General features: G+C 41.5%; 3 protein-coding genes across 5 annotated transcripts; 2 read left to right on the forward strand and 1 right to left on the reverse strand.

Annotated features, from left to right (window-relative positions):
* Window positions 1-23,316: 23,316 nt before the first annotated feature.
* On the forward strand, window positions 23,317-24,909 carry LOC310941072 (transcription factor JunB-like). Of its 2 annotated transcripts, XM_083906152.1 has the most exons (2): window positions 23,317-23,411; window positions 23,654-24,909. In XM_083906152.1, the coding sequence occupies exon 2, from the start codon at window positions 23,692-23,694 to the stop codon at window positions 24,655-24,657; it is 966 nt and encodes a 321-aa protein (XP_083762278.1). In that variant the 5' UTR covers window positions 23,317-23,411; window positions 23,654-23,691; the 3' UTR covers window positions 24,658-24,909. The 2 variants fall into 2 exon arrangements, with proteins under 2 accessions (XP_083762278.1, XP_083762277.1); XM_083906151.1 differs by having other exon boundaries at window positions 23,326-24,909.
* Window positions 24,910-26,244: 1,335 nt separating this feature from the next.
* prdx2 (peroxiredoxin 2) lies at window positions 26,245-30,716 on the reverse strand. Of its 2 annotated transcripts, none has more exons than XM_083906337.1 (6): window positions 30,608-30,693; window positions 29,573-29,696; window positions 29,329-29,482; window positions 28,995-29,117; window positions 28,514-28,644; window positions 26,245-26,703 (listed from the first exon to the last, which is right to left on the reverse strand). In XM_083906337.1, exons 2-6 carry the CDS (start codon window positions 29,673-29,675, stop codon window positions 26,621-26,623), a joined length of 594 nt encoding a protein of 197 aa, XP_083762463.1. In that variant the 5' UTR covers window positions 29,676-29,696; window positions 30,608-30,693; the 3' UTR covers window positions 26,245-26,620. The 2 variants fall into 2 exon arrangements, with proteins under 2 accessions (XP_083762463.1, XP_083762462.1); XM_083906336.1 differs by having other exon boundaries at window positions 26,246-26,703; window positions 29,573-29,699; window positions 30,608-30,716.
* A 1,664-nt stretch (window positions 30,717-32,380) lies between these two features.
* Window positions 32,381-44,048, forward strand: LOC310940590 (protein Wiz-like; the record flags this gene model as incomplete). Its single annotated transcript, XM_083905580.1, has 8 exons — window positions 32,381-32,405; window positions 33,416-33,889; window positions 34,025-34,777; window positions 35,186-35,554; window positions 37,196-37,410; window positions 37,504-37,693; window positions 38,752-38,890; window positions 43,817-44,048. The coding sequence occupies 8 exons, from the start codon at window positions 32,381-32,383 to the stop codon at window positions 44,046-44,048; spliced, it is 2,397 nt and encodes a 798-aa protein (XP_083761706.1).
* Window positions 44,049-72,089: the final 28,041 nt, after the last annotated feature.

Raw genomic sequence — 72,089 nt, forward strand, 5'->3', positions numbered from 1 at the left:
CGTTCATATAGACGTGTTATACCAGGGCTTTTAGTTAGCGACTTTTGGGTATCACCAGTGGATAGGAACGTGGTTCGACCTTGATGCAGAGTTAGCGCGCTAACGGTTAAGGTAGCTAACCCCACACTAGCTCAATAACCAGCCAGTCATGATTGCTAGCAGCCAGACAACCTACTGAAGTTCAAACCAAGCATATTTTGCAGACTGCAAATCATCTTTATGATTTGAAATCATGTTTTGGCGCCATGTGGCGCCACCTACCGCCGTCTACCAATCATTGCAGTCAGTAGAGTTTCAGCTGCCGAGCAACCACGGGGTTGCCAGTTACGTAAAAAAAAAACGAAACCTAAAAGACCTCGGTATTTTGAAATTTGAATGTAGTAACCGTTTTTGGCCACATTCTTACATATGGCGCCTTTAATAGTTGTGAACATTGGCGTTAGCATGTTAGCGTGAGTTAGCATGAGCCACAGAAACCTCACTAGAACTCTCTCTAGACACCGGTGACATCATCCAGGCGACCTGCCATCGAGTACAGGCGCTGAGACACACATGAACAAACAGAGACGCCGCAAAACAGACACACAAACAGGAGGACGTGTGTGTGTGTGTGTGTGTGTGTGTGTTCACTGAGGAATTAAAAACGCATTCCACTTCCCGTAAAAAGCCGGGAGAAGCAGCCGTGAGTCACTGCAGCAGTTTGAAACGCGTCCTTTTTCCAAGTTTCAGACGTGTCGTAGTTATACAGCAGGTCAGCTGCAGGTCTAACAGGACGCTGTGTGGACGCTCTTTTTGTTGGTATATATAAATATATATTTATATTTAATGGTCAGGAGGTGTAGCACACGAAGGCAAACCACAAAACATAAGTTTTCTTCCCCCCACGTTGTTGCCAGGAAAAGTTTTTTTTTTTTACTGTAAAGTCCATTTAAAAAACACCATGATTGTGGGAATAACCCTCCTTCTCTTCATCTTTCCATCTCCTCCCATCAGTCCAGACCCCTGAGTGATGCTGCTTTTCCATCTGCTTCCTGAGTCACCATCGCACTAAACAAGTCAACATCAAGCGTCATAATTGGCTCCGCCGAGGTAATAATAAGAGTCCGCGTCGTAGCTGCCGATGTGAGCTTGATTTAAACCAGCTGGCTCCTTTAGCTCCTTTGCTTTAGCTCCATTAGCATCCATTCAGCACGTAGCTTTTTTTTTTTGGTCGCGCAAATCTATCAAAAACAGTTGTCTATTAACTCATCTATTAAAATTCGGGTCGGTGAAAAATGCGATAGTTCGTAGACCCGGAGCTCGATAGCGCCCCCCAGAAGTAGGTCATGGTCAGACAAAAGTGGCCAAAATTGCGTTCTACGCTAGATTAATAATAAATAAATAAGTCGCAAATAGTTGTTTGCGATCTTAACCAAACTTGGTACTTCCATAAGCTCCGCCCACCCAGAAGTTGGACATTTTGGTAAAATGGCTAGCATTTGAACGAACTCGGCCGTGTCAAACTCGGAGCATACGTTCGAGACAAGTTAATGATTAAAAGTTGTCAAAAGATTTTTCAAACTTCGTACACTTGTTGCTCTCATGATTGCAAACAAATTTCTAATGTACTTCCATTAGCTCCACCCACCCAGAAATCGGCCATTTTGATAAAAAACAAAAATGGCTAATATACGCATTTGAACGTACTCGTCCTAGCATGTTTGAGCTAGCCGCGCCAAACTCGGAGCATGTGTTCCCGACAAGTTAATGAAGGATTTTTCAAACTTCGTACACTTGTTGCTCTCATGATCGCAAGTCTACGCACTTTGAACAAACTTGTGCTTGCACGTTTGAGCTAGCCGCGTCAAACTCGGAGCATGTGTTCTAGACAAGTTAAGTATTATAAGTTATCAAAGGATTTTTCAAACTTCGTACACTTGTTGCTCTCATGATTCCAAACATATTTCCAATGTACTTCCATTAGCTCCGCCCACCCAGAAGTCGGCCATTTTGGAAAAACAAAAAATGGCTCGTCAACACATTTGAACGAACTCATGCTAGCACGTTTGAGCTAGCCGCTTCAAACTCGGAGCATGTGTTCTCGACAAGTTGATGATTATAATTTGTCAAAGGATTTTATCTACGTCAAAAGACGTGTCCTCAGCGCGCCGACAAAGAACTACTACTTTTTGAAAGATTATACGTAAACAGAACGACGTCAATGTTCTCACAGTCGTCGGATCTGATGAGTCGTGACTGCGTGCGGTCCTCGTCGTAATTGTTAATCTTGAAAAGGAAGAACAGGCAGAAACGCAAACAAGGACACATTTTAGCTGCAGATAAACACACACACACACACACACACACACAGGTTTTTGAGTGTTTCCACACAGCAGTGGGACGGTGCAACTCAGTGGGATTAACACTAAAATAACTGTGGAGGTGAACACGCACGAGTAGAACTGTTATAGCTGGAGGCCGACGCCATGTCGATGTTGAGAGATTATGGCTCGGGTTAACGCTGGCAAAACTTTATTTAAAAAAAGAAACGCAGACAAAAAACAGATTTGAGTTCTGCAGGCAGTCACGGTCGAGTCATCAGAGGAGGGCTGCTCAGGTCTCTAACACACACACACACACACACACACACACACACACACACACACACACACACACACACACACACACACACACACACACACACACACACACACACACACACACACACACACACACACACACACACACACACACACACACACACACACACACACACACACACACACACATTCTTGTACTTGCTGCATACTGAGGACTGGGTTGATGACGAAGTGAGGACCAGCATCTCCACTTTATAAATCAACACAATTACAAATATCTACTTCATGAACGACATCTATATAGAACTACTGGTCGCAGTACCATAAAACTGCAGCAGGTAGAGCCCCAGAGCAAAAAGGGCTGGAAAACTTTTTAGATTTTTTTTAATTTTTGGTCCAAAATTTTACCAAAACATCATACCAAAATTTGAGCCAAAATTTTGGTCCAAAATTTGAAAAAAAAAAATTTGACCCAAAATTTTTGGTCCAAAATTTGAAAAAAAAAATTGACCCAAAATTGTTGCTCCAAAATTTGAAAAAAACATCATACCAACATTTGAGGCAAAATTTTTGGTCCAAAATTGGAAAAAAAAAATTGACCCAACATTTTTGGTCCAACATTTGAAAAAAAAAATTGACCCAAAATTGTTGGTCCAAAATTTGAAAAAAAAAGAGATTAGAGCCAAAATGTTTGGTCTGAAATTTGTGGAAAAAAAAATTTGACCCAAAAAAATTTTGGTCCAAAATTTGAAAAAAAAATTTGACCCATTTTTGGTCCAAAATTTGAAGAAAAAAATTTGAGCCAAAATTTTTTGCTCCAAAATTTGAAAAAAAAATTGGTCAAAAAAATTGTCAAAAACGTCATACTATGTCGTCCGAAATGTGAAACAATCTTTAACAACAAAATTTTGGTCCAAAATTTGACAAAAACGTCATACTATACTATGTCGTCCAAAATGTATAGTATAGCATGAGTATAGCATGTTATAGCAACCTAAGGAAGTGATTTCAATGATAACATAGTGAGGACCGGCCAAAATGTCCTCACTCCGTAAAAATGACCTCACTTTGTTGGTTAAAAACCCTCACTGGTCCTCAGTATGCTGCAAGTACAAGAACACACACACACACACACACACCCTCCTGCATTGCCTGGGCTGTGCACCCATGGGGGACAGCAGTGACTCACAACCAGTCATACACACACACACACTTGCCAAAATGCCAAAGAGTGGTAAAGTTTATTGCTCTGCTCTCCTCTGAGCTTCACGCCGAGCGTCGTTGTTGTTATTTTTAGGACGAGGGTCGAAAACTCGAGGCTGGAACAAATAACAAAAAAACACGTAAAAGGAAAAGTGACGGCGAAAAAATAAAAGTACAAAAGTCGAGTTGAAAATGAATCCATAACACAAACATCAGGCTTATCAGGAACGTATATTTAGCGACACGCTAACAATCCTCGGGTTGTTTGGATGGAGGATTAAGGATTATATAGCTGCGCTATTGTCGTCACGTCTGGGAAATTAATCCACATTAATCCTGAAGTGTTATTTAAAATCTCAAAGACAAACCTGCTTATCTTTATTTAGTTATTTATTTATTTATGGAGAAAATTAGATTAGAAGATTTCTCTCAACAAGTCATATGCATATATATATATATATATATATATATATATACACATATGTATGTGTAAATATATACGTACACATATATGCACACACACACACACACATACATATATGTATTTGTATGTATATATACATACACATATACATACATATAAACATATACACACATACGCATACACACACATACATATATGTATATACACACATATACGCACACACACATATTCACACACACACATACATATGTATATACATATATACATACACACATATACATACATATACACACACACTTACATTCATATATACACACACACACACACACACACACACACACACACACACACATACATATATGTATATATACACACATGTATACATATACACACATATACATACATATATAAATACAGATATACACACACACACACATAAATACATATACATACATATATACAATCACATATACATATATACACACACACACATATATACACACATATACATATACATATATACACAGACACACATACACACATATACACACACACATATATATAAATACATATACATATATACACAGACACACATACATATATACACACACACACACTCACATATACATATACACACACACACATCTATCTATATATAAAGCTAAAACTGTTTGACATCAGAGGCAATTGTTGTATAAATATAGTTTGTAAGTAAGAATTTGGCAGATTTTGTTTCCACCTCCTGCAGAAACATGAATCACAGACAATAATATGAAGTCGTCATCATCATCATCATCATCATCATCATCATCATCATCATCATCAGGGATTTGACTGCTTGTAAAAATAAACCTTTAAAAGCCTGTTAAGCGTTTGGCAGAGTGTGCTCACGTTATTCTGACTCTAAAACAACTCTTTCTGTTCATGTGTCGTCTTAAACGTGTCCTCTGTGATGAGAGAGAAGAGGAGGAAGAGGAGGAAGAGGAGGAAGTGAGGGAAGACGTCTGAACGCTGACGGACGAGGAACGTTCATGTTCTCCATGAAGACGAGGACGTGAGCGGGAGAGTGAGAATAAAAGAGAGAAAAAAAGCCCGGGAAGAGACAGATGGATGGATGTAACACTGAGATGGTGAAGGTGAAGGAGGGCGGTGGAGCTGGCAACACGCTACACAGCTAATGTATGCGTCACTGAAGCTATTCCAAGACACACACACACACACACACACGCACACACACTTTTAAAAAGGCTTCGACTGTTTCCTTGACAACCGTGTAGTATTTTCAGAGATCAGAGGTCCACATGGACATGTGAGCTGATTGATCCGAGTCTGTACTGGACATAAACACTGAAGGTTGGGTGTTGGGGTTAGGATTAGGATTAGGATTAGGCCAGTAGTGATTATGGTTTAAGTTAGACTAAGTCTACAGAAAATGAATGCAAGTCAACACAATGTCCCATCAAGTCATGTAAAACGAACATATGTGTGTGTGTGTGTGTGTGTGTGTCCAGGTATTCCTTATGTTGTGGGGACCTTAACTTGTTTACACAGTCACATTATGGGGACTTAAAGCAAGTCCCCATAACGTAAAGTACTACATTTTAAGGTGAATCTATGTTTTAAGGTTGGGGTTAGGATTGGGATTAGGATTAGGCCAGTAGTAAATTACGGTCAAGGTTTGAGTAAGTCTCCATGAAATGAATGCAAGTCAACGCAATGTCCCCTCAAGTCATGTAAACTGAATGTGTGTGTGTGTGTGTCCAGGTATTCCTTATGTTGTGGGGACCTAAACCTGTTTACACAGTCACATTGTGGGGACTTGTCGTCCTTGTGGGGACAAAAAGCAAGTCCCCATATTGTAAATTACTGCATTTTCATGTTAGGATTAGGATTAGGATTAAGCCAGTAGTGATTATGGCTAAGGTTAGACTAAGTCTCCAGGAAATGAATGCAAGTCAACGCAATGTCCCTTCAAGTCATGTAAGCCAAACGTGTGTGTGTGTATGTCCAGGTATTCCTTATGTTGTGGGGACAAAATCTGTTTACACAGTCACATTATGGGGACTTTTCGTCCTTATGGGGACAAAAAGCAAGTCCCCATATTGTAAATTACTGCATTTTCATGTTAGGGTTGGGATTAGGATTAGGATTAAGCCAGTCGTAATTCTGGTTAAAGTTAGACTAACTCTCCAGGAAATGAACGCAAGTCAATGCAATGTCCCCTCAAGTCATGTAAGCCAAACGTGTGTGTGTGTGTGTCCAGGTATTCCTTATGTTGTAGGGACCTAAACCTGTTTACACAGTCACATTATGGGGACTTTTCGTCCTTATGGGGACAAAAAGCAAGTCCCCATAACGTAAAGTACTACATTTTAAGGTTAGGTTTGGGGTTCGGATTAGGATTATGCCAGTCGTAATTCTGGTTAATGCAAGTCTAAATTATAATGTGTGTGTGTGTGTCCAGGTATTCCTTATGCTGTAGGGACATAAACCTGTTTACACAGTCACATTATGGGGACTTGTTGTCCTTGTGGGGACAAAAAGCAAGTCCCCATATTGTAAACTACTACATTTTAATGTTAGGATTGGGGTTAGGATTAGGATTAGGCCAGTAGTGATTATGGCTAAGGTTAGAGTAAGTCTCCAGGAAATAAATGCAAGTCAACGCAGTGTCCCCTCAAGTCATGTAAAACGAACATATGTGTGTGTGTGTTTGTTCAGGTATTCCTTATGTTGCGGGGACCTACATCGGTTTACACAGTCACATTATGGGGACTTTTCGTCCTTGTGGGGACAAAAAGCAGGTACCCATAACGTAAAGTACTACATTTTAAGGTGAAGATATGTTTTAAGGTTGGGATTAGGATTAGGATTAAGCCAGTAATAATTATGCGTTTAGGTTAGACTAAGTCTCCAGTAAATGAACGCAAGTCAACGCAATGTCCCCTCAAGTCATGTTAAACGAACGTGCGTGTGTGTGTGTGTGTGTGTCCAGGTATTCCTTATGTTGTGGGGACCTTAACCTGTTTACACAGTCACATTGTGGGGACTTATTTTCTTTATGGGGACAAAAAGCAAGTCCCCATAACGTAAAGTACTACATTTTAAGGTGAAGATATGTTTTAAGGTTGGGGTTGGGATTGGGATTAGGATTAGGCCAGTAGTGAATTATGGTTACGGTTAGAGTAAGTCTCCAGGAAATGAACATATAATGTGTGTGTGCGTGCGTGCGTGTGTGCGCGCGTGCTAACCACAGCAACCTGTTAAGTCAAACAGGGACATTCCAAATATGGTCATCTATTCTGATGAATTCAACACTGTCCTAAATACGTGAGAATCTCAGAGAAGAACACAGAGGATTTAATGGGCCTTAAAATAAAAAAAAATAAAAAATGAACCACCTCAGATGTTTTTTTTAATCCGTCAACAGAAATGTCAGGTGGCACTTCCTCTCTGCCGCTCGACGGCTCATTAGAGCGCCGTAATCTGCGGCTTCCTAACGACCTCGACTGCATCTTCAAGGAATCTCATCATCATTAAAGAGGAAGACGTTAAAAAACAAACCGGACGTCCTCGTTTTTTTTAAAGAAGAGACGACGCGTTCGACTGCTGCTGCTGATGGAGCCGCAGAGTATGTAAATTAAACGTAGGCACTTATATATAAATACACACACACACACACGCGCACATGCACACACACTAGAGGAAATCAAGCGTTTCCTGTTGCGTGCGGCACAGGAAGTGAGGTGAGTAAGTCGTCGTGTTTAAAGTGTCTTATGAATGAGAGCCACAGACGAACATCAGCGGGGATTAAGATTACGTGACATTCTCCACTCCCACGCGTTTGATGAATGACACTGTGTGTGTGTGTGTGTGTGTGTGTGTGTGTGTGTGAAAAAAAAAAGCAGAATTCACAAAACCTCAAACAGTAGCTATATCAGCAGTAGAGCTGCAACTGCAGATTATTTTTTAGAATCCGGTAATCTGTGGATTAGTAATCTTTAGTCCATAAAATGTAGGAAAAATTATGATCAGTGTTAGAAAATGTTTGCATTCCGAGATTAGAAAATGTTCAAATTACGAGATTAGAAAATGTTCACATTCACATTCTGAGATTAGAAAACATTCACATTATGAGATTAGAAAACATTCACATACCGAGATTAGAAAATATTCAAATTATGAGATTAGAAAATGTTCACATTCCGAGATTAGAAAATATTCACATTATGAGATTAGAAAATGTTCGCATTCCGAGATTAGAAAATGTTTGCTTTCCGAGATTAGAAAATATTCAAATTACGAGATTAGAAAATGTTCAAATTGTGAGATTAGAAAATGTTCACATTCCGAGATTAGAAAACATTCACATTCACATTCTGTGATTAGAAAATGTTCACATTATGAAATTAGAAACCCTTGCATTCTGAGATTAGAAAATGTTCGCATTCCGAGATTAGAAAATATTCAAATTATGAGATTAGAAAATGTTCACATTCAGAGATTAGAAAACGTTCACATTCACATTCTGAGATTAGAAATGGTTCACATTGCGAGATTAGAAAATGTTTGCATACCGAGATTAGAAAATATTCACATTCTGAGATTGAAAATATTCACATTCTGAGATTGAAAATATTCACATTCTCTCATCATCTGTGACCTACAGTGTTTAATCTCATCATTTCACCGTCTGTCACTTTGTCACTCACCGTATTCTGGATTTGTCTTGTTTCTAATCTCCAGTTTGATTAATCCCACTTCCTTCTCAATCCAGCTCCTCCAGACCCTCTGCCCTGTTCTTGTAGATTATTCTCTGCAGCTCACACACCTGGTTCAGATTAACCAGTCGTCAGCAGAGCAAACATCATTATTGTCCAGCAGATTACGAGCCACAGGTGGAAATAATCAGATTAAGCTTCTGCACGCTCTTCTATAATGTGTGTTTACTTCATAAGAGATTAAAGAGATTATAGAGATTATAGAGATTATACAACCACTCAGTCAATCCAGAGCGTCCAAATCACCTAATCCCCTAATCTGCATGTTTTTGGACTGCAGAGAACCTGAGAAAGCCCACACACACACACACACACACACACACACACACACACACACACACACACACACACACACACACACACACACACACACACACACACACACACACACACACACACACACACACACACACACAGGGAGAGAACATGCTAACTTTGGAAGTAGAACTAGATTTAGAAACTATAAGTAGATTTTACTTAAAGTAGATTTTGGGAGTAGATTTTGGAACGTTAAGTAGAATTTGGAACTTTAAGTAGATTTTGGAATTTTTAGTAGAATTTGGAATTTTTAGTAGAATTTGGAATTATAAGTAGATTTTACTTAAAGTAGATTTTGGAACTTTAATTAAATTTTGGAATTATGAGTAGATATTGAAAATTTAAGTAGATTTTGGAACTACAAGAAGTTTTTGAAAATGTAAATAGATTTTACTTTAAGTAGATTTTAGAAGTAGAATTTGGAACTTTAAGTAGAATTTGGAATTATAAGAAGTTTTTGAAAATTTAAGTAGATTCTACTTTAAGTATATTTTGGAAGTAGAATTTGGAACTTTAAGTAGAATTTGGAACTTTAAGTAGATTTTGGAACTTTTTGTAGATTTTGGAATTATAAGTATATTTTGGAAGTTTAAGTAGATTTTGGAACTTTATGCAAACTCATAAAATTCTTTCATTTCAAACCTCTAAAACGCCCACACAGGAAGTCGGCGCCTTGTTCAAATTTCCAATTTAACTCGCAAAATCTGGTGTTTGTGAGCGACTGGAGTCCTTTTTTTTTGTTAATTATAGATCGTTACCACACTATTTTAACACGCAGTAAAAAAAAAACTGTAAATAACTGACACATATTGATAATTAGATATAAAGATAATTCTGGAAAATTTAAATGTAAATTTCCTAGTCGTCACTATAAAGGTTATAAAGGGATTTACCAGGTCATCATTGGAAATCACATGTTTTCACCTCCACACGTGTGTGTGTGTGTGTGTGTGTGTACATACATGACAAGAACACTTTATCTCATTATTACCGTGCACACACACACACACACACACCTATATATATATAAATTCTGCCCCCGACGCCGTGGGGCAGAATTTTAAATCCACTGCTTGTGCCAAAGAGAAAAACAGCCCGGGGTGAAAGAGCATGCTCAGCAAAGCACACCTAATGTGTGTGTGTGTAAGTGTGTGTGTGTGTGTGTGTGTGTATACACACAGAGAAGGGGCTAATAAAAGCTGACACACACACACACACACACATTTTACAAACATAAAGGATGAGCACACACACAGGTCGATCTTCAGGGAGGAAAAACTTGCAGATCTTTCTTTAAACTGCCTGATGTTTGCGATCAAACCATCTGAGTGATCACTCACACACACGCGCGCACACACACACACACACACACACACACAGCCTTATTTCTGGGCACAAGGCTGCACCAGTAATACCAGACAGCTGGGAGGAGGAGGAGGAGGAGGAGGAGGAGGAGGAGGAGGAGGAGGAAGAAAAAAAAGCAAAAGTGCAGTTTAACCGTTTCACTGCCAGACAGAGTTGAGCCGTCTGTGGTCGCTGTCTGACTAAAACCTCTCTCTCTTTGTATATTAGTGGTTTCACTTCGAGCCGAGCGCTGATGAAAGTGTCGCCCGACCACGCCCGGGCCACGCCCAGGCCACGCCCACCCACGCCCAGGCCACGCCCGTCTGTCTCCACCGCGACGCGTTAGCGCTGCTTTGAATGCTGCACTATTAGCTGAGATGACAGCACCTGATACAACGGACAAAAACTGCTGAATGAAGCGCGCGCACGTGTGTGCGTGTGTGTGTGTGTGTGTGCGTGCGTGTGTGTGTTGCAGTACTATAAATGACTGTGCGATTTCCCCTGTTGTGTGAGTGTTTCCCCTGCGCTCTCATGGGAGCGTGAGGGGACTGAATATTATAGAAGGTGAAACTGTGAGAGAATAATGAACATGTTGGACGTTTACTGAGTAAAAAGAGATTATTTAAAAAAAAAAACTGAGTTTATCACAGAAAATATAAAATGACTGATTCACTTTAACACTTTGACACTTTAACACTTTAACACTGTGACCTGATGCAGCACATGGACACATGTAGTTTACTGCAATAGATAATAATAGATTAGATAATAGTCTATGAGAAATATAAGAAAATGTGCACTTTTAAGTCGATTTTGAAAATTTTAGTCGATTTTGAAAATTTAAGTCGATTTTGAAAATTTAAGTCATTTTTGAAACTTTAAGTAGATTTTGGAATTTTAAGTAGATTTTCAAACTATAACTAGATTTTAGAAGAATAAGTAGATTTTGGAAATTTAAATGGATTTTGTAATTCTAAGTAGATTTTGGAATTTTAAGTAGATTTCGGAACTTTAAGTAGATTTTGGAATTCTAAGTAGATTTAAGTAGATTTTGGAACTATAAGTAGATTTTTGAACTTTAAGTAGATTTTGGAAGTATAAGTAGATTTTGAAAATTAAAGTAGATTTTACTTTAAGTAGATTTTGGAAGTATAAGTAGATTTTGGAATTCTATGTAGATTTAAGTAGATTTTGGAACTATAACTAGATTTTGGAACTTTAAGTAGATTTTGGAACTTTAAGTAGATTTTGAAAATTAAAGTAGATTTTACTTTAAGTAGATTTTGGAAGTATAAGTAGAATGTGGAACTTTAAGTAGATTTTGAAGTAGATTTTGGAATTATAAGTAGATTTTGAAAATTTAAGTAGATTTTACTTTAAGTAGATTTTGGAAGTAGATTTTGGAATTCTAAGTATATTTTACTTTAAGTAGATTTTGAAAATTTAAGTAGATTTTACTTTAAGTAGATTTTGAAAATTTAAGTAGATTTTACTTTAAGTAGATTTTGGAAGTATAATTAGAATTAGGAACTTTAAGTAGATTTTGAAAATTTAAATACATTTTAGAAATTAAAGTAGGTTTTGGAAGTATAAGTTGATTTTGGAACTAAGTAGATTTTGGAATTTTAAGTAGATTTTGAAACTTTAAGTAGATTTTGGAATTTTAAGTAGATTTTGGAACTTTAAGTAGTTTTTACTGGTATATTGCACTTTGTCTCATTTGTTTTCTTCTTCACAGACAGATATTTAGTCTCTTTATTTTTCAAAGCAAATGAAACTTTAAGAGCTTCATCATCATCATCATCCTCACATTCTGTCACACACACTGAAGACTGAAGATCGTCATGTTTCATTTTCACTCTTCACACGATCGATCGACCACCGTGGAATCTACCAAACCTGCGACTGCTGCCCCTCAGACCTGGAGGTCGTAAGTCACGTGATGTGTGTGTGTGTGTGTGTGTGTGTGTCATGTGACTGGGCTGCTGTGGTTGACACAAATGAGTGTGATGTTTACAAAGAGGCTGTGGTTTAGTAGCATGAAGCTCTAAATGCGTGTAATCTGGTAAATAAACACATCGTCTCCCTGTGAGATCACACGTGATGACGCGTCGGACTGAACGTGATCTTCTGGGGGAGAGGGGGGGGCGGGGCGGGGTGAGGGGGAGAGGGGGAGAGGGGGGGAGCGACACTGCAGCGACATAAGAGTCATTCAAACGGCGTGAACATGACTTTTTCCCGCTTAGTTTCACAGTAAAACCCCAGAGTGACTGAGCATCAGTTCACTGCACACACACACACACACACACACACACACACACACACACACACACACACACACACACACACACACATACAGATGTCACCTTTGACCTTTGTGTGTGTGTGTGTGTGAAAGCCTCTTCTGGTAAACACAGAGTGAGCAGTGCTCTCTCTCTCTCTCTCTCTCTCTCTCTCTCTCAGGCTGAACACAGATGAAAGTTTTCAGGGCCTTAAATGACTAAACGGGAGATTAAGAGAGTGTGGATTATGACTCTGAAACCTCAAAGTCAATTATGAGATTAATATCGTGTGTGTGTGTGTGTGTGTGTGTGTGTGTGTGTGTGTGTGTGTGTGTGTGTGTGTGTGTGTGTGTGTGTGTGTGTGCTGACATATTACTATAGCACATATTCAACTAGATGAATGGACTGAGAACACAGAGATAGTCGACAAGGAGATTCTGGAAGTTTAAGATTTATGAATTCTAAGTAAATTTTGGAATTCTACGTAGATCTTAGAACTTTAAGTAGATTTTGGAATTTTAAGTAGATTTTGGAATTCTATGTTAATTTCAGAACTTTAAGTACATTTTTTAATTATAAGTAAATTTTGGAATTCTAAGTAGATTTTGAAACTTTGAGTAGATTTTGGAATTCAAAGTAAATTTTGGAATCTAAGTAGATTTTGGAATTTTAAGTAGATTTTGGAATTCTACGTAAATTTCAGAATTTTAAGTAAATTTTGGAATTCTAAGTAGATTTTGGAATTTTAAGTAGATTTTGGAATTCTACGTAAATTTCAGAACTTTAAGTAATTTTTTTAATTATAAGTAAATTTTGGAATTCTAAGTAGATTTTGAAACTTTGAGTAGATTTTAGAAGTATAAGTAAATTTTGGAATTCAAAGTAAATTTTGGAATTCTAAGTAGATTTTAGAACTTTAAGTAGATTTTGGAATTCTACGTAAATTTCAGAACTTTAAGTAGATTTTGGAATTCTAAGTAAATTAGATGTTGGATCTTTAAGTAGATTTTGGAAGTATAAGTACATTTTGGAACAAGAAGTAGATTTTGGAATTTGACGTAGATTTTGAAAGTATAAGTAGTTTTTGGTATATACAATATTTTTGGGAGTACAGACATATTGAACAGAATGAATGTCTTGAAAACTCCTCCACCACACACACACACACACACATGTTAACATAACCCTCTCATCACAGCAGCCGTGAAAGAGTCTTTGTTTAATTCTCATGGTTTCATGTCAGTCCACCTTCACTGTTCACTCTTATTCACATATGTCTCTGTCTCTCTCTCTCTCTGTGTCTCTCTGTTGCTCTCTCTCTCTCTCTCTCTCTCTCTCTCTCTCTCTCTCTCTCTCTCTCTCTCTCTCTCTCTCTCTCTCTCTCTCTCTGTCTGTCTCTGTATTTCCAGGAAGTGAAGTGAACGTCTTTAAAGTTGCTGAGAGTCAGCGATCGTCACAACGAGCTCCAGGCGCCCACACACACTTTCAGCTGAGATTAGACACAACTGTCCTTTCCCTGTATCTGCACACACACACACACACACACACACACACACACACACACACACAATGTTTCTCTGGTAAACATTTCCCATAAGGCAGATGCACTCGCAGTTGCGGGTAGGAATGCAGACACAACACACACGCACACGCACACACACACACACATTGACTTCCATTAATCTTAATAAGTTCATGCTAAACCTCGACCACAATTCACATTCTCCAAATTCAAAACTGAACCAGTTTCCCAGAAACCAGGTTCTGTCTCACGAGGACCAGGTTTAGGTCTCAGTCTGAGGACTGTACTGGTCCTGACAGTCAGTGTTTATGCCAGGAACTTACTTGGAACATTAAGTAGATTTTGGAATTCTATGTAGATTTTTAAACTTTAAGTAGATTTTGGAATAATAAATAGATTTTGAAACTTTAAGTAGATCTTGAAACTGTAAGTAGATTTTGGAACTTTAAGTAGATTTTGGAACTTTAAGTAGATTTTGGAATTTTAAGTAGATTTTGGAACTTTAAGTAGATTTTGGAATTTTAAGTAGATTTTGGAATTCTAAGTATATTTTGGAATCATAAGTAGATTTTGGAACTTTAAGTAGATTTTGGAATTTTAAGTAGATTTTGGAATTCTAAGTATATTTTGGAATCATAAGTAGATTTTGGAACTTTAAGTAGATTTTGGAATTTTAAGTAGATTTTGGAATTCTAAGTAGATTTTGGAATCATAAGTAGATTTTGGAACTTTAAGTAGAATTTGAAACTTTAAGTAGATTTTGGAACTTTAAGTAGATTTTGGAATTTTAAGTAGATTTTGGAACTTTAAGTAGATTTTGAAACTTTAAGTAGATTTTGGAATTTTAAGTAGATTTTGGAATTCTAAGTAGATTTTGAAACTTTAAATAGATCTGGAACTTTAAGTAGATTTTGAAACTATAAGAACATTTTGGAAATATAAGTAGATTTTGTAAATTTAAATAGATCTTGAAACTTTAAGTAGATTTTCGAATTATAAGTAGTTTTTGGAATTATAAGTTGATTTTGAAAATTTAAGTAGATTTTGGAAACTTTAAGTAGCCTTTGGGATTATAAGTAGTTTTTTGAAATATAAGTAGTTTTTGGAACTTTAAGTAGATTTTGGAACTTTAAGTAGATTTATGTGTACGAATCACTGACATCTGACGGAGAGATTGCAGATTGCAGACAAACGAAGGACTCGCGGGTTTCAAATCCCGGGACGGACCAATGGCTGGGAGTGCCCCTGAGCAAGGCACCTATAATCACAATCCCCGCCTCAGTTGTTACCGCTGCTCGTGCACTCGGTCAAAGTCACCGTCACTAAATGGTGAATTGGACTAAACTGTCACGTGACCATTACTGTGTTTAACCTGAAGATGGCGTCGTTTTGTGTTACCTTTGAAAGGTGGACGTCGCCACAGTGAGTCCATCACTGCAGAGGAAATGAAAACAGACCAAACCATCTACATCCCCCCCCCCCCCCACACACACTCACTTCTTCTATTCTCATAAAGAGGAACTCTTGACCAGAGTCAGACAGCAGGAGTGAAACGTCCTCCATGATCCACTCTGTTGTCGAATAATAATCCAGAGTAAACAGTGTATAAGTGTATAAGTATATAAGTGTATTTATAGAGCTGTGTGGGTTCTGTGACATGGTAACTTAGTCACTTACAGTAGATCAGCCCGCGTAGTTTCACAGTAAACAGGTGACGTTTGTCGTCTTACTCACTTTTACTATTCTACAATCTTAGATCAGAAGATCACTGCGCGCACACACGCACGCACACGCACACACACACACACACACACACACACACACGCACACGCACACGCACACGCACACACACACACACACACACACACACACACACACACACACACACACACACACACACACACACACAATTCTTCAAGTTCCACTTAATCACTGATTACAACATTCTGATCAACAACTGTAATGCAAGTAGATTTTCAAACTATAAATACATTTCGGAACTTTAAGTAGATTTACGGAATTATAAGTAGATTTTGGAATTATAAGTAGATTTTGGAATTATAAGTAGTTTTCGGAACTTGAAGTAGATTTCGGAACTTGAAGTAGATTTCGGAACTTTAAGTAGATTTTGGAATTATAAGTAGATTTCGGAACTTGAAGTAGATTTCAGAACTTTAAGTAGATTTCGGAACTTGAAGTAGATTTTGGAATTATAAGTAGATTTCGGAACTTTAAGTAGATTTTGGAATTATAAGTAGACTTCGGAATTTTAAGTAGATTTTGGAATTATAAGTAGATTTGGAATTATAAATAGATTTTGAAACCTTAAGTAGATTTTAGAAATGTAAGTATATTTTGGAATTCTAGGTAGATTTGTGGAAATGTAAGTAGATTTTTAAACTTTAAGTAGATTTTGCAACTTTAAGTAGATTTTGGAATTAAAAATAGATTTTGAAATTTTAAGTAGATTTTAGAAATTTAGGTAGATTTGTGGAAATTTAAGTAGATTTTTAAACTTTAAGTAGATTTTGCAACTTTAAGTAGATTTTGGAATTAAAAATAGATTTTGAAATTTTAAGTAGATTTTAGAAATTTAGGTAGATTTGTGGAAATTTTAGTAGATTTTGCAACTTTAAGTAGATTTTGGAATTAAAAATAGATTTTGAAATTTTAGAAATTTAGTAGATTTTGGAACTATGAGTACATTTTGTGGGTTGTCGTGTGTAAACCTAATAATAGGCGCTAAAACCTTTTAGTTTAATCCATATTTCTGATTTTTACGTCACTTCCAGCGCTACAAACGAGTCCGTGCCCTATTCCACTGTCGCAGTTTTCACCGACCCGACCGTCGCGCCAAATTTTCAAATTTCAGACTTATTATGCCCTAAAAAATGAGCGCGACGTCGGAGAAAAATAATAATCTCTACAGGAACTGATGAAAAATCCCTACTGCTACGATAACTTTGGACCTCGGCGTCTTCCACTGGATCAACACAAGGAAACCAAACGTCCACAAACGTCCTGACCTCGTGGTAAAAACTCATCAGCCCTTGGTTCAGTGACTGGACGACTGACGGAGGCTGAACAGAGATGTTAGGACAGCTCCATATGGACCGCGTCCGCCCAGCGGCGACAAACCCCCTGAGTCCGAGCGTCTTTTCCTGCCGCGCTCATTTGGCCTCAGCAATCGCGGTTTTCTCTCCGTCTTGTGCTAAAGGTCTCCCGTCGCCACGAGGCTCCTTCGGCGCTACAGCTACAGACCGGAGAAGAACATTAGCGCTCATTAAAGCGATTACGCGCACAAGGCGGTTCAATTTCACCACAGGCTGCCAAATAACGACGAAGGGGAGAAGAAGAAGAAAGAAGAAAGAAGACGAAAGGATAAAAAAGACTCTCGGTGGAGTGGAAGGAGAGTGAATGACGACTGTGAGGAGTGACGGTCGCGCTCGTCCTCTCAGGCACAGAAACACCTGACTCACCACACCTGCAGGCCACTTCCAGGTCAGCGGGCTTACAGCGGGGAAGACCTTGCCGAAGACGCAGGAGAAACGTTCACTTCTGCTTCATTTAACAACAGCCCGAGCGGCGTTTGGCTGCGATGGTGTTTGGTAAAGAAGGGAAGGGAAGAAGGAAAGGAAGCGAGGGAGGAAGGGAGGGAGGGAGGGAGGAGTTAAAGTCACGACGACGGCCAAATGAACATCAGTAGCTCTGGGGCGTGTTTTTGAGTTTTGTCCTTTTCCCGACTGAAGTTCAGCGCAGAGACGAGACCAAACTAGTGCTTAACTCGCGTTAACGCACGACGCGTTTCCATGACAACTGACCGGGAAAAAGACGCTGGTTATCGTACCGCTGCTCTCTTTTTCCGTTGAATAAACAGAGTTCAACTGTAGGCGCGCTAACAGCGCGATAAAGGAGCTAACACAGCTAAGTGGACTCCAATGCCACGACATCGTACGCTAATGTGCGCTTACTAGATCTGATTTGCGGTCTGTTTTTACGAGATTTTTTTTAATCGGGGTCTGTTTTACGAGATTTTATTCAGGGTCTGTTATTACGAGATTTTTTTCGCCGGGGTCTGTTTTTACACGACCACAAAACATGGTAATCAAAATAAAACTTTATTGAAATTGGACAATATTTTACCAGATAAATTTTTCGGGGTCTGTTTTTACGAGATTTTATTCGGGGTCCGTTTTTACGATGCTAGTTTCCAGGTCTATTTTTACGAGATTTTTTGTTTTTGAGTTTTTTGTCGGGGTCTGTTTTTACGATGTTTTTTTCCCGGGTCTGTTTTTCCAGGATTTTATTCGGGGTCTGTTTTTACGATATATTTTTAATCGGGGTCTGTTTTTACGAGATACATTTTTCAGGGTCTTTTTACGAGATTTTATTCGGGGTCTGTTTTTTTTACGAGATTTATTTTCCGGGGTCCGTTTTTACGATGCTAGTTTCCAGGTCTGTTTTTACGCGATTTTTTGTTTTTTAATTTTTTTGTCGGGGTCTGTTTTCACGAGATTTTTTTTGCCGGTGTCTGTTTTAACACAATATTTGGCCCGCCCTAAAAAGTGGTAATCAAAATAAAACTTTATTGAAATCGGTCAATATTGACAATGACAAAAATTGTTAAAAATATCATCTTTTTTTTTCCCCTAAAAGGTAAAACATTCACACATGACGTCATTTTAACACATACAGTGAACATTTGCTGACACTGTGATCGAGGAACTCATCGTTATTGAATTATTCTGTGAAATTCAAATTAAAAAGGAAGGTCGCGTGCGACGATGAAGTCCAAACGGCATGCAAATCGAGCAGAAAGCGGCCTTTTATCGGGGCTAAAATCAGTCGTGATAAGAGGTCACTGTCAAAGCGGTGACCTTTAGAAAGTGGATGAGGTCACTCGGAAACTGGAAGTGTCCTTCGGGTGATACCACTCTGCGTTTCCCTGAAACGACTTCTGCTTCTCTGACATTTATTTTTCTTCTGACTCTGACGCATCACGCCACCGTTTGAGAGGGAGGAGGAGCTTAAACACAAACTTGACCACTGCGTGACAACTGACCAAAACCTGCGACTCCCACACATCGAGGAAGTGAACAGGAAACACCCAGTGTTGCATTGTGATACTCAAATAATGATAAAAAAAATCAAGATTAAAGATTAGCCAGGGTTCAGAGGTCAAACTGGTCTTTGTCATATAAGGAGGGGAAAAACCCTAATAAGTTCAAACCATTCATCTCATGAATTACCACCGAACACATTATTGTTTTATCTAAGTCATAATCTGAGAAAATAACCCAGATTACGACATAATGACACATTTCGGTATCCGCCAAACCTCTAAAACCTCACAGATAACACTTGTTTACTTGTTTTTTAACTCGACTCGTTAAGTTTATTCGATTGCGGTGCTAATCCGGCGGAGCGGCCCATTTAAAGCTTGTCGTCGTTCGGCTCTAAAACCGTACAAAAATCCCATAATTACCTGACGACGAGCCACATTTTCCCCGTCTTCTCCGTGCGAAGTTTCCCTTCACGTTTCTCGCAGTCAAGTCGCTGAAACAAACAAAACACAAACGATAACGATAAGTTAAATTTGGACCTGTTTTTTTTAAGCTGCGCGGAGCAATTTTGTGATAATCCCATTAACTTTAATGGCCTGAAACAGCTTAAGCTGTTATTACCGATCACTTTAATTTCACAGCTGATATGCATGAGCCCTTAATGGGTTTTTTTCCCCCCATTTTAAGAGAGCGAGAGAGAGGCGTGGGTTAGCTAATGTCTTTACATTAACTCAGGAATGGTTAGAGTGCACTTTTACATTGATTAAGAATATACAGCTTATTGCGCTTCAGTAAATATGAATGGATAAGGTCGCACACCTTGACGTAGGTGGCGTGCACGCGCGGGGGGGTGCACGTGCGCCCTGCGGGGGAGTGACTCACGAAGAACGAGGACGTGTTTCTGTATCAAACAGCTGTTGAGTTGAGCTGCGAGGACATGTCTTCACTCCCAGAGTGAATATTTCAGAGGCTGCGTCATGTGTTTGCACTCCTGTAATCTCCATAATCTCAGCGCACACACAGGCAAAACCCAGACGACAGGAGTTAAAGTTGAAGACCTGAGTTATTGTGATTACGTTCACCGGCCAATTTATGAGGCGCACGCACTCAGGCACTTCCTATTAGCATCTTTTATTAAAAGCTGCTGGTATACGACAAACACCCTCAAAGGGTGCACAAATCGCCAACATGGACGGCAAAATTGCAAAAAGGTCCTGTTCAGTTGGTTCCCATTTACTTTTTTGTTCGTCTTGGCTTAAAACATCTTCCCACCAAATTTCGGAGAATTCGGTGACAAGTTTGTTCAAATATCATTGGCGCAAAAAACTTTTGCGGATCAAGTTTTGCTGAGTTGGCGATCAATCCAAAATGGCGGCCTTCCTGAAGGATTCACGGGAAACTCGTCATTGACTTCTTTGTCCGTCCCGACCTAACGAACGCATGCACCAATTTTCGTTCACGTACGTCAAACCCCACGTCAGATGACCTAATAGAGTTTTTTTTGCGTCAGTTTTTAGCCCCTCCCACATCCAATTTTTGACTTCCTTTCGAGTTGAGGCCATGGCTCCCATTGACTTTCTTGTTCGTCTTGGCTTAAAACATCTTCCCACAAAATTTCAGAGAATTCGGTGACATGTTTGTTCAAATATCATTGGCGCAAAATGGCGGGAAAAACTTTTGCCGATCAATTTTTGCCGAGTTGGCGATCAATCCAAAATGGCGGCCTTCCTACAGGATTCACGGGAAAGTCGTCATTGACTTCTTTGTCCATCCCGACCTAACGAACGCATGCACCAAGTTTCGTTCACGTACGTCAAACCCGACGTCAGATGACCTAATAGAATTTTTTTGGCGTCAGTTCTTAGCCCCTCCCACATCCAATTGTTGACTTCCTGTTGAGTTAAGGCCATGGTCCCCATTGACTTTTTTTTTCGTCTTGGCATAAAACATCTTCCCGCCAAATTCCGGAGAATTCGGTGGAGCTCAATTTTGTCTCTGGTTTTCACCTTTAGGGGGAAGGCGCTATAAAGAGCCCTTGAGCAACAATATCGCATTTTCGCGATACCCACATTTAATGTCAACTTTGCAGAGTTTTAACCTCTGTAAATCCACGGAACAATAATAATAATAACTATAGGACAAGTTTGTTCAAATAACATTGGTGCAAAATGGCGGGAAAATCTTTTGCCGAGTTGGCGATCAATCCAAAATGGCGGTCGCAGGAAAGCCGTCATTTACTTTTTTGTCCGTGAAGTTTTGTTCACGTACGTCAAACCCGACGTCAGGTGACCTTATCATACTTCATTGTATTTTTTTTTGCGTCAGTTTTTTAGCCCCTCCCACATCAAATTTTTGACACGCATTACCCCAAACCGCTTTCAGATGTAACTTTTCTAGTGCTGGGCCTGTTAACGTTGACGCCGTTAACGCATGATGCCGTGGCACCGTTTACCAGTTAGCTCCGCTAGCTTTGTTAGCGCGCCTACCTCGGAACTGGAGCACTGTTTATTGGTTTTGTGTGCCTCTGTTTTTAAAGTTCAGCGCTACTTTAGAGACTCGTTTTAATTCATCGGGAGTCACGTAAAACACGGCGTCGCGCGCGCGTTTTTACGGTCAGTCGTCGTGCGTTAGCGTTGACGTGCCTAGCGCTGAAATTTTCACCAGGCGTGATGCGGTCGCAGAGGTTTTGGGGAGTACGTTCAGACCCTCAAAAATGCGATTAATTTAGCGGAAAAACAAAAATAATAATAATGAGAAGAAGCAGAACTCCTAATGAGAATCTGAAGGAAAACAAAAGGTTTCTCGCACAAATGTATGTATTACTTTTCTATTATTAGTATTATTTACTTTACGTCATTTGATTAGATCTCATATTAGAGTTTATGTTTGTAATGATAATTCCGACAGGGCACGTTTAAAGTATGAGAATATCTGGTATTCTTATCTGGAACTATGTGTGTGTGTGTGTGTGTGTGTGTGTGTGTGTGTGTACACATGAATAGTCCACATTGTTCCCTCTGATACCCCCGCGAGCGCATGTCCTCCCATTGCCAGACACCCATTATGCTTCATACATTTTTCTGAAGACATCACACCCAGGACTTAACACCACTCACCCATCCTCTCCCTGCCTGCAGGGCCGAGGAGGAGGAGGAGGAGGTGGAGGAGGAGGAGGCGCACTGTACTGTACTGCACTGCCGCCCTCCTCCTCCTCCTCCTCCTCCTCCTCCTCCTCCACCTCCTGCTCCTCCCTCACCAGTTCGAGTTGGATGCGCGCCAGGATGGGATTGGCTTCCCGCTCCTATCAGGGAGGAACTGGTGCGCCAGGATACCCAAATATGGACCTGCTGGTCCGCGCGTGAGTTTAGAGTTTGCGTGACTCAGCTCCGGAGTATATACAACAAACCGGTGGGATCGTTGTGTAGTGGAGAGGGAAGAAGAAGAAGAAGAAGAAAAACAAACTCTGACTTCTTCTAAAAAACACAGAGTGGACGTGAAACTGAAGGTTTTCCTCGCGTTCGCACCTGCGTGGAGTCAACTTTCCCCTCCCCACGCTGCGTGAATATAGGCCTCGTCTTGTTTACAAGTCCTTGTTCCTGGCAACAACGTCATCCAGTCGACGCGACGACATCCCGGAGGCGGGGAGGGGAGGAGTGGAGCAGGAGGAGGAGGAGGAGGAGGAGGCGGGGAGGAGTGGAGGGGACGAGCGCGGCCAATCAGCGCGCGGCGCGGCGCGCGTCTGGAGCCGCATGTTTATAAAGGGAGGTTTACGCACGGCGCAGCTCCACATTTACAGAGGAAACCGCGGCAGCTCCGACACAGAGAGAGCAGGAAAAAAGTGACCGAGGAGCGGACTGAAAAACACCCCATTTAGTCACTGCAGCTCGACCAAAAGGTACAAACCACTTCAACTGTTTTCGGAAGTCTTCATTATATATAAATAAGAGCGGGACTTTTGACATTTTGTCTTGGAGATTTGACGCCGTTATTCCGGGACACACCGGGGCAGAGTCTCCCCTCCTCCCCACTCTCTTTTTCTCTCTCTCCGTTGTGTTTTGTGTGATTTTGAAATAATGTCCACGCTTATGGAACAGCCTTTTTATGACGACTCGTTTCTCTCTGCTTATGGCCACGCAGGCTCCGCGCTGCCAGACTACAAGCTGCTAAAGCAGAACATGAACGTGAACTTCTCCGATTCTTATCGGCACGCGAACTTCAAGGCACATCAGCAGCAGCAGCATCAGCAGCATCAGCAGCAGCAGCAGCAGCAGCACCTGCGCGCCGACGGCGACTTCTACCCGGCGGCATCATCCTCGGGCTCCCTGAAGCTCGACTCTCCTGAGCTGGAGCGGCTGATCATCCAGAACAGCAACGGGCTCATCACGACCACGCCGACGCCGGGCCAGTTCCTCTACAGCCGCGGCATCACCGAGGAGCAGGAGGGCTTCGCCGAGGGCTTCGTGAAAGCGCTGGACGAAATGCACAAGATCAACCAGATGGCTCCCCCGAACGTGTCCATCGGCGCCGGCGGCGGCGGCGGCGGCGTGGCGTGCGCGGCTCCCGCGTCCGTGTTCGGCCCGTCCATGCAGCCGCTGGAGCCGCTGGAGTACACCACGCTGAGCAGCTGCCCGTCCAACCCCAGCCTGTCCTCCGCGGGCGGCTTCCCGTCCACCACCATCAGCTACCTGCCGCACCAGTACCACCACCACCACCACCACCACCACCACCCGCAGGCCGTTGCGCACGGGACCCACCACTTCCAGACCTCCCTGGTCGCCGCCAACATCCACTCGCGGGGCGGCTTCGGCCTGAAAGAGGAGCCGCAGACCGTGCCGGACATGCTGAGCAGCGACAACAGCTCGCCGCCCATGTCCCCCATAGACATGGAGAACCAGGAGCGCGTCAAGGCGGAGCGCAAGCGCCTGCGCAACCGGCTCGCGGCCTCCAAGTGTCGGCGGCGCAAGCTGGAGCGCATCTCGCGGCTCGAGGACAAGGTGAAGGTGCTGAAGACGGACAACGCGGGGCTCTCGAGCAAGGCGACGGTGCTGCGCGAGCAGGTGGCGCAGCTCAAACAGAAAGTCATGACGCACGTGACCAGCGGCTGCCAGCTCATGTTAGCGCCAAAAGTCAAGTCTTACTGAAAGAGGCGCAAAAAAGATGCACTTTAACAACACAACACTGGACACTCTGCACTGACAATTATGGACAAAGTCTGCAGCCCACACACACACACACACACACACACACACAGGAGTGTGTGAGAACTGGACCATGGTGTGGAGACTAAAACACTTTAATGAGTATTTTTTTTTTTTTTACATATACTTCCTGTTTACATTTGTATTTGACTGCATTTGTGATTCTTATGTAAGTTATTGGAGTTTGTCAGGTTGAGCCCGATGATCTTCCTCCTCTTTATTGTATTATTGTTGTTGTTGTTTTTTTTACTTGTACAGAATATTTAAGTAAAAATGAAATGATGAAACTGAACAACTTACGTGGTGCTGGTGTTATTTGTGTCTTATTTACAAGTTTACGGCAGTTCCTCGACGTAACCAGCGTAGGCTTGTTTCCCCCACCCTTTGACGTGACGCACGCACGTCGCTCCATATAAGGTCAAAGGAGCAGACGCGCACGTCACAGCTGCGAAAAGGTTTCCGGGAACTCCTTCCTCCCCCTCCCACACTGCCGGTCACACAAATGCTGCTCCACCTTCACGCCCCTTTTTTTTTCTTCTCGTGTGTGTGTGTGTGTGTGTGTGAGGGTTTGTCAATGAGTTGCTCATTCGAGTGAAAGGGGAATTTCCCCAATTCTGCTTTCAGTTTCCCAAAAACAAGCCGCGAGTGTGATCGCTCACTAGTGCAGGGAAAAAAACTGAAAAGTTGCGTAAAAAAAAAAGTTCCAGACAAACACGTCGAGAGGCTTCAGAGAAGCTTTGAGATTACAAGAAGTGAGGCGTCAAACAAACAACACAGATTATATCAGTCTGGATTATTATCGTTTCTAAATTTGGGTTTCTATAAATCACATCGGGCATGAATTGGGCGTTAAAAAATGATATTAAAACATCAGAATAACATAAAAATTGGAATAACTTTGAATCTCTAGCACCAAATCCCATAGAGAAAATCTGCGATTTTAAACATCACGGCAACACACGGGTTCACAGGAGTCATCGATCCGCTGTTGCCTCAATCAGAAAATTCAAATGGCTTATTTTGTAAAATTCGGCATTTAAAATACTTCATTTTGAGTCACCGCAGTGACACAAAGTGACCACACGAGGCAGCAGTAGACCAGCAGCTGCATGCTTCTCCCCCGCGAGCTAAAATCACTGATTTTCTCTATGGGGTTTGGTGTGGGAGAGTGAGTGTTTTCTTTACAAAACTTCAGTTTCCTGTTGGAAAAGTTCAACAGTGAATTAAATGTGTAAGATATTGTAGATTCATTATTTTATGAAGCATCTAAAGAACCAGTTTTTGTCGTAAAAATGGACTCTAAAAGCGAGACTTTCACTCGCAACCATCTCAGAATGTTCAGAAGAAGAGGAAAATTACCAAAAAAAACATAACAAATAAATCTAGTATATTAATTTCTTCTGTGAAAGGGTAAATTCTTTTAAAATTATGTCTAGTAGATCTTAAAAATCCAATATTTCGTCACACGACGAGTGAAAAACACAATAAAACTCCAATATTAACCAAGACTCCACAGCGTCATAACAGCCATGACATGTTTTATTTCAACGTCACTTCACGGGACCGACTCAGGAAGTCCAATGGCACCACCTAGTGGTTCACAAACGTAGTCAAACAAAGTCAAATGTTTTTTTTCCCCCTCACAGCTTTAATAACAGATGGTAACATGAATTATTCATAACAGCAAGGAAAGGAAAGGGGGGGGGAGAAAAGTAATACTTTTGTTTGATAAATGAACAAAAAGAACTACGACTTCAGTGCGTTAGACTAACGTGGTCGTCCTAACAACTGCAAAGTGGACGTATAAAGAGCTGCAACTGTGTGTGTGTGTGTGTGTGTGAGACGCCGTGAAGGCAAGTGCTACGAGTCAGCGAGGAAGACCTTCACCGTTTTCTTGTTTTTGTTTTTACTGCTTGGAGAAATACTCTTTGCTCTTCTCCACGTCGGGGACCATGGTGTCGCTGCCGGGTTTCCAGCCGGCGGGGCAGACTGTGAGACGGGGAAAAACAGGGACAACGTTAGGACACGGCGTTCAGGACACAGGTGGTTAGGACACACGGCGTTCAGGACACACGGCGGTGAGGACATGGGTGGTTAGGACACGGGCGGATAGGACACGGGACACACGGCGTTTAGGACACAGGACACACGGCGGTGAGGACGGGCGGTTAGGACACAGGGCGCTTAGGACACACAGGTGGTTAGGGCACAAGGCGTTGTAGGACATGCGTCGCTTAGGACACAGGCGGTTAGGACACAGGCCACGGGGCGTTTAGGACACACAGACGGCGTTAAGGACACAGCGTTTAGGACACGGCGTTTAGGACACGGCGTTTAGGACAAGGACACATCGATTAGGACACAGGACACACCGCGATTAGGACACGGGACACACAGCGATTAGGACGCGGGCGTTTAGGACACACACAGCGTTTAGGACACACACACGGCGTTAAGGACACAGCGTTTAGGACACAGGACACACAGCGATTAGGACACGGGACACACATCGATTAGGACGCGGGCGTTTAGGACACACACACAGCGTTTAGGACACACACACGGCGTTAAGGACACACGGCGTTTAGGACACAGGACACAGCGATTAGGACACAGGACACACAGCGATTAGGACACGGGACACACAGCGATTAGGACGCGGGCGTTTAGGACACACACGGCGTTTAGGACACACACACGGCGTTAAGGACACAGCGTTTAGGACACAGGACACAGGACACACAGCGATTAGGACACGGGACACACAGCGATTAGGACGCGGGCGTTTAGGACACACACACGGCGTTAAGGACACACGGCGTTTAGGACACAGGACACACAGCGATTAGGACACGGGACACACAGCGATTAGGACGCGGGCGTTTAGGACACACACGGCGTTTAGGACACACACACGGCGTTAAGGACACAGCTTTAAGGACACAGCGTTAGGCGTCGGCAGGTAAACGACGGCCGTGTTTGCAAAACCTCGGGGCACAAAGTACGCGTGTAAATAAAGCAGGGGGGTAGACAAACAACAGGAGGACATGGTTCTGTGGACTGAAGCCTTTAAAAAAAAGACCCAAAAAATAACTTTAACCCACTACAGCTTCACCCGATATTAATCGTCTATGGCAGGGGGGGTCTGCGACCTGCAGCTCTAGAGCCTCGTGTAGCTCTTCGGCCCCACTTTTCATGTTTTTCCACACTTTTTTTGGCATAAATAAAAGTGTTTTTGATATTTTTGTCCCCTGAATTAAAAGCCATTAAAGTAACGCGCACATGAAGAAGTTCACATTAGGAGTCGGGTCCATCTATTAGATCCGTGCACTTAGGCCAGGCAGATATTCTCAGACATAAAATGTTATTTCAAAGTCGTTTTTTCTACACTTTAGAGGTTTGGTATCAACTTGTGACAAAGTGTAGTTCTTTAAATATCGTATATATGTGTATAAAAACAACTTTACATGTGATTTATTTTAATTTTGCGACTCCAGATTAATTTTCTTTGGGCAAAGAGGGGACAAAAACGGCTCTTTTCATTCTAAAAGGTTGCAGAGCCCTGGCCTACGAGCTATACACAAGACTATATGTTGTTTTGGTTTGTATAAAAGGTACAGAACCACCAGGGGGCGACTCTCCAGGAAAGAGAAATAAACTACTGTGCATACGCGTGTATATTCTGCTTATTTGGTGCACAGTCGCTTCTTCGGCTAATCCCTTAGCGTTCAGGTAGCATGATTCATGCACTTGGTTAAAACATTTTTTTGCAGGAGATTAAATTAAAGACGTTTCTCACCCTCTCCGTGTTCGTCGGTGTGCTTGAAGGCCTGCACCAGGCGCAGCGTCTCATCCACGGAGCGACCCACGGGCAGGTCGTTGATGGTGATCTGCCTCAGGACACCCTTGTCGTCGATCACAAACAGACCCCTGAGGAGCACAGGATTGTCACGCGGGCGTCTTTGACAGGATTGCCAATGCACGGGTATGGGGCCCCAGTGGTTAGCGCTCTCGCCTTTGCAACAAGAAGACCCGAGTTCCTGGGGGTTCAAACCCCGGTTGGAACAAGGGCCTTTCTGCAAGGAGTTTGCATGTTCGAAAAAACATGCAATAAACGTATGTATGAATGATGGTGGTGGTGGTAGGAGGGGCTGTTTGGCGCACATTAGCAGCTTTGGCTACACATAGCTTAGCACCAGCAGTGAGAACGTGTTAATTAATAATGGGTAATTAGAAAAGCGCTCTAGAAACGTAGCGAATAATAACAATTTGAGGCTGACCTGAACGCGACGCCGTCGTCCTCCTTCAGCACGCCGTAGTCCATCGCGATAGACTTGGTGAGGTCTGCCACGAGGGGGATCTTCATGTTACCCAGACCTCCCTGCTTTCTGGGTGTGTTGATCCTGAAAAAGAAAAATATATATATATATATATACACACACATAAATAACTCGTACCATATACCACTTACAAGACAAAAGGGTGGGCGACGCAAGTCGCTAACTTTACCATTACCTCAGAACTTATCAAGACCGTGCAGAAGCCTAGAGATAAACCGTTAAAAAGCTAGGGCGGGAGCGAGTTCACGTGTGCCAGAAAGTTAAGAACGCTCACCACGCCAAGTGACTGAACTGCGAGTCCACGGAGCAGCCGATGACCTCGCACCCGATTTTGCGGAACTCCTCCGCCCGGTCGCTGAAGGCGATGATCTCAGTGGGGCACACGAACGTGAAGTCCAGAGGGTAGAAGAAGAAGATCACGTACTTTCCTGGAAGAGAGGGGGGGTAAAGTAAAAAGAAAAACAAAAACGAGGAAAGCGCGACGAAACGAGGACCTCGGTGAAACACACGAGACAAACCTTTGTAGTCCGACAGCTGAATGTCCTTAAACTGCCCGTCCACGACGGCCGTGGCCTTGAAATCGGGGGCAGGTTTGCCAATCTGAGCCTTTCCAGCAGACATGGTGGTGGTGATGGTGAATATCTACTGGTGACAGAGAGAGAGAGAGAGAGAACACATACAGTAACCAGAGCATTGGACCTGAACCTGGTGCTCAAAGATCAGTATAGATAAGTGCTACTGGGTGGAGCCTAGATAGCAAAAAAAAACCACCTTAAACCAACAAAAAGAGGGTGAAAAAAAGACTTTTAAACAAATACAACCCAAGTGCATGCTGTGTTTAAACGAATCCCCTGCATAACCTAAAGGCTTTTTTAAAATCACGTGCAAGTCACGTTGAAACCTGGCATAACCACGAGCAGGCAAACCGGACGGTGAGGTTTGTTTAACGTGTTTATTTTTAATTCAGGTTCTTGCACAAGCTGTGAATGCAAGTTAAAAAAACAAGAAAACCGGCTCCAAAACAAAGACTTCTGACTGGACAAAGGACAAGTTAACAGAAAGGACTCAATTAACAAACAATAGCAGACTCCTCCAATTGCTTCCTATTAAAATAATTATTATAATAATAGCTTGGGATAAGAATAGGCAGCGTGTGCATTCAAATTCAACCTCAATGCCACAAATAAAACACTTGAAATCACTGTTAAATGTGGAGCCTGACGCGCAGTAACAGACAAAACTCGGTCAAAGTTCAGCCTCCAAGTCATTGGTAAAACTGAGCCGAGGCAGCGACGAAAAAACAGGGTAAAAAAAAAAAAAAAAAGTGCAGCACCTTGACAAAGAAACTGCCAGAAACAGGCCCAAACACTCGAGGAGGAGGAGGAGGAGAGCGACGGACCCCTGCACTGCCAAGCTAACTCAAGCTAGCTTAAGCCGCTAACAAACCGCCTCTTTCAACTTGTTTTTCCGTTACTTTCTCCCGGTCGCCGGTACGTGTAGTGATAATAAAACCCGACAAAAAAAACAAAACGTAAAAAAAAATATCCCCTCACCTGTGTGTAGGTAAAGCCGCGGAGGAGAAGTCGAGCAGTGCAGAGATGAGCTGCTGCTTTCAGGAGGCGCGAGAGGAGGCGAAGGGGCTGGAGGTGAGCGACAAGTAGGCGGAGGCGGCCGCTGAACCCCGGAAGTGGAAATGAATCATTTCAGAGTAAAAGCATTGGACATTAAGGTTTGTCTCGTTTGAGAAACTGAAACTTAAACGTAGACGAAATATAAGCACATCTTCGATCCTATTAAGTTAGTTTTAGCAAAACACAGTTCAATTTCAGATACGTTTTATTTATTTAATTTTAAACTTATAAAGTTAAAGAATTATTTTATTTTTTTTCAATTTTAGTTTTCGTTATGTCGTATATGGATATGACATGGTCAAAAAATTTTTTTATTTGTGATAAATTTCAGATATGTTTTATTTATTTCATGTTTAAAAACATTTTAAACTCTAGTTTTTATTATTATAAAGTTAAAGAAAATGTTTTTTGTTTTGTTTTTTTTTCAATTTTATTTTTCGTTATTTCTTACGGAGCCCCGGATATGACATATATGACATGTCAAAAAATAATTTAAATTGTGGCCACAAAATACTATTTTGATATAAGTACAACGTGTGCACAAAATATAGTATAAGTATTTTGTGGTATAACTTAAATTATTTTTTGTCCATGTCATTTCCGGTTTTAACTTTATAATAATAAAAACTAGAGCTTAAAATGTTTTTTAAAATAATAATAAATAAAACATATCTGAAATTTATCAAAATTTAAAAAAAATGTTTTGACCATGTCATGCCCGGGGCTCCGTAATTTCGTTAGTTTTTGTTAACTATAACAACATTGGTTATTGGTCACCTTGGTGAGGGAGTATTATGTCCAAAATCCTTGCCTGCAAAATGATGTTATATATAATATCTTTATCTCCGGCTCTGTTTCCTGTTTAAAGCCACTTAATCCAACACTTTTATTTGTTTTATTTACTTTCTTTTTTCCCCCTAACACAAATAAATAATGTATTTTAAGATAGTCCACTAGGTGTCAGTGTAGTTCTGCTGGACTTCGCACCATCAGCTTGTCATATTATAGTGTTGTGGGTTTTTTTGTTGCTTTTAATATGAAAACACAGCAGCACCGGAAATGTGTGGAGCCGTACTTCCGCTAAGCTCGTCTTTGTGAAGCTGATGTTTTATTTTCAGACGGTCTGTGTAGCCTTTTAGATAAAATATACTTTTGCCGGTAAGTGTTCGCGTCAACGCCAGTTTCTCGTCGGCGGCGCAGTGTTTTGCGCTTGTTTGACGTTTCTTTCGAGAGGAAAATCTCAAACTACTACTGCTGCTAGCGAGTAGCTAACGTTAGCATGTTGTACGAGTGTCACAAAGGGAGAATGAGAGTTAGTCCACGTTAGCTGCTGCCGTGTCAGAAGTTTACCATAAATCACTGACTTTTTTCCTCTAAAGAGGTTATTTTTGTTGAATTATGCACACAAAAATAAACAAGTTAACATCATTTAAAAAACTTAGGAGCTGCAGATGTGTAGATGATGCATAACGAGCTGTTGTTGTTGTTGTTGTGTCAGAACAACAGGTTTGTTATTTTTGTTGGGTTATACTATTATATACACCTCTGTCTATCATATATTATAACCGTGCTGATGCAGTTGTTGTTGTCAACAATAATAATAATGATTTTCTCCTTATTTTTTTAACTGTACTGAACGCAGGGGGTCGACGAGAAGTCAGTTTTCTCATCCTTTAAAAAACATAGTTTCTCAACATGTCAACAAGCACTGATGCACAAGGTAAGAGACACACACCTATACTCGTCATACTATTGTGTTTCACGTCACAACCGAGACTTGAATGACTGCATCTGTTCGTCAGTGTCATCGCCATCATTAGAGCTCACTCCTAGCATCACAACAGGATTATTACTACTCGTTATATTCGGGTGTTTTTACGAAACAAAACACATTTGTCACAGTTGTCCATTTCACGATAAGCATTTCATCGTTCATATCGCTTCTCAAACTTGACATGTATATCCATGTATGTCCAGAATATAAACCAATTTGTTCCTTAGAGGCATCGCATGTCATTTTTCTGACATAAACTCCAGGTAATATACCCGTTTACACGTATAGATTTGGGTTCCAGATACAGTCTCTGGAGTTTTGCCGTTCACGTGTGACGAAATGCAGCGAAACATGAGCCGACCGGAAGTCCCAGCGTTGTTAAATGGGATGATTCCGGCCTGTGGGATACGTGAAATTTGCGCCGTAGCTCGTCCGTGACGTCGAGGCGCGAGTGGCTGAACATTTTGTGTCACCGTTTGAATAAGTTGACACCAAAACAGCTGCTGCTGCTGCTGACCGTTAACAAAAATGTCTACTTTTGGATTTGTTTGATGAGCACCACATTTGGAGGAGCTTACGAATTGGGATGATGCATTTTCACCCCCTTCTGCCGCTCCCAAATTCAGCCAACAAAGGCCCCGGATCAGTCACAGCAGCAGGGAGAACCTCTGGAGAATTCAGGGGAGTGTGGCCGTGGATTCTCCTGTTGTGTTCTCGAGCACGAGCGCGCTCCGACATAACCGGAGATTACATTAGGGAGAGAATCGCAGGAGAATCTCTGGGAAATACAAAAAAAAAAAAACCCTCTGCGGACATTTGCACTCACATATACAGACAGTCCCTCCGCAAAACAATCAGCGGTCGTGTGATAACTTTAAATCTAGGACAACTGATATCTGTTGACTATGGACTACACACTCTGTGGTGACAGACTCCCATCTGAACTTCCCCCACAGCGACAACGCAGCCAGTCATATGTGAAGTGTGCGGCACGTACTTTGAGACGCGACGGGGGCTGTCAAGTCACGCCCGCCTCCACCTGCGGCAGCTGGGTGTGACATTGTCAGAGAGCAGCGGCGCTCCCATAGAGCTTCTCTACCAGCTCATCCAGGAGCGAGATGGCTCCTACCCAGAGTTCAAAGCAGACTCGTCCGCAGCCGAGCCGCCCCTTGTCCCCTCCCAGCTGGAGTCCAGGACTCTCTCGGCACCGGGGGACAAGAGCTCCTCCTACAATGCAGCGGTTAGAGTCATGTCATCTCCGCATAAAATGGATCACGAAGGATCTCCAGTTAGGTCCCCGCTTAGAGTTAAAGCACCGACACCTCCTGGTCTTAAGTATGCCGAAGGTGGCGGCTCGTCATCGTCAGTGCGCCAAACTGCAACCAAACCACTGTGGGCACCACTGGAAACTGACGCCCCTGTTAGATTAGGTATGGCTGAATTCCGTAGCAAATGTTTTAAGTAGCGAAGGTGAGTAGATGTTTGTGGACGATGGAGCCGTGCGGCTGTGACATTTCCGTTTTTAACGTCTCAGCTCCTGACCGTTCTTTTCTTTATTTTTCAAGACACCCATAACGAGGTCCACGTGTGCCAGCTCTGTGGCTGCTGGTACGAGACACGCAAGGGCCTGTCCAGTCACGCTCGGGCCCACCTGCGCCAGATTGGAGTCCCCGACAGCGAGATTAAGGGCAGCCCCATCGATTTTCTCTACCAGTTGATGGAGGACGAGGACCTCAAGCCCGTCGCCAGTGGACACCAGGAGCCGCTCACCTCAAACACTCCCCTTAAATCCCCTTCCAAACGTTCCTCGGACCTGTCCTCTCCGCGCTCGCCTCCCGCCGGTAAGCGGCCTAAAGCGGCGGAGGACCGCATCTGTATTCTGTGCGGGGAAGAGTTTGAGAATCGCAAAGGCTTGGCCTGCCACGCTCGCTGCCACCTGCGTCAGATCGGGGTGACCGACTTGATGGGGAAAAGCTCCGCGATCGAAACCGTCCAGGAGCTGATCAACAGCGGCATGTTGAAAGCCATGCATCCGCCCAAAAAACCCGCAGTGGCGTCAGCGGCGCGAGCCAACTCTCTTTCCCCGGCCTCGGGCCAATCCCAGAGCCCGTCGAAAGGCGCGCAGTCGTCTCCAGCTCCCGTCAACAAGGCCCCGAAGGCTAAGAAAGGCTTTCGGTTTGCAGTGGACCCCCTCCATAGAAAGCCCAAGCCTGAGCCTGTGGAAATGGAGGTGTCCGGTCAACCAGAGGCGTCCAATAGGATCTCACCCATAAAAGGGTCGCCCAGTGCTCTTGGTCTTTCAAAGCCTTCCAGTGCAGGTAAAAGTAAGCAACACTTCTCTTGTGTAGTAGCCTTTGTTCAATTTTTTTTCTCAAAATTCCAATTTTTTTTCTCAAAATTCCAATTTTTTTTCTCAAAATTTCAATTTTTTTTCTCAAAATTTCAATTTTTTTTCTCAAAATTCCAATTTTTTTTCTCAAAATTAATTTTTTTTTTTCAAAATTAATTTTTTTCCCCTCAAAATTAAATGTTTTTCCTCAAAATTAAATGTTTTTCCTCCAAAAAAATTTTTTTCCTCAAAATTAAATATATTTTTCCTCAAAATTATAAAAATACATTTCTCCCAAAAATTTTTTTTTCCTCAAAATTATTTTTTTTCCTCAAAATTATAATTTTTTTTGTAGTGTGATGGATGTAGCCTTAAATTCACGGATGTCTCCCTTCAGTGTCCTCCACAGATGCAGACACCCCACCGACAGTCCTCTGTGACTTTTGTGGCCAGCTCTTTGACACCCGCAAAGCCCTGTCGTGCCACGCCCGCGCCCACCTGCGCCAGCTCGGCCTCACCTGGTCGATCAAAACGTCGCCGATCGACCTCCTCAGAGAAGTCATGCTGCAGAGCGAGGAGGGCGGGAAAGGGTTCGCGGCGTCGGGCAAAGCCACAGCCACGGCCACGCGGAGCCCACAAGGCTCCAAAAGGCCTCTTGACAGCTCTCAGGCGAGGGAACCGGCCTCCAACAACAACTGCAACACACCTCTGGATTATTCCATGAAAGAGAAACCCGCGTCTGGCAAGAGTGGGCCCTCGCTCCCTGGTAAGACATTCAAGTGTTTCCTTGCATCGTGGTGGATTCGCCTTCAAGGAACGAACCATGTTGTTAGACGTGTTGAATCAATCTCGCATACGTCTGTCCTGGTGCCATAAATACGTTAAGTACGTGTGAAGTGAAGTGGGGGGAAAAGTAAAGTGCCAGGACTCCCCTTATCCATATGAGGCGCACATGTCTGCGTTACTAAATCATTAAACACTCAATTATCGACGTTTTCACAAAATAAAAGGGATATTTCGATTATCCTTCGACGTTTCCCAACAGCGATTTAAACTTCAAACGCACGTTTTATTTGGTGTCTTGTTATTCTGACTGTTAGTCTTCCAGCACAACTAAACGTTAATGAACATTTTCAAACACTTAGATATACGTGTTCTTGTTTAGCAATAAAAAATAATAACTACAAACAAACACTAGACTCTGACGTAGTGGGAGAAGTGCTATGCAAATAAAAGAACAGAAACGATATAACAAACGGGGCTCAGGCAAGCAATACTATCAGACCTGACTGAGTGGGAGTGTTGGTTTGTATACAGCTGCAGTGCAGGGGGCGGGTGGAGGCAAGAAATTTCATTTATTTACCCCATGAAACCACTGGATGACCAGTGTGTTTTCAGCCGTACTCCAACCTGTTTGCAGCTGTGCCTCGCTTTACTAGCGCAATGTAGCTGTTTTTTCAAACAAAGGTCCACATCAAGTGTACTTCCTCAAAATGTAATTTTTTTCCCCTCAAAATTTAAATTTTCTTTCCTCAAAATTGATTTTTTTTCCCCTCAAAATTGAATTTGTTTCCTCAAAATGTTTTATTTCTCAAATTTTTCGTCCTCAAAATTTAAATTTTTCTCTCAAAATGTGTTATAATAATTGAAAAAGGTGATTTTCCCTCAACAATGATGACATTTTTTCTCAAAATTTAATTTTTTCCCTCAAATTTTTTTTTTTCATCAAAATGTCATTTTTTTTTCCTCAAAATGACATTTTCTTTCTCAAAATTGTAAAAAAGTGCTTTTCTTTCAAAAATGAGGACGTTTAATATTTTTTTTTTTTCAAGTTTACATTTATTTTCCTCAAAATTATTGTTTTTTCCTCAAAATTATTGTTTTTCCTCAAAATTTAATATTTATCCTCAAAATAATTTTTTTCTCTCAAATTTTTTATTTATTTCTCAAAAAAAGACTTTTGTGGCCAGCTCTCAACTAGAGATGTGTGTAGATTGGATGATAGAGCGGTAGAAGATGGAAAGTATGACCCTGGGGCTGCTGAGTGCAACAGATAAGACATTAAGAAAACACCAGCCAACTTCTTTTGTAACAGACTCGTTTTTTTGTTTTTTCCCAAAAAAACCACACACTGTAATCATTACTCGGCCATTTTGTGTAATTGTCTCTTGCTGTTTTTCTACGGCTGTGCAACAAAACGCAGATACCCGTTGCGGGGCATTGGCTCGGAGACGGACTCATTAGAGGCAGTGGGAGAATAGATTGGTATTATACCGTTGTTGTCATGCAGCTCCAGCGCTGCAGAAAATGAAAAAAAAAAATGATCTCACTCGACTGGTAATAACGCCATGACTAATGCTCATCCTAAAGAACTCATCCAAAAAGTGTCTCATCCCCTTTGTGTCAGACACATCCTGTGAGCTTTGTGGCTTTAATTTCGAAAACCGCAAGGCCCTCGCCAGTCACGCACGGGCCCACCTCCGACAGCTGGGAATCATCGAGTGGAAGGCAGACGGGGCCAGTTCGCCAATCGAGCTCCTCGGCGAGCTGATCCGGAAAGACCCGGTCAAAGTGGCGGCGATAACGCGACGCTACCGTACGGGAGACCTTTATATCAAGAAGGTGGGCTGACCTCTACAAGACGAGTTAACAGTGGTGTTATTTTTATTATTATTGTTATTTCAAACTTATTCGTGCACCCATTCTTTCTTTTAGTCGCAGAAAAGTGCAGGTTCGCCCTCGCTGTCCACAGACTCTGACTCTGTGCTGGGCGGCAGCTGGAGGCCCGAGCACAAGGCGAGCAGGGAGGACTTTGGCGTCGCGGCGGGCTCGTCCAGGCAATCGCAGGGTCACGCTCGGACGGCGGCGGCGGCCCACAGCAACCCCGGCGTGCGCTCTCCAAGGGGTGAGGAACGACGGGGAGTTAAAACTGTAGAGCTGCGACTGACCATTCTTTTCCTAATCGATCTTATCGTTTGGTCCATAAAACGCTAAGATCTGGAAATGACGATGTTGTCGAATGTCTTCGTTTTTGCCCGCAAAACCAAAACGATTCAGTTTGAAGGATTTCTTTGTTATGTGGAGCAAAGAAACGAAGAAAATATTCACATTTAAGAAGCTAAAACAATCTTGTTTTAATCATGAAAAAAGCATAGTGCTAACGTTCAACGCTAACGCACGCTAATGCACGTTAACGCACGGTAACGCATGACACGTTTACATGACGACTGACGGGAAAAAAGACGCACGCACACATACGCAGAGCGTAGTGCTGCTCTTTACGTTTAATAAACAGACCGCTCCAGTTCCACTGTAGGCGCGCTAACCGGCGCTAAAGGAGCTAATGCGGCTAACGGAGCTAACCGGTAAGCGGTGCCTGGACTCCGGTGTCGCGGCGCGTAAACATGGCGTCGCGCGCGTCTTTTTCCCGTCAGTCGGCACGGAAACGTGTCATGCGTTAACGTGCGTTAAGCTAGTACCCTGCGCTAAAAAAGCTTCAAAACGACTATTGATTATCAAAATCGTTTCAGCTCTGATCTACTGTAATGATTCTTGTGCATACTAATATGTATATATATATATATATGTATATATATATATTTGTGTATATGTATATATATGTGTATATATGTGTATATATGTGTGTATATATATATATGTGTATATATATATATATATGTGTATATATGTATATATATATGTGTATATATATATATGTATATGTATATATATATGTGTATATGTATATACATATATGTATATATATGTGTATATGTGTGTGTATATATGTATATAAGTATATATATGTATGTATATATATATATATGTGTATATATACATATGTATGTATATATATATATATATATAAATGTATATACACGTATATATGTATATATATATACATATATACATATATATATATATATATATATAATATAGCGCATCCTCTCTGTGACGCTGCAGGTGTCCATCCACCGAAACGCAAAGGAGGGGTGGAAAACCAGCAGCCGCCGCGCTCCGGTGGCATCCCAGCGATGCTGCCCAAGCCTCCGCTAACGCCGCTGGTGAAGCTGGTGGGCAAAGTCTACTCGCTCAAGTGCAGGTCAGTCAACGTTCCCAGCGAGCCCTCGACATTTAAGAGCGCGACTTTGACGCCGCCGCTCACCTTTTTTTTTTCCCCTCACTGTTGTCAAAAGAGCTCGTCTGATTGCAGACGGCCTCCCGCCGTGTCTGTCATATGTTAACGGTGAACCCTGGAAAGCGTCCAGACTCTGGATATATTACTGAAATCCTACTGGGGTTTGGGATAGGGTTGAGAATGATTCACTAACAGGGCACAGAGTGTGAGTTTCAGCAGTTTGATTTGTCTGGAATGTGGCATATATATATGTATATATTTATGCATATGTATGTATATATGTGTATGTAGATATGTATATATATATATATATGTGTGTGTGTATATATGTGTATGTATATATGTGTTTGTGTATATTTATGTATATATGTATGTATGTATATATATATGTGTGTATATACATGTATATATGTATGTGTGTATGTGTATGTAGATATGTGTATATATATATATATATATATATACGTGTGTATATATGTGTATGTATATATGTGTTTGTGTATATTTATGTATGTATGTATATTGTTCGTACATATATACATACACATATATGTATGTAAATATATATACATACATACATGTACACATATATACGTATACATAAATATATATATTATATACACACACACACACACATACACATAATGTGTATGTATATATGTATATAAACATGTATGGATATAATATATATGTATATATACATATATACACGCATATATATACATACATATATACACACATACACATATGTGTATGTATATATATGTACATACATATAATGTACACATACGTATACATATACACACACATGTATACATACACATAATGTGTGTGTATGTATATATATATATGTATAATATATGTATATATAATATATATATATATATATATATATATACATACATATATACATACACATATACACACATATACATATACATACATATATTCACACATACACGTATATATATACATACATATCTTCATTCACATATATATACACATATATACATACACATAGACACGCATATACATATACATACATATATTCACACATACACATATATACATACATATCTACATACACATATATATACACATATACATCAATATATATATATGTATAGTATATATTTTAAATACGTGTACAGAGGAGGTTCATACCGCAGTGTGCCAAGCTCAGCTCTTGGGGGAAAATGTGCATTAGATTATCGCAAATACGTTTTAATATAAAAGCTGTCATTTTAGGTTTGAATATTTCAATTTAATGGGGAAACGTTAAAGTTGGCGAACGACCTTGAAGAAAACACACAGAGCGTATATCATGGAGTCAGACTGCGGTATTAAAGGATTTTTTTTTATATACATATATTTTTTTTAACGGGCCGTCGACGCTTGCCTAAAGCAACACAGTAACTTTTGTTGGACGCGTTGTCAACGTAGCGAACGCGCGATGATTAAAGTGGATTTTTAATGACTTATGTCGCTTTTGCACAACGGGTGAAAAATACTGTGCGTGTGTGTGTGAGTAAAAGCCAGCAGTCGACTCCTTTAACCGACTTTCCATTTTTCTGCACAAACCATGTCGGCGGTTGCCAAAAAAGAACCCAATGTAGTGAAAGCAGGTCATACAAGGGACCCAGCATAAAGTCAGATTATACTTCTTTTTTTTTTTTTTTTATTGCCGTTACTTTGTGCAATCAGCTTAAACACCCTAATGACAAGTTTAAGCCAGAAAGTTGTCAATTTCGGCTGGAAGTTACGCACTTTCCCTGCACTCGCTCGCCAAACTTTACAGAGAGCGAGGACAGAAGTTCAAGCTCCAGCGTGGGAGCACAGTGATAAGTCAGCGAGCAACAGGAATCATTCCGAAGCTGTTATTTAAAGATAATTTAAACGATTTTACAGTACAATATATCAGGTAGAGCTGCAGCTAACTGCTACTAATGATTTCCTTGTTTTATGGAGCAAAGAAACAAAGAAAATGTTCACATTTAAGAAGCTAAAACTGTCAGAAATCTGGTTTTAATCACGAAGAAAAGCTTCAAACCGATGAATCGATTGTCAAAATAGTTGACAATTCATTTAGTAATCGATTAATAATCGATTCATCAAGTCATTTTTTCAGATCTAATGTCAGGAAACAAGTATTAGTCATGTAGATATGTAGTAGAGTCGAGATTAGAGAAAGTCAGAATTCTGAGATTAAAGTTGTGTTGAGTTTAATTCTGAGGTTAAAGTCAGAATTCTCAGAAAAAAGTCAGGATGATCAGAATTGTGAGATTAAAGAAAGTCAGAATTGTGAGATTAAAGTTCAGTTGAGTTTAATTCTGAGATTAAAGTCAGAATTCTGAGATTAAAGTTGAGTTGCGTTTAAATCTGAGTTTAAAGTCAGAATTCTGAGAAAAAAGTCAGAATGATCAGAATTGTGAGATTAAAGAAAGTCAGAATTCTGAGATTAAAGTTGTTTTGAGTTTAATTCTGAGATTAAAGTCAGAATTCTCAGAAAAAAGTCAGAATGATCGGAATTGTGAGATTAAAGTCAGAATTGTGATATTAAAGTTGAATTGAGTTTAATTCTGAGGTTAAAGTCAGAATTGTGAGATTCAAGAAAGTCAGAATTCTGAGATTAAAGTCAGAATTCTGGGATTATTTATCAATTAGTGAACGAATAATCAACTATTTTCATAAACTAATGAATAGATTTGAGTGTTTTTCAGTTTTTTCAGTGTCTTAAATGAATGAAAATGCATACTTTCAGATTTCTTTGCTCCACGACAAAACGTCATAACTTCCAAGTTTGGTGAACAATGATCGACATATTTCAACATTTTCTGACATTTTAGGCACCAAAAATGCGAAGGAAACTAATGGTTATTGCAGGTTGCTGCAGCGCGTATGTTATTTATTATTATACGGCGTACAAATGGGGTCGTTCACCACGTCGTGATTTGTCATTCTAATCATTTTAGAGCGGGGAACTGTGCACCACCGAGACACTGAAGCAGAACCGCTTCCATGTTCTGATTGTGGCCCTCGGCAGACGGAACAATAAATGAGTAACAGGAGAAAAGCGATATGGTAAAATCATCAGCGCATCCCCAGAAATTCACAAATCTGTGACGAGTTAGCGCAAATAAAGTCATCGCGCAGCCCTAACGACAAACCCAGCGTTTCTGACGAGACCGTTCATGACCTGTTAACATCGTGTTTTTGAGTGTAAACCAGGTTTCGAGCTTCCGCTTCGACAAAGTGGAAACACATGCTGTGGAAACACGGCGGCCTCGTAAAAAGAAACACACAAAACACCAGCGCAAGCAACCATAACAAAGGGCTAGTTTGTGCCAATTAGGCCTCCATAAACGTCGCATACGGGATTTTTTAAGAAAGAAATTGATTGTGTTGAACATAGCGCTGGGCACTAGGTTAACGCACGTTTACGCACGCCGCGTTTCCATGACGACTGACCGGAAAAAGACACGCGTAACGTCATGTGCCGCGACACCGGAGTCCAGGAACCGTTAACCAGTTAGCTCCGTTAGCTGCATTAGCTCGTTTAGCGCCGGTTAGCGCGCCTACAGTGGAATTGGAGCAGTCCGTTTATTAAAGGAAAAGAGCAGCGCTACAAATAGCTAGCGTACCTGTGTAACTGCGTATGTGTGCCTTTGTTTTTAAAGTTTAGCGTTACTTTAGAGACTCGTTTTAACAATCAGTGGTCACGTAAACAAGACGTCATGTGCGTCTTTTTTCGGTCAGTCGTCATGGAAACGCTTCATGCGTTAACGTGCGCTAACGACGATGCCATTAACCGCCACTATCGCGTCAACGCGCCTAGCACAACTGTAGTTATGACTGATTATAGACACGACGTCACAGGTGTCTTTTACCGGCCAGTCGTCATGGAAGCGATTCATGCGTTAACGTTCGCTAACGGCGACCCCGTTAACCGCCGCTAACAACGGGGTAGTTTGTGCCAATTAAGCCTCCATAAATGTCGTTCACGGGTCTTTTTAAGAAACGTAATGTAACGTAACGTCATGTTTACGTGCCGCGACACCGGAGTCAAGGCACCGTTTACCAGTTAGCTCCGTTAGCTGCATTAGCTCCTTTAGCGCCTTTACCTGGCCTGGACTCCAGACTCCGGTGTCGCGGCAACATACGCAGCGCGTCTTTTTCCGGTCAGTCGTCATGGAAAACGATTCATGCGTTAACTTGCGCTAACGTTGACGCCGTTAGCCGCTGCTAACAACGGGGCAGTTTGTGCCAATTAAGCCTCCGTTAAATGTCACTCACGGGTCTTTTTAAGAAAGAAAATGATGGTGTTGAACATGAAATGTCGTTTCATTATGACTAGTGCTGGTAAGTAGGTCAACGCGCGTTAGCGCACAACGCGCTTCCATGACAACTGACCAGAAAAAGACGCGCGTAAGCGCTGTTACCTCGCCTACTTAATTACTACTTTATTCATGGAAAAGAGCAGCGCTACAAATAACCAAAGTTTAGCGTTACTTTAGAGACTCATTTTAACAATCGGGAGTCGCGTAAACATGACGTCCCGCGTGTCTTTTTCCGGTCAGTCGTCATGGAAACACTTCATGCGTTAACGTGCGTTAACGTGCGCTAACGTTGCAGTTAGCTGCATTAGCTCGTTTAGCGCCGTTAGCGCGCCTACAGTGGAACTGGAGCGGTCTGTTTATTAAAGGAAAAGAGCAGCGCTACAAATAACTAGCGTACCTGTGTAACTGCGTATGTGTGCCTCTGTTTTTAAAGTTTAGCGTTACTTTAGAGACTCATTTTAATTAATCGGGAGTCACGTAAACATGACGTTGACGCCATTAACCGCGCCCAGCACTAATTCTGACTTATTTTCACGTCCTCTGTCCTGCTCAGGTTCTGTGACGAGGTGTTTCACGGCCCGCTGTCGGTTCAGGAGCGGTGGATCACTCACCTGCAGAAACACATCCTGTCGCTGGGCTACAAAGGCAAAGCGTCGCCGCCTCCTGCTGCTACTGCTACTGCTGCTGCTGCTGCTGCGGCTGCTGCTGCGGCTGCTGCTGCGGCTGCTGCTGCTGCTGCTGCTCAGGTGGCAGCTCCAGCACTCATTCATCCAGTGGCTGTCTAGACTTTTTCATCACCCTCATCCTCATCGTCGTCGTGGTATGTTTACCTTCAGGTAACGCCATTGTTCCCGTTCTCGTACGTGAAATGTGAAACAAAGACGGAGCCGTCGTATGACGCGGGAGAACGTCGCCCACTCAGGTAAAATCCACCAACATAACAACAGGTCACACGATGAATTCCCACAGTCTTCACCAAAGTGGATTTATCACTGGCTATAATTTATACGCCTTTATCAACTGAGCCTTGTTGCTTTTTTTAACGTGTAGTTTTTACTTTTTTACGTTTCTTTTTAAATGAACAGAAAGCATATAAGAATAATATTAATAATGATAATTATTAACAACAACAACACACTCTTGATCATGTCTTCTTCAGGTATCACTGCTGGTCATTAACTGATCTTTTTAATGTAATGTCAATTAAAGTGTGTCTTGTATGTGAACATCAGTCGGTGAAACACGCCTCTTATTTTACTAATGCTACATGCTAACAGTCATCGGATTAATCTGGACATTATTTTCACGATTAATCGAGTAATCGTTTGATCAGTGTTAATCAAAACTGGGATTTTTTTTGTCCACAAACCGAATTCTGACATTTTTGAGAAATTCTCAGACTCAACTTTAATCTCAGAATTCTGATTTTTTTTTTTCATCCCAGAATTCGTACTTTCTTTAACCTCAGAATTCTGATCATTCTGACTTTTTTCTGAGAATTCTGATTTTTTTTTCTCAGAATTCAAATCAACTTTAATCTCAGAATTCTGACTTTATTTAATCTCAGAAGTCTGACTTTCTTTAACTCCAGAATTCTGACTTTATTTAATCTCAGAATTCTGACTTTCTTTAATCCCAGAATTCTGCCTTTCTGTAATCTCAAAATTTCGGACTCTCTGTAATCTCAAAATTCGGACTTTCTTTAATCTCAGAATTCTGACTTTCTTCTGAGAATTCTGACTTGTTTTAATCTCAGAATTCTGACTTTCTTTAATCCCAGAATTCGGACTTTCTGTAATCTCAAAATTTGGACTCTCTGTAATCTCAAAATTCAGACTTTCTGTAATCTCAGAATTCTGACTTTCTTTAATCCCAGAATTCTGACTTTCTTTAATCCCAGAATTCTGACTTTCTTTAATCTCAGAATTCTGACTTTCTTTAATCCCAGAATTCTGACTTTCTTTAATCTCAGAATTCTGACTTTCTGTAATCTCAAAATTCTGACTTTCTTTTTTCTTTTATCTGCTTCACACACAGATTTGGCCTCGTCTTAATTAAGCCAACGTTCATTTACTTAATTTAGCTCTTCTTTTTTTTTTACTTTCAGAGCTGAAACTAATGGATTATTCCCATAACCACTCCATGAAATGTTTCCCAAACCCGGAAAATTCTAATGTTCTCAAAATGTCTTGTCCAGTTTAAATGATTTCTTTGTTGTCGGATGCAAAAAAAAAACCTCATTAATCCACGATCGTCTTTCATGGGGACGACGATGAGGCAAAAATGACTCTTTTTTTCAATCTTAATTAACAAAAACTCACATAAACTCAGATTAAGAGCTGCTGTTTCAGGTTCATGAAAACCTGTTAAATCAAACAAGTCGCTGTGAGAGTTCACACTGTTTTCTGTTGCGTCCTCAGTGATGTTGACGTGTGTTTAACCTTTTTTAAAGTTTCACACTCGAGCCAAACCAGGATTTAAAGCCTCCTTCTTCTTCTTCTTCTTCTTCTTCTTCTTCTTTTTGAAAGAATGTGAAAACAGCACATGTGTTAAATCACTTTGCACTAAATCCCCTGCATGTATTTCTTTAAAGTCTTCACAGCAGCTCTTTGCTGCTTTTCTTGTGGTGTGTGTGTGTGTGTGTGTTTTTGTGTGTGTAGTTATTTTCTTTGTTTACAGATTCCTCGAATAATAGACTCTAATGTTTGGTAATTAGAGCGTTTCCTCTGTTGTTGTGCAAACCGACCAAATCTCCAGCTCTCGGGGCGTAGATAGCATTTCGGCGTCTCGGAGCCTCTTTTGTCTTCAAAATGTGGAAATAGTAATGAAAAATTCGGGGCTTTCACCGACACAAATGTGTACGTTTCTGCTCCCTGGGGACGATTTGGCGGCTCGTCGCTGTCGCCTCGACGACAGCGAGCGAAGGCCTTAACAAGCCAGCGCGTTAGCTTTGTTGTTTTATTTCTGTCCTCCGCTGCAGACCTGTCCTCCCTCGTGGCCGATGATGAGCAGAGTGCGGCTCCTGATTGGATTTCCTCCTCCCTCTTTCCTCCCTTTTACCAGAGCCGCAGTCGTCGCTCATTAATCAAACGGCTTCTTACGTCCATCCTTTATCACTCCTCTGTGGACGGAGAGAGCTGCTCTGGTTTTTCGAGAGAGGTAACGAACGGCGTGTAAAATGCGATGTTTTCTTTCGGCGATGTAGGTTTTTAACGTACGCACTTTGACCTCGTCTGAACTGAAAAGAGAGAAGGAAAACCTTTCGCTTCAGCGGTTGTTGAACGACTCGTCTTCCAAACGATACAGAGAATACATTTCCCCCCCCCCGACAGAGGAAGTCTGTGCAGGAACCTCAGTAAACGCTTCCTGTGTCTGCTTGTGTCCACAGTAGTTCACCCTCTTTAAAAAAAAAAAAGAAAATGGTCTCTTCCGTCACTGTGAGACGTTAAGATCCTCGGTATCTCATACTCGGTGACGTGCGATAAAGCGCATGCACTTTTTTTTTTATCTCATAATTCTGATAATTCTGACTTTAATTCTCAGAATTAAACTCATTTCAACTTTAATCTCAGAATTCTGACTTTCTTTAATCCCAAAATACAGATTTTTTTCCAAATCTCAGAAATCTGACTTTCTTTAATCTCACAATTCTGACTTTCTTCCGGAAATCTCAGAATTCGGACTTTCTTTAATCTCAGAATTCTGAGTTTTTTAATCTCAGAATTCGGACTTTCTTTAATCCCAGAATTCTGATCATGCTGATTTTTTTCTTTGAATTCTGACTTTCTATAATCCCAGAATTATGTCTTTCTTTATTCTCAGAATTCTGGCTTTCTTTAATCCAAGAATTATTACTTTTTTGACTTTCTTTAATCCCAGAATTCTAACTTTCTTTAATCTCAGAATTCTGACTTTCTTTAATCCCAGAATTATGACTTTCTTTATTCTCAGAATTCTGACTTTCTTTATTCTCAGAATTCTGGCTTTCTTTAATCCCAGAATTATTACTTTTTTGACTTTCTTTAATCCCAGAATTCTAACTTTCTTTAATCTCAGAATTCTGACTTTCTTTAATCTCAGAATTCTGACTTTCTTTAATCCCAGAATTATGACTTTCTTTAATCCCAGAATTATGACTTTTTTTTTTAACTTTCTTTATTCTCAGAATTCTGACCTTTTTTAATCTCAGAACTCGGATCATTCTGATTTTTGTCTTTGAATTCTGACTTTTTTTTAATCTCAGAATTCTGACTTTCTTTAATCCCAGAATTCTGACTTTTTTCAAATCTCACAATTCTGACTTTTTTTAATCTCACAATTCTGATCATTCTGACTTTCTTCTGAGAATTCTGACTTTAAATCTCAGAATTAAACTCAACTCCACTTTAATCCCAGCAGAATTCTCACAAAAGTCAGAATTCTGACGGAATTCTTTTTTTTTGGCCCTAAAACTCTTCCGTAGGCTGTCACCTTGAGAGGTCAGGCCACCAGAGGGAGGAGGCCACCTCCACCTCCACCTCCATGGATGAGTGGACGGATGCACGAACGCTGGTATGCTCGGGCGCTTACGGAGCGAATGAGTTACACCACCTGACGAAATCAGAGCAGGCTGTTGCTCACAGCTATCAACACCTTGTGGTTCAAACACACAAGTTTGGTGGAGGGGGGAAATGGGAGGGAGGGGGGGGGGGGGCAATTTCAAAGCAGTCATTGAAGTGAGAGCCAGAATTAGGAGGCACATCTGTCTTGCAGCGCTGTGGGATTTGCAGGATCTGGCATAATTCTGTGTTTCTGGCTGCACTTCCATGGGCTTTTAAAACCTTCAGGCCTTTTATTACAGCTCCATTTGTGCAGAGAAGTCTCAGCGTCGTCCAAGTCTCGCAGTCGAGTACAATTCGCTTATTAAGCCGCTCTTGACGTGACTCGCAGGCATGATAACGGGAAGGAAATGACCCCAAAAGACCGGGATGTGACGACCTTAAAATACCCCCCCAGTTTTTGAATGAATCGGTGATGATATCGGGGCTTTTTTTGACAAACAAATAAAGAATACGTTGTTTTTTTTTTGTTTTTTTTAGCAGCAGCTATTTTGACTCGCATCACAAGACAGGAAGTGGATCTTTGAGGATCTATTCTGGTGCATCCGTTTCCCCCTCCGGCAGAAAAAACATTCTCATTCTCTCAGCTTTTGCGTGTCCACTGTGGCCCCCTGGTGGTGAGGGGGTGGTGGTGGGGTCACAGAGATAAAAACAGGTGGGTCATCGCACATAAAAATCTCCCGTTTCCAGCTTTGTAATTGAGCTGTGTGACCTTTTTATTGGCCGTGTAGTAAAACAGGTGTCACCGGATGTATTGTCCCCCCCCCCCCTCACAGCACACGGGAACACATGTGGTTGATTGGTGGGGGACTGTATTTGACGGAACACTCATGTGTTTCACCTCAGAGCCACAGTGAGGAAAATCTGGAGAGAGAAGAAGTGAAAGAACATACGAGATTAAACACAAACCTCATGAATGATAGTGGTTTGGGTGGAAAGTAATGAATTATATTTACTTGTGTTACTGTGATTGAGTACGTTTTTTGTGTACTTGTCATTTTTAAAAGTTGTCATTTTGCTTTAACTTAAGTATGTTTTTTTTTAGGTTTTTGAGGACAGGTGAACGAAGATGACAGGTGAACGATGAGGACAGGTGAACAATGAAGACAGACAGGTGAACAATGAGGAAAGACAGGTGAACGATGACAGACTGGTGAACAATGAGGACAGACGGGTGAATGAAGAGGACAGACAGGTGAACCACGAGGACAGGTGTACGATGAGGACAGACAGGTGAACAAAAGAGGTGAACGATAAGGACAGGTGGATAATTAGGACAGTTGAATGATGAGGACAGGTGAACGATAAGCACAGGTAAACGATGAGGACAGGTGAATAATTAGGACAGTTGAATGATGAGGACAGGTGAACGATAAGGACAGGTGAACAAAAGAGGTGAACGATAAGGACAGGTGAATGATGAGGACAGACAGGTGAACGATGAGAAGTGAATAATTAGGATAGTTGAATGATGAGGACAGGTGAATGATGAGGACAGGTGGACGATGAGGACAGGTGAACAATGAGGACAGGTGAACGATACGAGGTGAATGATGAGGACAGGTGAACGATGAGGACAGGTGAACGATACGAGGTGAATGATGAGGACAGGTGAACGATACGAGGTGAACGATGAGGACAGGTGAACGATACGAGGTGAATGATGAGGACAGGTGAACGATACGAGGTGAACGATACGAGGTGAACGATGAGGACAGGTGAACGATACGAGGTAAACGATGAGGACAGGTGAACGATACGAGGTGAATGATGAGGACAGGTGAACGATACGAGGTGAACGATGAGGACAGATGAACGATACGAGGTGAACGATGAGGACAGGTGAACGATACGAGGTGAATGATGAGGACGTCACGGCGACGGCGTGAACCGACTGCGGCGTAAACCGACTGCGTCGCGAACGCCGAAAAAACCCCGAGGCTCGACTTTAAAAAAAAACATCGTCGTAAATCACGTCGCAATTGTGACGTCTGTCAGAAGTTGATCCTCTTCCCGAATCACTCGCGGCCCAGCGTTTATGCGACTAATCCATCACTTCTTCACGCTCATTTGAAACACATGCGCTTCCTTCAGCTCGTAACACGGTGACTGACCTTCTTCAGATGTTCTCCTCACACACACACACACACACACACACACACACACACACACAGTGAGTGACGCTGAAAACCTTCATTAAAGAGCGACTTCTTCACTTCAGGCCGAGGTTAAAATCCATTATTGTGTTGTGATTTTAGGGAGGAAGCAAAAAGACGAGGGGATGAAAAGAGGATAAGACCTTCTCCTCCTTCTCCTTCTTCTCCTTCTCCTTCTCCTTCTCCTTCTTCTCCTTCTTCTCCTTCTCCTTCTCCCACATTATGTCTCTGACTCATGTGTCTGGAAGTGGCTGCTTCCAGCCTCTTCTGTATGATTGATGCTATGTTTTGAGGCTTTGGCAGCAGATGCAGTTTTTATCACATAACTCTCAGCTTCACAATCATCGCTCAGAGCGGACGAATCCCCAACGCTGTGGGAAAAACCTGGCGTTTTCCACGCTTCGGTTTCTGCTCGTTTTTTTGCGCCGTTGTTTCCTCGCTTTGTTTCTCGTGTGTTTGAACACTTTCAGAGACTTTACGACACGGATATATTCATTAATTAAAGACCAGGAGGTTTGTTCTGTCTGCTTTGTAGAGCAGGAGTGAAAGTGAATTCTGACTTTCTTTAATCTCAGAATTCTGACTTTATTTCTCAGAATTAAACTCAACTCAACCTTAATCTCAGAATTCGTACTTTAATCTCAGCATTCTGACTTTTTTAATCCCAGAATTCTGACTTCCTTTAATCTCAGAATTCTGACTTTCTTTAAGCTCAGAATTCTGACTTTCTTTAACCTCTGACTTCAGATTTTATTTAACCCCAGAATTCTGGCTTTTTTAATCTCAGAATTCTGACTTTTTTAATCTCAGAGTTGTGACTTTCTTTAATCCCAGAATTCTTACTTTCGCTAACCTTTTGTTAAAATTTTGAGATTAAAAAAAGTCAGAATTCTGACCTTATTTAATCTCAAGATTCTGACTTCCTTTAATCTCAGAATTCTGACTTTCCTTAATCTCAGAATTCTGATCATTCTGACTTTATTTCTCAGAATTAAACTCAACACAACTTTAATCTCAGAATTCTGACTTTTTTTAAAATCTCAAAATTCTGACTTTCTTTAACCTCAGAATTCTGATCATTCTGACTTTTTTCTTAGAATTTCTTTAACCTCAGAATTTTGACTTTCTTTCATCTCAGAATTCTGACTTTCTTTAACCTCAGAATTCTGATCCTGAGGTTTCTTCCTGATCCTGAGCGATCACAGTCTTGATTCATGTCAGGTTATCATTAGCTGCAACACGTCTGAATACAAGACACAGGAGACGGAACCAGAGGACGTGCTGCTGACGGTGACTGCACACACACACACACACACACACACACACACACACACACACACACACACACACACACACACACACATACACACACACACACTGTAGTCAAACAGAATCTGAAACCCATTTGCCACGAGCAGCTAATCACGCCGCTGATTTACAGTGGAACAAATACACGGCTGCACTGAGCTCCTGTGCCAAGATGACTTTTTGGAAAGACTCAGACCAGAACCAGACCAGGACCAGGACCAGGACTCATGCATGTGTGTGTATTACAAGTGAACTTCCCCCCCCCCACCCCTGAAAATTAATGAGCAAAAGCTGTGTGAGAGAGAGGCTGTGATTAAACAGATGCAGCAGATGTGTGTGTGTGTGTGTGAGACACCGGACACTTTATTTGACCAGAGCAGGACAACGTGGCGATATAATCTCACTATTTTCATACATAGAAACAATCTATTATCATAAAAAAAGCTTATTACGTCCCAGTTACACACAGGACTTGTTCATTACAGTGTCTATGCTCACACATATTGACACTGTGATAATGATTGATTCGATATATATGTGTATATTTGTATATGTATATTGTTTCTATATATATATATATATATATATATATATATATATATATATATATATATATAAATAAATATGCATGCTAGCATCGGGGAATTTGGTAACTGCCCTGCATGCTAGCAACATGCTAGCATCAGGGAATTTTCTTAACTGCCCTGCATGCTAGTAACATGCTAGAATCAGGAAATTTGGTAAATTCCCTGAATGCTAGCAACATGCTAGCATCAGGGAATTTGGTAACTGCCCTGAATGCTAGCAACATGCTAGCATCAGGGAATTTGGTAACTGCCCTGCATACTAGCAACATGCTAGCATCAGGGAATTTGGCAACTGCCCTGCATGCTAGCAACATGCTAGCATCAGGGAATTTGGCAACTACCCTGCATGCTAGCAACATGCTAGCATCAGGGAATTTGGCAACTACCCTGCCCTATATATGACTATGTATATTGTTTCTATATATATGTATATATATATTTACGTATGTATGTATATATACATATATGTATATATGTATGTATGTGTATATATACATGTATTTATGTATGTAGATATACATGTATGCATATATATGCATATAAATATACATACGTATGTATGTATATAGACATATATGTATATATACACATTTTTATATATATATATGTATATATTACCAAACTGCTGTCACACTTTATCACGATCATCATCAGCGTGGGTGGAGTTCAAGACTCATGTTTTTGCTCTGTATGTACAGGTGTTTGTGTGTGTGTGTGTGTGTACAGTAGCCTGTGTGTGTGTGTGTGTGCGTGCGTGCTAAACAAATACATCACGAGGCAGAGCGTCAACATAAATCACAGTCGGCTGCAGGGGGAAGTGCGATCTTGCAACTCTGAACGCCCGCTATCGTCCTCCGCTGCACAGCTGGAGGCGGCGAGGAAACGTGTGAGCTGGGAGACATAAGTCAGGCTTTATTTATTCTTATTTCTTATTCTTTATCTATTATAACAACAGTGTGTGACGGCCTCCACCGTGAAAGCTGTGAGAGAGTGTGTAACTTTGGTGTTGTGAAGCAGAAACACAAACTACTGTTTACAAAGACGGCCACAGTGCTGCGTCAGTAAAAGGGGGCGTGGCTACAGTAGAGCACCCTGTGCTCTTCTTTTACCGATATCTTTTGCGTTACTTGCGCAAACAACGTCAAACTTGGCACCGCGATTGCTCGCGCCCGTAGCTAGACGGGCGTCGAGTTTGAAACCAATCGGTTCAGTCCGTACGATCGCGACTTCCTGGTTTGCTTGCTAACGCGCGTGCGATCCGCATAAATGTGACGTTTTATCGTTTTCTGCTGTATTTCCATTCCCCAAAATATTAGACGCAAGCGTCGCCGATGTATCGTGATAATCAGGCTTTAGTTTGGCTGTAGAAATGTCCAAAAAAAAAAAAAAAAAAATACAAGATAATCTGGCAGATTCAATCTCGTCCGTGATTGGACGCGTTTACTGCGGAAGTTCTGAAGTCCCACGCGGTCTACAGCACTGTGTGAACTCATTTGATAATAATTTGACTGAAACGGCCGTTTGTTAATGTTTACAAGTCACACAATAACAGCTTTTTAATCCTCCCGAACGCCCGAAGACAAAAAAGAGGGGAAAAAAAGGAATGAAATCTGTATAATCTGATAAATTATGTGACTTAATAATGTCTAAATAATGTCTGTTTTTCGGTCGAACACAACAAACGATAGCGTGAAGCAGTGCGACGTTTGTGACGAGGTGAAAGAGCATAGATTTGTTTTTTAAAGACAGAGTCAAAGTCCCAAATGTCTGTGGTTTTCAGGCCCCCAAAGATTGTTGAAAACCGACGGAGGTCCACACCCACGATTTGTACATTAACAAGAATGTAGCTCGACGATAAAGTCTGAGACGCTCTGTGTCGACTTTAAACGCCACGTATACGTCAGTAATATGTGAATATTTCAACCTCGGTTCATTATTATGATTATTATTAGTTATTTTTGAGCTTGGCCTGTGACTGACACCTTGTCTCAGAGTCTGTGTGTGATCTCAGCGTCCGGAGAAAACCACAGGAAGAACCAGAGGCTGTGCAGAGAGGACGCTATCGCTAAAGGTTCATTTAAGTTCATTTTTTTAATAAAGGAACCTCTTTGTTTTCAGGATCAGGCCATTTGGCAACTGTCCTGCATGCTAGCAACATGCTAACCCTGCATGCTAGCATCAGGGAATTTGGAAACTGCCCTGCATTCTAGCAAAATGCTAACCCTGCATGCTAGCATCAAGTAATTTGGAAACTGCCTTGCATGCTCTCAGCATGCTAGCCCTGTTGAGTTTCCCTGTTGGCAACTGCTCTGCATACTAGCAACATATTAGGCCTGCATGCTAGCATCAGGGAAAAGGCTAGCCCTGCATGCTAGCAACATGATAGCCCTGCATGCTAGCATCAAGGGAATTTGACAACTGCCCTGCATGCTAGCATCATGATAGCCCTGCATGCTAGCATCAAGGGAATTTGACAACTGCCCTGCATGCTAGCATCAGGGAATTTGGCAACTGCTCTCCCTGCTAGCAACATGCTAGCCCTGCATGCTAGCATTAAGGGAATTTGACAACTGCCCTCAGGGAATTTGACAACTGCCCTGCATGCTAGCATCAGGGAATTTGGCAACTGCTCTGCCTGCTAGAAACATGCTAGGCCTGCATGCTAGCAAGGGAATTTGACAACTGCCCTCAGGAAATTTGGCAACTGCTCTGCATGCTAGCAACATGCTAGCCCTGCATGCTAGCATCAGGGAATTTGGCAACTGACCAGCATGCTAGCATCAGGGAATTTGGCAACTGCCCTGCATGCTAGCAACAGAAGTTACGTTTCACATAAAGCCAGTTCTGCAAGGACCAAACCAAGAGTTTGAGCGATGGAAACTAGAAGATTAGCGATGTAAAGTCGTCTTTGTCGTCGAGGCTTTAAAATTAAACCTACGAGACGCCTTTTCCTTCTTGCGTGTAAACGTGGTCCACAAACCACCTTGTGTCGGAGACACTGAAGATTAAAACGACTTTACACAGAAAAAACCTACTTAATTGCCCCGTCCTTGTGCAGCCTGTAAAGCCACGCCCACAATCATCAGCTGATTCCACTCACCTGCTCCACCTCAGGATTAAGACTCCACACTTTGTTCCTGACGACTTCACCTCAACCTCCTCTGACCCTGAGAGCTGCAGTCGCGTGAGTGTTTGCAATCCAAGGAACTCTTACGAGAGACATCTGTTGTGTACTGTTGTGTACTGTTGTGTACTGTTGTGTACTGTTGTGTTGTAGCCGCATCTGGGTCCAACTCTCACCTTCTCACATGTTGTATTTATATCCTGTCGAGCCGTTATGATAGCACAAATTGGCATTGCGTTTCATTCTAAGTGGTAGTAAAACATCCAACATTTTAGAAAATATAGAGTGGAAATTCCCCCCGAAAACACATGTTCCAGGGTGAAGGACGGACGGACGCAGGTTTGGGCGATTGTTGTCGCTTTGTGTGGCCCTGGTTTCACAGCGGGTCATTCGATCCGCGATTTATAAAAACCTGGATGGATCCCGTACCTTTGCGAGTCTGAGGAACTCGGGACTGTTAAAGACATCAGCGGAGTTTCCAGTAGTTTCCCCTTACGTTTCTTTATATTTATTTTTTTCTGTCGCTGAAATTCAATCGTGAAACTTTTTTTTTTGCTTTACAGTAAATCCCTTTCACATCATTTGGCAGCGGACGCCCCCGGATCGTAAAATAGCCGCAGTGTCCTCAAAAGCAGTCGGGTTTGTTACAGTAGAGCGAGGAAGTGTCGTGATCCAGCTGAAAAACGACCCCGTCCACACACACACACACACACACACACACATTCTTGTACTTGCTGCATACTGAAGACTGGGTTGCTGACAGAGTGAGGACCAGCATTTCCACTTTATAAATCAACACAATTACAAATATCTACTTCATGAACGACATCTACAAAGAACTACTGGTTGCAGTACAATTTTTTTTTTTTATAATTTTTTGGTCCAAAATTTGACAAAAACATCATACTATACTATGTCGTCCAAAATTTGAAAAAAAATTTTGACCCAAAATTTTTCGTTCAAAATTTGACAAAAATGTCATACTATACTGTCATCCAAAATTTGAAAAAAAAAATTGACCAAAAAATTTCTTCCAAAATTTGACCAAAAAATTTCGTCCAAAATTTTACCAAACAATTTCCGTCCAAAATGTGAACAAATTTTTTTCATCCAAAATTTGAACAAAAATGTTTCGTCCAAAATTTGACCAAACATTTTTCTTATAAAATTTGACAAAAAAAAATTGGTCCAAAATTGTATAAAAACGTCATACTATACTATGTCGTCCAAAATTCGAAAAAAAAAAATGTGACCCAAAATTTTTCGGCCAAAATTTGACAAAAACGTCATACTATACTGTGTCGTCCAAAAGTTGAAAACAAATTTGAAAAAAAAAATTTGGTCCAAAATTTGACAAAAAAGTCATACATCGTCCAAAATTATTATTTTTTTTTTTGACAAATTGAGTATAGCATGTTATAGCAGCTTAAGGAAGTGATTTCAATGAAAACAAAGTATGGACTGTCCAATATGTCCTCACTCCATAAAAATGACCTCACTTTGTTGGTTAAAAACCCTCACTGGTCCTCAGTATGCTGCAAGTACAAGAACGCACACACACACACACACACACACACCAGTGCCAAATGAGAACAAATCAAGCCGAGCATTTAAAACGTCTTCTTTTCCAGTCGTTCTTTTTTTTCCTCTTCTTCCCTGAGCTAACAGCTTTCAGCTGAGCCGAGACACTTAACCGCTGCAGCTCATCAAACCCCTGGGCATCGGCACCGAGTCGTTACATATCTCGATGATTCACCGCAACTATTTTCATCGGTAATTAGGAAAATGAGCAGCAGATAAACGCTGCTCTTTCACTGCGAGGCTCCGATTGATGCACTTTTCTAAATATTGGCCCCTAACTCCACTCTTTCTTCTTCTTCTCTGAGCTCATTATCTTATCGCAGAACGCAGTGTTTTCATCACCGGGTCAATTTAAATCCACGCTCGCACAGATGAATTATCTCAAAAGTGCAGCTCCGAGTTCTTTTTTCGCTGCGTTTGATTTGTATCGACCGAGGTCCAATAAGTCTTTGAGGAGGAATTTAACCCTTTTTTTTGTGTGATTTGTGAACACGGCTGACCCTCGGGGAGCTCAGCGCCGTCCACTTCTGTGGCCCTTCAGGCTAGCATGTTTTTTTATTGATTGATTGATTGTGAAAGCAATCTTTTCCTTTGTCGTGTCCCACCCTCAATTTGCAGCTGGGGCAGTCGTGAGAGGAAAAGGTTTCATGCACAACAACAAAAAGACAGAGTGAAGATCGTGGGAACAAGCGTTCTTTGGAAAAAACGGAGCCATTAAAATCACCTATAGTTCGATTGCTTTGGTCTGCACCAGTCAGAAAAATGAAGAAATGTAGCAAACAGACGTGGGTACGGTTAGCTTTCACGTACGCGGAGTTCTAAACGAACCAAAATAGACCGCGAAGACCAGCCTCACCGCCGTGGAACGTCAGGGAATTTGGTAACTGCCCTGCATGCTAGCATCGGGGATTTTGGTAACTGCCCTGCATGCTAGCATCATGGAATTTGGTAACTGCCCTGCATGCTACTATCGGGGAATTTGGCAACTGCCCTGCATGCTAGCATCGGGGAATTTGGTAACTGCCCTGCATGCTAGCATCGGGGAATTTGACAAACTGCCCTGCATGCTAGCATCGGGGAATTTGGTAACTGCCCTGCATGCTAGCATCTGGGAATTTGGCAACTGCCCTGCATGCTAGCATCAGGGAATTTGCATCTAGCATCAGGGAATTTGGAAACTGCCCTGCATGCTAGCATCATGGAATTAGGTAACTGCCCTGCATGCTACTATCGGGGAATTTGTCAACTGCCCTGCATGCTAGCATCGGGGAATTTGGCAACTGCCCTGCATGCTAGCATCAAGGGAATTTGGCAACTGCCCTGCATGCTAGCATCGGGGAATTTGGTAACTGCACTGCATGCTAGCATCGGGGAATTCGGTAACTGCCATGGTAGAAACTTGATACGCGCGTTCATTAGGTCGGGACGGTCAAAAAAGTTGACCACGACTTTCTCGTGAATCCTACAGGAAGGCCGCCATTTTGGATTGAACGCTTACTCGGAGACCAATGGTAGTTGAACAAACTTGTCGTCCTAGGTATTATTACTGTTTTGTGGATTTACGGTAATTTTTTAGGAGCTAACTGGTAAACGTTGCCTGGAATCCGGTGCCGCGGCTCGTAAACATGACGTCTTTTTCCCGTCAGTGTTTTAGCAAACGTGCTAACTCATGTGAGTCAATACAGTGACAGACGAGTGTTTGCGTGGCCGTGGTAACGGAGACGCCGGAGTTAGCATGGCTTCATAAAGAGCACGTTACAGTGTTGTTGTTGTTGTTTTGAAAATGCCCCGCTACTACTACTACTGCTACTGCTAATGATAATGCTAATGCTAATGCTCGGTTTACGTCCTTGGCACGCACCACTGCAGACTCAACAATGAAGAGCAAGAGCGAGCGACCTTTGGGATCGGGGCCACGTTTTTCAAGTCTGCAAAGACAGAAACGGACATTCGGAAAAGATGACGCAGCGCTGCACTCAAGCCACGCACTGTTAACACTTAGTGTCAGTAACAATTCCACCTCATCAGTGGTCTAGTAAAAAAAAAAACAGAAAAAGAAAGACTTCCACCATCACTGCTCCTCGTTTTTTTATTCCGCCAGGCGACACGCGCCGGAGCGCGGGAACGCTCTTAGCACGATACCAACTTAGCGCTGCTAACTAAAGCCCAACTTTGGGAGACGTTTACGTCCAGTTGGTAAAACCAAAGACAAACACATGGACAGAATCAGCTCAGGTCATAAATTTGAGCTTAAAAAGTCAACTCATTTGTTCTTAGTAGGGATTTCAGCGACGTTGAAGCTCTTCGCTCCTCTGTGGTTTAGTTTCTGTGCTTTACTGTTTCCTCTTTCTTATTCTCCTTTGTTTCAACGAGGATTAACAGCGGCGTTGAAGGCGTCCTCGTACTCGGCCTGGACTTTAATGTCATGTTGTGTCCCCCTCGTTTCTCTGCTTTTGTCCAATTAAAGCTGAATGAAGACAGATGATGGTGAACTCTCTTCCCAGGACAGAACATGGCAGTTGGGAGCTCAGCTCCATTCTTTGCATGCGTTGGCTCCACAACTTTGGACCCGAGAGAAAAAAAAAAAAAACGTAATTATTTCAAGACGTTCAGTATAAGCGATTAAGAGGAAATGCATAAAAGAATAATAATAACGGTTAAAAAACAAACAAAGCAATAAAACGATGAATGTGCAACATAGAAAACTGGGTCACAGCGATGAAGGCCAATGGTTTAGTTTAGGAGCGAGTAAACAAGGAGGATTATGGGGATTATTGTCCTGTTTTTGGAAGTCATTTTTTCTGCTTTTCGTGGAAATTTTTTTCAGTATTTCAGAGATTTTTTCCCCCGTTTTTTGTGGTAATTCTTTTCTGTTTTTCATGGTAATTTTTTTCAGCTTTTCTGAAATTCTGAGCAATTTTTTTCTGGTTTTCGTGATATTTTTTTCAGTTTTTTCGTGGTAATTTTTTTCCCTGTTTTTCAGAGTATTTCTTCAGATTTTCGTGATTTTTTTCAGTATTTCGGAGTAATTTTTTCCCCCGTTTTTCGTTGTTTTTAAAAATGTTTCTCAGAGTATTTTTTTCTGTTTTTCGTGGGAATTTTTTTCCTGTTTTCCATGATTTTTTCAGTATTTCGGAGTAAAAAATGTTCCTGTTTTTTGTCGTTTTTTAAAATGGTTCTCAGCGTATATTTTTTTTGTTTTTCGTGGGAATTGTTTTCCTGTTTTTCTGATAATTTTTTTTCAGTTTTTCGCAGAATTTTTTTTCCTGTTTTTTGGAGTAATTTTTCCTTTTTTCGTGGTCATTTTTTTCAGTTTTTCTGAGTAGTTTTTTCTGTTTTTTGTGGTATTTTTTAAAAATATCTTTGGGAGCATTTTTATCAGTTTTAAGTGTTAATTATTTCCCCGTTTTTCTGATTAATTTTCTTCTGTTTTTTGTTATATCTTTTTATGTTTTTGGGAGCAATTTTTTCCAGTTTTACGTGTTAATTTATTCCCCGTTTTTCTGATAAATTTTTTACTGTTTTTCGTAGTAATTTTTTTTTTTTACTGTTTTTCGTGGTAATCCTCCCCCTTAAACATTTCCTGTCCATCTGGACCGCATTGATGTGACACTTTTACGACGCAGAGACAACAGTAAATAACAAACGTGGAGGCCTTTTTCCCTCCACTAATAAACATCAACACTCTGTGATTCACGCTCGTATTCGTTCGCGGGTGAATCTATAGAGAGGGGGCGTTTCAGACTCTCAGGATATAGGTGCTTGGCAGGAAACGGCGGCCGTCATTTCTCTTAATAACTGATGTAAGTGTGAACTCTATGAACATGTGCTGCATGTTGAATCCTGACACAATAAATATCCTCCGTGGCGTTTTCCAGGCCCTTCTGTGTCGAGCTCCAAATCACCGAGAATTTATCCGTGGATTTCCTGCCATAACAGCACGACTCCACATGAACCACAGCACAGTGTGAATGGGCCCGCAGAGAGAGAGAGAGAGAGAGAGAGAGAGAGAGACTCTCACATGAATGAGCGTCTGAAGAAGGCAAATCATCAAAGTCACCGACTTTTCCACCAATTACCAGTAGTTGAATGAAGAAGCCGCGGCTTCCTCCCCCAACGACGTCTAACCTTACACGAAGGGTTTGTGACGCGCCGTGGATCGTGTGACAGGACGCAGGCCGACGACTGCAGCTCGGCTCATTACTGAGACGCTCGCTGAGCCAAGAAGCTCCAGACCTCTGTGGCTCCTGTAACGTGGACCCACGCCACTATATTATATTATGGTAGATATTCTTCCACTTCCACTGTGGACTGTCAGGGAAGATTAGCTGCAGCGTTTTTTGTTGACTCTGGCGCTCGCATCACGCTGCATGTGTCATGACACGCACACACGCACACACACACGCACGCATGCACCCGTGTATTTATTTAACTCTTTTCTTTAGACATTAAACTTTCAATATGAAGAGAAATACTCAAGTTTTCCTTCATTAGTGCGTCAGTAGTTATTGTGTAAGATCATTTTCAGTTGCCAGAAATTGAAGTTATATATTTATATGTATATGTGTGTGTATATATATATATACATATAAATAAATAAAAATTAAATTTATGGTAATTTTTTTCTTTTTTTCGTGGTCATTTTTCTTTCTATTTTTCGGGCAATTTTTCCTGTTTTTTTCAGGGTAACTTTTTTTCTGTTTTTGTGCAAAACATTTTTTATGGTTTTCGGGCAAATTATTTGTTTTACGTTTTTGGGCTAACTTTTTTTCCTTTTTTCTGGCTATTTTTCTCAGTTTTTTCTGGCATTTTTTGCAGTTTTTTCGGACAATTTTTTTTCTGTTTTTTTGGCACTTTTTTTGTTTTTGGGGCTATTTTTTCTGGTTTTTTCGGGGTAACTTTTTTCTGTTTTTCGGGCAAATATCTTTTTTTTTACGGTTTTAGGGTAATTTTTTCTTACGTTTTACGGCAAATTATTTGATTTTCGGGCTAACTTTTTATTACGTTTTTCGGGCAATTTTTTTCTGTTTTTCAGGCATTTTTTTCTGTTTTTTCAGGCAATTTTATTTTCTGTTTTTCGTATATAATTTTTTTGCTCCCTGAGTAATTTTTTTTTTTTGAATTATCAAGACACTTCGAACTCTCGCGAGAACCTCCGACATATACGTGACTCCCATGCCTAAACACGCCGTCCATGTTAGCATTAAATCGATATATGTAACATAAAGAATATGAAGTTATAGATAAGATGACACTTTCATAATCATGCACATGTGTAGAAATGAACTTTTTCAACACTTTTATATATAAAAGATAGATGATGGGAAGACATAAAGGTTAAAATCTCCCCTCAGCTCAATTATTATGAGATAATGTAGTAAAACTAGTTTATAATGTCCATCATTTCCCTCATAAATGCACGTCTTTTAACACCGTATAACAAAGCAGCACAGATATCGCCGTCCAAAGTTCCTACTTCTTCTAAGTAAACCACTGTTTTGAACTTAAAAGAGGAAAAAAGTCCAAATTGAGTCAACGGGGGGAAACTGCTTAAAAAAGCACTGTCAGCACAAATTACAGATAGAGCATATGAAATTCATTTAGTCCATTAAACTGTATTTACCCATGTTATACAAGTGGGTTTTTCTGTAACCTCAAACTGAAATAATGAGACTTTCTGGGTTCAAAAACACGTTCATTAGGAACTCTCTGGGCAAAAACACTCTCGCTCTGTTCGCTGCTGCAGAACGTCCCCGAAAAACATAACGTCAAGGTCGAGTCGAGTCATATTTATTTCTATAGAGCGACGAGAGGTGAGCCAGAGTGCTTCAGGGATTAGACGATGCAAAGATAAGACGACAGCAAAGCACAAAGTGAGACACTTAGAAACACCGGAGTACAATCAGACTGCATCCAGATTAAAGATTAAGATTAAGAGAATGAGAGACTCACAGCAGCTCCTGAGAGGATGACGTCAAGGTGATCTATAGGATGCTGAGCGCAGCACAAATGTGTTGAGTGAAGTGGAATTCTGCCTTTTTTAATTGTATTTAACCTTCATTTTAAGAGACATAGACAAAGGTCTATGTCTCTTAAAATGTATTCATTATTTTATTATTATTACAGCAGGGTTCTTGTCCTGTTTTCTGTGGTAAATTTTTGTTTCTGTTTTTCGGGGAAATTTTTTTGTCCGTTTTTCGAGTTATTTTTTCTCTGCTTTTCGGCAATAAATTTTGTTAAATCTTTTTGGGCAAATTTTTTTTTTCGGGCAAAATTTTTTTTCTGTTTTCCGGGCTAATTTTTGTTTCTGTTTTTTGGGCGTTTTTTTCGGGCACATTTTTTTCCTGTTTTTCGGGGAGACATAGACGTAGGTATCCAATGCGACTGTTTCACAATGCTTCAGTAAGTTCAGTGGGTGGGTTTAAGCGGCCTCTGGTGGTGAAGTCATGTATTGAAAACGTACAAGAATATTTTTTGCATCCCGTTTTTTTCGGGGTAATTTTTGTTTTCTATTTTTCGTGGTAATTTTTTCTCTGTTTTTCAGGTAATTTTTTTCTTCTGTTTTTCAGGCAAAAAAAATTGTCTCTGTTTTTTGTCAAAAAAAAAATTCTGTTCTTCGGGCAAATTTTTTTTTCTTTTTTTCGGGCTAATACCTACGAGATAGAGGTAGGTATCCAGTGCGACTGTTTCACAACGCTTCAGAAGGTTCAGTGGGGGGGGTTTTAGCGGCCTCTGCTGGTGAAGTCATGTATTGTAAAAACGTACAAGAACGTGGAGATGCTTGAGTTCCAGTCTCACGGACACTGGAGCTTCGTGGTCTCGTTGGTTCATGGCAAGCAAACCTGATTGAGCTATTGTTCTACCTGTAGCATGTGTAGTCGCTAGCTTTAGTCCGCCCTGTGGCCGGAGGACAATATTGTGTAACGTACCGCATGTGACTCCCATGCCAGCGTAAAGTCGACAAACTCATGGTAATACCAACTTTTTTTTCTCTCTGTTTTTAGGCCAATTTTTTTTTTTCTTTTTTTTGGGCAATTTTTTTTTTTACGTTTATTAGAGCAAATTTATTTTTACGTTTTTCGGGCCAATATTGTTTTTTTTTCTGTTTTTCGGGGTAATTTTCTTTCTGTTTTTCGTATATAATTTTCGAGTCATTTTTTTCCGGAATTATCGAGACACTTCGAACTCTCTCTCTCTCTCGAGAACCTCCGACCTGTCCGTCCATGTTGTTAGCATTAAATCAACATATAACATAAAGAAGAAAAAGAGGCGCGCAACGTCGTGTTTACGTGCCGCGACACCGCCGTCCAGGCACCGTTTACCAGTTAGCTCCGTTAGCATCATTAGCTCGTTTAGCTCCGTAAGCGCATCTACAGTTGAACTGGAGGGGTTTGTTTATTAAACGAAAAGAGCAGCGCTAACAAATAACTAGCATACCTGTGTACTGCGTATGTGCGCCTCTGTTTTTAAACTTTAGCGTTACTTTGGAGACTCATTTTAACAATCCAGAGTCACGTAAACATGATTCCACGCACGTCTTTTTCCGGTCAGACGTCATGGAAACGAATTTGCGCCGGCTACAAATCTGCCGCGGCTAATTTGTAGCCGAGTGCTAAGGGACCGTCTTCTAGCACACCAGCGCTAGAAGTTCTGAAGATCGTGGTACGGGAACAATAGTCATTGTTCGCGCGAGTTAGCCTTCGCTCACCTGATCCAAAGTCTGTAGGACAAAGAACCCTGTGGTGGATTCTGTGCAGGAGAACCCACACGTTCTAATGATTTACGATCTCCACGATACTCCACGATAAGATGTAACATTCATTTTAATAACAAGCCGCCCTGACAGCGTTGACGTCGACGACCCCGAAATTGAAGCAGGTGAAGTGGAATTTAAGCCGTGGTTTATTCACTGTTTTACAGCAGGGTTCTCGTCCTGCTGTGATATATGAAACATGTCCTCTGTACGTTCACTGTACGATACATCAACGCTCATGTTGTTTTTCCAGGTGTTTTTCATGCTGCTGCAAGTCCTCGTGTGTGTGTGTGTGTGTTTAGTCACGATATCAGTGTGGACACACAGCGTGATGCTCTCGGCCTATTTATACTCTGCAGATTAAAATCCTCAGCGCTGTGTTAGAGTCTCTCTCCGAACTCTAACGCTCTGACTCAACAGAGTCCGGGAAAGTCGCCGAGAACAGGACGTTAGATGACGATCAACAAAAACAATTTAGAAAAAGTACGATGAACGCAGAGCTACTCATGAGACTTTTCTTCAAATTTACGTCTCGTCGAGCAGCAGAAGTGAAAGCGTAAACATGCGGGAGTTTCTAAGCATCCAGTGACGACTCACTGTGTCAAATAAACATATGACTCATCCACGGTTCAGTGACGCTCCACAGCAGACCTGAATATGGAGCCAATGAATATTGGGACGCGACCAAAAACGTCTCAAAGAAATCTGTCTGTGTGGTTTTATTATTTTTGAGTTGTTCTGTTTTTCGGGGTAATTTTTTTTCTGTTTTTCGGGATATTTTTTTTTCTATTTTTTGTGTATAATTTTTTTGCCCCCCGTTTTACAGGGTAATTATTTTCCGTTTTTCCGGGCTATTTTTTTTTCTGTTTTTCGGGGTAATTTTTTTTCTGTTTTTCAGGATAATTTTTTTTCTGTTTTTCGGGATATTTTTTTTTCTATTTTTTGTGTATAATTTTTTTGCCCCCCGTTTTACAGGGTAATTATTTTCCGTTTTTCCGGGCTATTTTTTTTTCTGTTTTTCGGGGTAATTTTCTTTCTATTTTTCGTATATAATTTTTTTGCCCCCCGTTTTTCGGGGTAATTTTTAAAAATAATTTCGGGCAAATTTTCTTTTCTGTTTTCCAGGCTTATTTGTTTTCTTCTGATTTTCGGGCAAAAAAAAAAATTCTGTTTTTTTGGGAAAATCTGTTTTTCAGGCAAAACATTTTTTCTGCTTTTTGGACAAATTTTTTTCTGCGTTTCGGGCAAACTTTTATTCTGCTTTTCGTATATAATTTTTCTGCCCCCTGTTTTTTTCTGAATTATCTAGACATTTCGAACTCTCGCGAGAACCTCCGACTTGCACGTGATTCCCATGAATGAGCCAATGAATATTGGGACGCGACCAAAAACGTCTAAAAGAAATCCGTCTGTGTGGTTTTATTATTTTTGCGTTGTTTGTGCTGAATCCAGCGCGGGATGAAGTCCTCAAACGCCTCATCCCATCGAGCATCGAGTTTGGCTACTGAACAGTGAGGTTGACTCATGCTGTTTCAACACACTCTGAACTCTCTCCTCTTCTGCTTTATCTCACCGTGTTCCTCTTAAAGTCTCTGTGGATCAGGATTTCTTCAAAAAATAAAACAGCCTGCGAGACGTAGTTTGATCCCAGGAACAATAAATTGTTTGGGGTTTCAACCAAGAACAGTGATTCATCTTTGTTGAAGGTTTAAAGAGATGAAAAACGTGTCTTTAAGGGTGGTCGCCTCTGGCTGGAACACATTCAGGCTAAGAAATTAACTTTAAAACGTGTTTCGGGGCATTTTGTATAATTGAATGTTGGGAAAAACCATACTTCTTCTTCTTTGCCTTAAATTAAAGGCTATTTTCCACTATAAACCCTGGCTGGAGGTAACGTAACTGCTCTATATCATCGCCGACAAACATCACTGTCCGGGAAAAGTAGATGTGCAATGCGATGCAAAATCAATTAAAAGATTTGGCTAATGTACAGTTTATGGAAATTGCAGTAAAATGCCATGATCATAAAAACAAAAAGAGAGGCTAATCGCAAGCCAAAGTGCACCTGTGACGGTAAAGTGGATCTTCTTCTTCTAACAACCTGGAAATCTCTGACTGCCAACATTGATGCTAGTCACAATATGCAAAACAGTCGGTGATTGGAGGATCGGCTGCTCTGTCTCTGAAATACTGAAATAATCAGAATACAAAGGACACTGGAGAAGATGTAGATGTAACAGTGAATGGATGAATGGCACAACTGCAGTGTAAAGGTTAGGGTAAGGGTTAGGTGTTATGGTCAGGGTAAGAGGTTAGGGAATGCGTTATATCTGAGATGTGTCCTCAGTAACATAAACTGAGTGTTTTTTGCCTCTTTAGGACCTTCTTTTCTGGCATAAACACCGACCTTGCCAGGACCGGTAGTCCTCATGGAGACCAAAACCTGGTCCTACTGAGGCAGAACCTCATTTCTGAGGAATTAGCCAATTGGGTTAGGGTTAGGGTTAGGCATTTAGTTAGGGTAAGGGTTTGTGTAAACACTGATCTTGTCAGGACCAGGAGTCCTCTTGAAGACCAAAACCTGGTCCTACTGAGGCAGAACCTAATTCCTGAAGAATTAGCCAATTAGGTTAGGGTTAGGGTTAGGCATTTAGTTAGGGTTAGGGTTTGTGTGTGTGTTTGTTACCGCTTTACGAACCTTTTCTGGCATAAACACCGACCTTGTCAGGACCAGGAGGTCTCATGGAGACCGAATGAGGCAGAACCTCAATTTCTGAGGAACCGGGGTAAGTTTAGGGCTAAGCTAAGCATTGTATCGTGGTTTAGATTAGGGTTAGCTTACGCTTATAAACACATCCAAATGAATGGATGTGTCCTGAGAAGAATAGCAGCGCCAACGTCCAACGACCAAATCGACCCCTTCACTTACCGAGCCCAGCCAGTGACGTCAATTATTCTCCAAAAACAGGTTAGCCGATACCGGTCTGGTGTTAGGAAGTAAACAAGATTCATAATGAAAAGGTCAATGTGTGTGTGTGTGTGTGTGTGTGTGTGTGTGTGATCTCAGAGGGCTTTAAAAATAGATTTCCCCTGCATTAAGACTCAGGTTTGATAGCGTTCGGTCACAGATGCTAACACCACCGTCCTCTCTACGACACTGTCATTACTGTGTTCATGTCCTACGTCAACAAACGCTTGCTTGAACTTGAGAAAGTAGGGTTACGCGTCGTTAGCCTCTCGTTAGCAATAGAAATCCTGCCTCATACGTTTGACCTTTGCTGTTTCTCGTTTGCAGGAGAAACTACGCAACTAAAGTCTTTAAAATGCTGTTATGGGGAATTATTCCAGACATCAATACTACTTACCTTATCCTAATCTTAGTTCTTATGCTTAAAACGTGCCTGTTTTGCTGCATTTCCCTCCGCAGCAATGCATCATGTCTATGTAATAGACTGTGTGTGTGTATATATATATATATATATATATATATATATATATATGTATACACAGTCTGTCTTGTTTCTGCAAACAATGGAGTCGCCCCCTAGCGGCTTTATACTTCTTCTGCCTTACTTCCAAGAGCAATTTCAACTAGGTCCACTCGACTCGAGAAGTAGTTTTCCCGCCATTTTTTTAACGGCAACTTTGTCGGAGCGCCGAGGCCACGCCCCCTTTTGACGTAGAGAAAATCCAAATCGACAACTTTTAACTTCATAAACTTGTCCGGAACACGTGTACCCGGAGTTTGACGCGGCTAGCTCAAACGTGCTAGGACGAGTTCGTTCAAATGCGTAGACTAGCCATTTTTTGTTTGTTTGTTTGTTTCCCCCCCCAAAATGGCCGACTTCTGGGTGGGCGGAGCTTATGGAAGCACGTGAGAAATTTGCGCGGAATCACGAGAGCGACGAGTTTGGTTGAAATCGGAACAACTAGATAGACGGGGGAAAGAAATCCGAAATTTCGCATTTAACGCAATTTTGGTCATTTTTTCTCTCGTCAAAAATTCCCCCCAAAAATTTCGGAGTAAGTCGAATTCACTTAGCAAAATTTTGACTGACTATGAAAAACAATTATGTCAAGAAGTTTTCAGTAATTGACATAATTGTGTTTAAATGACCTCGTTTTGTGTTGACTTTTTATATGAACGTTACCAAAAAATGAAGATATTTATTAATTCGTTGACTTTTCAAGCCAGAGAACTGTGTCGTTCTCATGGTTCTGATTGTTCTAGGTGTTCTTCAGCCTCTGTTTTGACTGTTTTTCTGATGGAAAACTCAAAGTCCTCACTTTAAGGCCATGTGTGTGAATAATAATGCTGGTGTATCCTGTAAATTGTGTCAGCGAAACTTCCCATAAATCCCGAACATTTCAGGACACGCTGCACCTCCCGAACGGGGGAGAAAAACATGAGCCGAGATTGCGATATTGACCGATCTCCAGTGGATACGTTTGGAGCCGTAGCGAGAGTGCAGCCAAAGACGAACGTTGTCTCGTAACACTCGTGAAACCCGATTTTCTGCTTCACACCCTTTGGATGGAGCTCTCTGTGTGCGTTTGATCAGGCCTCGCTCGCTCGCTCTCTCCCGCTTTCATCTGCTCTTCTGGGATCGGCCGGTTCGTTTGGTTTTCGAGCGTTTCAGAAGCAAAGCAGAGTTTCTCCGAGAATATAGACGTAGCACGGTTTGAAATCTTAATTTTGCCGATTTGGGCCTCGTTTGAGGTCAAACTCCACGCTGAGGCACTTTCAGCATGTCGTTAATGTCGCTGAGCAAATACCAAACTAGTCATTTATCTTAAAGATCACAACTTAGGTTCGTGGCGTGAAGACGGAACGCTTTCGAGGCAGGGCATTGTGGGTAAACCCGTAGGAGCGTATACGTGTCGTATGTTTTCCTTAAAACAACATAAAAAAAAAAAAAACAGATAAGACTGATCCCGTCCTGCGTCGTTAGCGCGATAGACAAGCGAGATTTCGTCTTCTATCTTCCCCTTTGGTAATTCTCGACGCAGCGCCGCCCCCTCAGGCGAGGAGGGGAATATACGTTATTCGAAAGGACAAAACGCTAACCCTACATTTTTGCCCTAACCCTACATTTTGCGCGTTCACGTGTGTGGGGGGGGGGCTCTGTTGCGAGCTTAAAAAGAAGTGGAAGATGAATTTACCCATGATGCTTTGCTTTGTGCACTGCGAAACAGCCTTCCTCAAAAAAAGCTGGCCACAGAGTTGGAAGCATATATTAGTCCATGATGTCTTGGTACGCCAACGCGTGAAGATTGTTCTTCATTGGAGATCAAGGGGCCTGATTCAAACGCCGTTTTTAAGTTCTATACTTAAAAAAGGTATAGAACTTAACTGGCCGTAAAATCCTCCTAATGTGTCACAGAGACTCAGGAATAATGTTCATATAACAAACTGAACTCACCAACAACAACAGTACGGCCAAAATATTTGCATTAAAAAAATATATTTTGCAGACTGCAAATCACGTTTATGTTTTGAAATCATGTTTTGGCGTCAGGTGGCGCCACCTACCGCCGTCTGCCAGTCATTGCAGTCGGTAGAGTCTCAGCTGCCAAGCAACCACAGGTTGCCAGTTAGGAAACGAAACCTAAAAGACCCTGGTTTTTTTAATTTAAATGTAGTAACCGTTTTTGGCCACATTCTTACATATGGCGCCTTTAAAAATTGTGTTTTTAAACCATCATCGTTCCTCTTTAATCTTTTTCCTGATTGTTCGTGCAAAATTCTCTAGAAGCATTTTTTGATCAATCCAAAAACCCACATACTTAAAGGCGCCATATGTAAGAATGTGGCCAAAAACGGTTACTACATTCAAATTCAAAATACCGAGGTCTTTTAGGTTTAGTTTTCTGACGTAACTGGCAACCCGTGGTTGCTCGGCAGCTGAGACTCTACTGACTGCAATGATTGGTAGACGGCGGTAGGTGGCGCCACATGACGCCAAAACAACTGATTTCAAAACAAAAACGTGATTTGCAGTCTGCAAAATATTTATTTTAATGCAAATATATTGTCTGTACTGTTGTTGTTGGTGAGTTCAGTTTGTTATATGAACATTATTCCTGAGTCTCTGTGACATATTAGGAGGATTTTATGATTTATTACATAATGCACCTTTAATCCACGGTGACATCTTCCTCAGTGATGTTCTTTTGCAGCGTTCTGGGTGGTTCCGTCCCCCAAAGGTTCGGCGATACGGAGCCAGAAACCTCCACAGAATCGCGGCGACGATTTGACTCGTTCTCGTTTCGACAGTAATTCCTGAGACAAAACTCAACCACAGCAGCCGCACATCCTCGGACAAGAGGACTCTGGATATCTGGAGTCCCGTGTGGTGAGCTGGTTAATTGCGCCTGCACCTGTATTCCGATCTGTCCGGTGTCTGAGCTCAGTCTAAACACAGCTTTAAACCATTGCTCCGACCGCGGCCGCCGTTTCGACGTACGTATAAATTCGGAGCTTTTGACAGATCTGGTTGCATTTCCTGTGTTATGATTATATAACCGCTTTCTCCGAGCCCGGGGGGGAGTTATGATGAACAGCGATCGCACTGGAAGATGTCTGAGATAGTGATGTGCACTCGCTGTCTGTTATGGCCATCAGCTTCTTCTTCTTCTTCTTCTCCAGTCTCTAAGGTAGCAGTCAACACAGTCCCAAGAGCTGGAAAATAAGCGACAATTACCACAAATCCACGGGGATTTGTGCATCTGATAGGCTCATCATGTAAAAAAAAAAAAAAAAATCCAATGGATTTTCAAGGAGCTGCTGCAATCAAACTGGATCGCCCCGGCGAACGCGGAGCGGCTTGAGTTTCAACGGTAAAAATCCAACAGTCGAGTTCATTCATCTCTCTTAGCGTTAGCGTCATTTGGATTCCAGATTTTTTTTTTTTTTTAAATAAAAGCAGCCTGGCACGGGAACACAGAGTTAAAAAAAACCCGGCAGACTTTATTAGCTGAACAGGACGTGTCCTGCTGCTGCCTTCCCGAGCATGTGATCGCGTTTTGTTTCCACACCGTTTTTTAAATTAACGCACGAGATAAAGACGGATTCTAGCTGCACGTGCACGCCACGCAGCTGCGTCTGAACGCGGCAAAGGCAAGGTTTGCTATTAACTCATGAGGTCATTCGTTGTTATAGTAGTACTCGTATATATATATATATATAGTAGCGTACCTAGCCGTCAGTCATGGCCGCCTCGCTCCATATTCACTCGACCGTCGACGCCAACACGTCGTTCGTTCAGCGGGAACTCGAGCAGACTCTGGTGCGATTGCGTCAGACATAATAAGTCGATACTCGGGATTGGCGCCGACATCACACAAAGGACTTTTACTACCCGTCGTCCAAAGTACATTAAACGGCAAAGGTGTTCAAACGGCTCGGTGGATATACGGTAACGCCTGAGAGCGAGCCAACGCTTTGGCTCCAGTGTGAAGGGAACCAAACCCTTTTTCTTTCTTTTTTTTTAATGCTCTGCCCATTTTTTTAAAAAATGAATAAATGAATTTTCCATCATGGAATAATGGAGAATTGTTCTGCTGTGAGTCGTGCACCTATACCAGGTTAGGGGAGGGTTTGCCCATGAGCCAAAGAACCTGACTGAAGACTGAGACTGAGAATAAAAAAGGACCAGAGCCACTGTGCGAAATACAGAGGGGTCGGGGGGGGGGGGGTGCTTAGGCCCCCCTGATTAA

The sequence above is a fragment of the Microchirus variegatus genome, assembly GCF_963457635.1.
Source record: "Microchirus variegatus genome assembly, chromosome: 19".
Taxonomy (NCBI): domain Eukaryota; kingdom Metazoa; phylum Chordata; class Actinopteri; order Pleuronectiformes; family Soleidae; genus Microchirus; species Microchirus variegatus.

Excerpts from the sequence above, each read along its gene's own strand:
- LOC310941072 (XM_083906151.1), top strand. The coding sequence starts at position 23,590 with ATGTCCACGCTTATGGAACAGCCTTTTTATGACGACTCGTTTCTCTCT.
- prdx2 (XM_083906337.1), bottom strand. The coding sequence starts at position 29,675 with ATGTCTGCTGGAAAGGCTCAGATTGGCAAACCTGCCCCCGATTTCAAG. Across the intron at positions 29,483-29,572 it reads TCAGCTGTCGGACTACAAAG|GAAAGTACGTGATCTTCTTC; the intron begins GTTTGTCTCGTG and ends CCTCTCTTCCAG. Across the intron at positions 28,645-28,994 it reads GACGACGGCGTCGCGTTCAG|GGGTCTGTTTGTGATCGACG; the intron begins GTCAGCCTCAAA and ends TGTGCTCCTCAG.